Source organism: Ovis canadensis, chromosome 1 (assembly GCF_042477335.2).
Source record: "Ovis canadensis isolate MfBH-ARS-UI-01 breed Bighorn chromosome 1, ARS-UI_OviCan_v2, whole genome shotgun sequence".
Lineage (NCBI taxonomy): Eukaryota > Metazoa > Chordata > Mammalia > Artiodactyla > Bovidae > Ovis > Ovis canadensis.
Genome location: NC_091245.1, coordinates 2076977 through 2140502, shown reverse-complemented (window position 1 = coordinate 2140502; position 63526 = coordinate 2076977). Strand labels below are relative to the sequence as shown.

The 63526-nt window shown below is 43.1% G+C and overlaps 2 protein-coding genes and 1 pseudogene across 2 annotated transcripts; all 3 read left to right on the top strand.

Annotated features, from left to right (window-relative positions):
* The first annotated feature begins 14082 nt into the window (after positions 1-14082).
* Positions 14083-15033, top strand: LOC138414515 (olfactory receptor 9S13-like). The gene has a single exon (XM_069542136.1). The coding sequence runs from the start codon at positions 14083-14085 to the stop codon at positions 15031-15033; it is 951 nt and encodes a 316-aa protein (XP_069398237.1).
* Positions 15034-42780: 27747 nt separating this feature from the next.
* Positions 42781-43731, top strand: LOC138428712 (olfactory receptor 9S13-like). Its single transcript, XM_069569494.1, has one exon. It carries the CDS (start codon positions 42781-42783, stop codon positions 43729-43731), a length of 951 nt encoding a protein of 316 aa, XP_069425595.1.
* Positions 43732-47396: 3665 nt separating this feature from the next.
* Positions 47397-51486, top strand: LOC138432599 (eukaryotic initiation factor 4A-II-like; annotated as a pseudogene).
* Positions 51487-63526: the final 12040 nt, after the last annotated feature.

Here is a 63526-nt window from a genome sequence, read left to right as displayed (position 1 = left end):
AAAGGAGGGAACACTCCCATGCTCATTGTACGAGGCCAGCACTAGTCTAACACGAAAATAAGGCCACGACAGGAAAAGAAAACTAGAGGTCTATATCTGATAAAGATAGATTTTAAAGTTCTCAATACAGCGTTAGAAAACTGAATTCAATAGCAATTAAAATGATTGATCATACACCATTGTCAAATAGGATTCATCCAAGGGAAGCAAGAATGTTTCGACATACACAATAAATCAAAGTGATAAAACACATTAACAAAGTGAAGAATAAAAATCGTATGATCATCTCAATGGATGCAGAAAACACTTCTACCAAAACTCAGGATTAATTTGTGATCAAAACTCTCAACAAAGTAGATACAGAGAGAACATGAAAGTGGAGTGAAAGTCACTCAGTCGTGTCCAACTCTCTGTGAGCCCAGGGACTATATAGTCCGTGGAATTCCCCAGGCTAGGATGCTGGAGTGGGTAGCCTTTCCTTCTGCAGGGGATCTTCCCAACCCAGGAATCGAACCCAGGTCTCCTGCATTGCGGGCAGCTTCTTTACCAGCTGAGCCACAAGGGAAGCCAGTACAGGCCATACGTATGTGAGAAACCCACAGTCAGCATCACACTCAGTGGTGAAAAGTTCCAACCTTTTCAACAGGACGGGAGTGCCGGCTCTCGACACTTGCATTCAACATAGTACCGCAAGTCCTAGCCACAGCAATCAGACAAGAAAAAGACATAAAAGAACCCTAATTGGGATGGAAGAAGGAAAACTGTCACTGTTTGCAGATGACATGACACTATATAAAGCAAACCTTCATTCAGTTCAGTTCTCGCTCAGTCGTGTCCAACTCTGTCATCCCATGAATCGCAGCCCCCAAAAATAAAGTCTGACACTGTTTCCACTGTTTGCCCACCTACTTCCCATAAAGTGATGGGACCGGATGCCATGATCTTCGTTTTCTGAATGTTGAGCTTTACACCAACTTTTTCTCTCTCCTCTTTCACTTTCATCAAGAGGCTCTAGTTCCTCTTCACTTTCTGCCATAAGGGTGGTGTCATCTGCATATCTGAGGTTATTGATATTTCTCCCGGCAGTCTTGATTCCAGCTTGTGCTTCTTTCACCTAGCATTTCTCATGATGTACTCTGCATATAAGTTAAATAAGCAGGGTGACAATATGCAGCCTTGACGTACTCCTTTTCCTATTTGGAACCAGACTGTTGTTCCATGTCCAGTTCTAACTGTTGTTTAAACACTACCAAAAAGCTTTTACAGCTTAATAAATGAATTCCTTAAATTTCTGTAAAAGAAGGAATATACAGAAATCCTCATGCTGCATTTAGTCATTCAGTCGTGTCTGACTCTTTGTGATCCCATGGACTGTAGCTCACCAGGCTCCTCCACCCATGGGATTTTCCAGGCAAGAATACTGGAATGGGTTGCCATTTCATTCTCCAGGACAGAAATAATTACCTACACATTAATAAATACTTGCTGAAAAAAGAAATTAGCAACTCTATCCCACTTATTTTTTTAATGTATTTATTTTAATTGGAGGGTAATTACTTTAGTAGTTAATATTGTATTGGTTTTGCCATACATCAAGGTGAATCTGCCACGGGTGTACACATGTTCCCAATCCTGAACCCCCCTCCCACATCCCTCCCCGTACCATCCCTCTGGGTCATCCCAGTGCACCAGCCCCAAGCATGCTGTATCCTGCATTGAACCTGGACTGGCGATTTGTTTCTTATATGATATTACACATGTTTCAATGCCATTCTCCCAAATCATCCCACCCTCTCCCTCTCCCACAGAATCCAAAAGACTGTTCTATACATCTTTGTCTCTTTTGCTGTCTCTCATACAGGGTTATCATTACCATCTTTCTAAATTTTATATACATGTGTTAGTATACCGTATTGGTGTTTTTCTTTCTGGCTTACTTCACTCTGTATAATAAGCTTCAGTTTCATCATTTATAATTACATCAGAAAATATAAAATACCTAGGAATATATCTGAACAGAGAGGTAGAAGACTTGTACTCTGAAAAATGAGAGACGGTGATGAAAGAAATGGAAAACACAAATGGAAAGACACATATCATGCAATTCATATGAAAATGCCAATGGCATTTTCCACAGAGCCAAAGTGAATAATGATAAAATTTCCCTGGTGGCCCAGTGGCTAAGACTTCACCTTCCACTGCAGGCTGCATGGGTTGAATCTCTGGCAGGAAACTAAGATCCTACATGCTGTGTGGTTCAGCCAAAAGAAAGCAAGGGGAGCTCAAAAGACTGTTTATAGCCAATGCAATCTTGAGAAAGAAAAGCAAAAATGAAAGCATCACACTCCCTGATTTTAAACTATACTACAAAGCCACAGTAATGTAAGCATTAGTGAAAAAGAATTTTGTTGACCCAGAGCTTCTGGCAATTTCACATGTAATTCCACAGTGTATCTCCCAGGAGCATTCTCTGAATAGGGTGAAACTACTGCTCATACATAAATGCAATGCAACCACATTATGCTGATCAAAGCTGAGCCGTAACTTGTATAAGCTTTAAGGCAACTACTTTTCCAGTGCTGCTTTGTCTCTGCTTGTTCACTATTAATTTATGACTTTGATTTTCCAACTTTTCTGTTTCTCATTTAAAAAAGAATAAAAAATTTAACTTGAAAAAAAAAAGACACAGTAATGAAAAACGTATAATACTGGTACAAAAAGAGACATGTATGAATTGAACAGATTAGAGAGCCCAGAAATAAACTCATGCTTAAACAGTCTAATGCTCTATGGCAAAGGACCCAAGAATACACAATTTAGAAAAAGACAGAGGCTTCAATAAGTGATACTGAGAAAACCAAACAGGTACAGGTAAAACGGTGAATCCGGACCACATTCTCACTCCATGAACAACAGAAACAATTCACAACATGGGCTAAAGATTTAAAGGTAAGTCCTGAAACCATTCCATGAAATTAAAAGACGCTTACTCCTTGGAAGGAAAGTTATGACCAACCTAGACAGCATATTCAAAAGCAGAAACATTACTTTGCCAACAAAGGTCCATCTAGTCAAGGCTATGATTTTTCCAGTAGTCATGTATGGATGTGAGAGTTGGACTATTTTGAACTGTGGTGTTGGAGAAGACTCTTGAGAGTCCCTTGGACTGCAAGGAGATTCAACCAGTCCATCCTAAAGGAGATCAGTCCTGGGTGTTCATTGGAAGGACTGATGCTGAAGCTGAAATTCCAATACTTTGGCCATCTAATGTGAAGAGCTGACTCATTGGAAAAGACTCTGATATTGAGAAAGATTGAAGGCAGGAGGAGAAGGGGACGACAGAGGATGAGATGGTTGGATGGCATCACCGACTCAATGGACATGAGTCTGGGTAAACTCCAGGAGTTGGTGATGGACAGGGAGGCCTGGTTTGCTGCAGTTCATGGGATCTCAAAGAATAGGACATGACTGAGGGACTGAACTGAACTGAACTGAAACCATTAATCTCTGAGAAGAAACAGGCAGTATGCTCTTTCACATCTCAGTTAGCTATATTTTTTGGATATACTTCCTCAAGCAATGGAAATGAAAGCAAAAATAAACAAATGGTGTTACAGGAAACCAAAAAATCTTTTGTACAATGAAGAAAATCATCAACAGAATGAAATAGCAAACTAATGAATGAGAAAGATATTTGCAAATGATATGTTTAATAAGGCTTTAATATCCAAAACACATGAAGAAATCTACAGCAACTATAAATAAAAAACCAAACCACCCAATTAAAATGGACAGAGGAGTGGATTAGACATTTTCCAAAGATACCAAAGGCCAACGGGCATTTAAAAAGATGTTCAGTATCACTTGTCATCGGATATCTAAACCAAATTTCAATATTACTTCATACCTGTTCAAACAATTATCTTCCAAAAGACAACGAATGACAATTATTGGCAAGTATGTGGAGAAAAAGGAACCCTGAGGAACTGTTGGTGGGATTGAAATTTGTTGTGACCACTGAAAGAACGGTATGGAGTTTCCCCAAACAATAGAAAAGAGAACTGCTATGTGATCCAGGAATTTCACTTCTGGTATTTACCTGAAGAAAAGAATAAAGCTAATTTTTAAAAAATATACACATTTCAATGTTTTTTGCAGCATTCTTTACAATGGTCAGGATAAGAAAATAACCTAAGTGTCCATTGATAGGTGGATGGATAAAAAATGTAATATACACATGTATATACACAGAGGCACAAACAAAATGGAATGAAACTCAACCACACAATAATGAAATCCTGCTATTTGTTACCACTTTGATGGAATTAGAGGGTATTACCCTAACTGAACAGACAGGGAAAGTAAATGCCATATGAATTCACTCACATGTGGAATTTAAAAAACAATGCAAAAAATAATAATAATTACAAAGCTGAAGAAGACTCACAGACACAGAGAACAAATTGCTAGTTTCCAGGAGAGAGGATGTTGAAGGGGATAAATATGTGAAGGAATCTAGAGGTACAAACCTTGTGTCATATAATAAATACACCACTGATATGTCATACACAGCATAACGAAAGCGGTTAGTAGTATCTTAAAACTTTGTAAGGGGTCAGATGGCTATTAGACTTATTGAGGTGATCATTTCATAATGTATGTGAATGTCAAATCACTACGCAGTACACCAGAAAATAACATCGTATTAATCATAAACTAACAGTTCAGTTCAGACTCTCAGCCGTGTCCAACTCTTTGCACCCCATGGACTGCAACATGCCAGGCCTCCCGGTCCATCACCAACTCCCTGAGTTCACCCAAACTCATATCCATTGAGTCGGTGATGCCGTACAATGATCTCATCCTCTGTCGTACCTTTCTCCTCCTGACTTCAATCTTTCCCAGCATCAAGATTTTTCCAACAAGTCCATTTTTCGCATCAGGTGGCCAAAGTATTGGAGTTTCAGGTTCAGCATCAGTCCTTCCAATAAATACCCAGGACTGATCTCCTTTAGGATGGGCTGGTTGCATCTCCTTGCAGTCCAAGGGACTCTCAAGAGTCTTCTCTAACACCACAGTTCAACAGCATCAATTCTCCGGTGTTTAGCTTTCTTTAGGTCTAACTCTCCCATCCATACATCACTACTGGAAAAACCATAGCTTTAACTAGACAGACCTTTGTTGGTCTCTGCTTTTTCATATGCTGTCTAGATTGCTGTCTAGCTTTCTTCCAAGGAGCAAGTGTCTTTTAATTTCATGGCTGCAGTGATTTTGGAGCCAAAGAAAATAAAGTCTCTCACTGTTTTCATTGTTTCCCCATCTCTTTGCCATAGAGTGATGGGGCCAGCAAAAAAGCAAGAGCATTCCAGAAAAAACATCCATTTCTGCTTTATTGACTATGCCAAAGCCTTTGACTGTGTGGATCACAATAAACTGTGGAAAATTCTGAAACAGATGGGCAAACCAGACCACCTGACCTACCTCTGGAGAAACCTATATGCAGGTCAGGAAGTAACAGTTAGAACTGGACATGGAACAACAGACTGGTTCCAAATTGGGAAAGGAGTACGTCAAGGCTGTATATTGTCACACTGCTTATTTAATTATATGCAGGGTACATTATGAGAAAACTTGGGCTGGAGGAAGCCCAAGCAGGAATCAAGATTGCTGGGAGAAATATCAATAACCTCAGATATGCAGATGACAACACCCTCATGGTAGAAAGTGAAGAGGAACTAAAAAACCTCTTGATGAAAGTGAAAGAGGAGAGTAAAAATGTAGGCTTAAAGCTCAACATTCAGAAAACTATGATAATGGCATCTGGTCCCATCACTTCATGGGAAATAGATGGAGAAACAGTGGAAACAGTGTCAGACTTTATTTGGGGGGGGGGGCTCCAAAATCACTGCAGATGGTGATTACTGCCACAAAATTAAAAGATGCTTACTCTTTGAAAGGAAAGTTATGACCAACCTAGATAGCATATTCAAAAGCAGAGACATTATTTTGCCAACAAAGGTCCATCTAGTCAAGCCTATGGTTTTTCCAGTGGTCATGTATGAATGTGAGAGTTGGACTGTGAAGAAAGCTGAGGCCCAAAGAATTGATGCTTTTAAACTGTGATGCTGGAGAAGACTCTTGAGAGTCCCTTGGACTGCAACGAGATTGAACCAGTCCACCCTAAATGAGATCAGTCCTGGGTGTTGATTGGAAGGAATGATGCTAAAGCTGAAACTTACAGTACTTTGGCCACCTCATGCGAAGAGTTGACTCATTGGAAAAGACTCTGATGCTGGGAGGGATTGGGGGCAGGAGGAGAAGGGGACGACAGAGGATGAGATGGCTAGATGGCATCACTGACTCTATGGACATGAGTCTGAGTGAACTCTGGGAGTTGGTGATGGACAGGGAGGCCTGGCGTGCTGTGATTCATGGGACTGCAAAGAGTTGGACACGACTGAGCGACTGAACTGAACTGAACTGATGGAACCAGATGCCATGATCTTTAGTTTCTGAATGTTGAGCTTTAAGCCAGCTTTTTCACTATCCTCTTTTAATTTCTTCAAGAAGCTCTTTAGTTCTTCACTTTCTTCCACAAAGGTGGTGTCATCTGCATATCTGAGAGTATTGATATTTCTCTCAGCAGGCTTGATTCCAGTTTCTGCTTCATCTAGCCCAACATTTCTCATGATGAATTCTGCATATAAGTTAAATAAGCAGGGTGACTATATACAGCCTTGATGTACTCCTTTCCCGGTATGGAACCAGTCTGTTATTCCATGTCTAACTGTTGCTTCTTGACTTGCATACGGATTTCTCAAGAGGCAGGTCAGGTGGTCTGTTATTCTCATCCCTTTAAGAATTTTCCACAGTTTGTTGTGATCCACACAGTCAAAGGCTTTGGTGTAGTCAATAAAGCAGAAGTAGATGCTTTTCTGGAACACTCTTGCTTTTTTGATGATCCAACAGAAGTTGGCAATTTGATCTCTGGTTCCTCTGCCTTTTCTAAATCCAGCTTGAACATCTACAGGTTCACAGTTCATGTACAGTTGAAGCCTGGCTTGGAGAATTTTGAGCATTACTTTGCTCGTGTGTGAGATGAGGGTAATTGTGCAGTAGTTTGAACAATCTTCAGCATTACCTTTCTTTCGGGTTGGAATGAAAACTGACCTTTTCCAGTTCTGTGGCCACTGCTGAGTTTTCCAATTTGCTGACATATTGAGTACAGCACTTTCACAGCATCATCTTTTAGGATTTGAAATAGCTCAACTGGAATTCCATCACCTCTGTTAGCTTTGTTCCTAATGATGTTTTCAAGGCCCACTTGACTTTGCATTCCAGGATGTCTGGCTCTAGTTGAGTGATCACACCATCGTGATTATCTGGGTCATGAAGATATTTTTTTGTAAGTTTTTCTGTATATTCTTGCCACCTCTTCTTAATAGCTTCTGCTTCTGTTAGGTCCATGCCATTTCTATCCTTTATTGAGCTCATCTTTGCATGAAATTGTCCCTTAGTATCTCCAATTTTTTTGAAGAGATCTCTAGTCTTTTCCATTCTATTGTTACCCTCTATTTCTTTGCACTGATCACTAGAAAGGCTTTGTTATCTCTCCTTGCTATTCTTAGGAACTCTACATTCAAGTGGGTATATCTTTCCTTTTCTCCTTTGCCTTTAGCTTCTCTTCTTTTCACAGCTATTTGTAAGGACTCCTCAGACAGCCATTTTGTCCTTTTGCATTTCTTTTTCTTGGGGATTATTTTAGTGACTGCCTCTTCTACAATGTCATGAACCTCCGTTCTTTGGGCACTCTATCAAATCTAATCTCTTGGATCTATTTGTCACTTCCACTGTAAGGGATTTGATTTAGGTGATACCCAAATGGTCTGGTGGTTTTCCCTACTTTCTTCAATTTAAGTTTGAATTTGGCAATGAGTTCATGTCCTGAGACACAGTCAGCTGTTGGTGTTCCTTTTGCTGGCTGTATAGAGCTTCTCCATATTTGACTGCAAAGAATATAATCAATCTGATTTCAGTACTGACCATCTGGTGATGTTCATGTGTAGAGTCTTCTCTTATGTTGTTGGAAGAGGGTGTTTGCTATGACCAGTGCATTCTTTGGCAAAATTCTACTAGCCTTTGCCCTGCTTCGTTCTGTACTCCAAGGCCAAATTTGCCTGTTACTTTAGATATCTCTTGACTTCCTACTTTTGCATTCCAGTCCCCTATAATGAAAAGAACATCTATTTTGGGTATCTGTTCTAGAAGGTCTTGTAGGTCTTCATAGGAGCGCTCAGCCTTGTCAGCATTACTGGTTGGGGCATAGACTTGGATTACTGTGTTATTGAATGGTTTGCCTTGGAAATGAACAGAGATCATTCTGCCATTTTTGAGATTGCATCCAAGTACTAAATTTCAGACTCTTTATTTGACTATGATGGTTACTCCATTTCTTCTAAGGGATTCTTGCCCAGAGTAATAGATATAATGGTCATCTGAGTTAAATTCACTCATTGCAGTCCATTTTAGTTCACTGATTCCTAAAATGTTGATGTTCACTCTTGCCATCTTCTGTTTGACCACTTTTAATTTACCTTGATTAATGGACCTAACTTTCCAGGTTCCTATGCAATATTGGAGAAGGAAATGGCAACCCACTCCAGTATTCGTGCTTGGAGAATTCCATGGACCAAGGAGCCTGGTGGGGTACAAACTCATGTCCATTTTTAAATCCACCTTGAACACCTGGAAGTTCTCAGTTGAGGGGGGAAAAAGTGTCTTATGCGTCTTTTGACTCAGGAATCCACATCTAGATATACACATTAGAGTGGGGGGCAGGGGAAGGGAAGATCCATTACATAACATACTTTATTGAAAAAACAAAGAAAAAGTGAGTAAATTCGTGTCTTTCTAAAGATGTGTTTGCAAGCAGTTAGGCTATGTTTCCATGTTTAAAGCAATTTAAATAACTGAACTAGAAAATGGAAGGTTTGGGAAAGGTGATCAAGATCTATACAGAGTACACGTTGACATAAAGTTGGAGAGAGGGCATACTCCTAAGATAGGGGTGTGAAGGTATATATTGCTGACCTTGCCAGGTGGAAGCAAGCTCCCTTAGTACCCTCCGGTGTCGGCCCCCAGGACCACCACAACTAACAAATCTCTAGGAAAGCATGCTTCCTTGCTTCGACCTGGCTTCTGGAGCCTCCTTGGCCTCCTTCCCCTGCTGCATCGCTCCAGCCTCTGTCCCGTCTTTACACGCCCACCACCCTGCGTCATCTCTCTGTGTCATTTCCTCTTCTTGGAATGACACCAGTCTTTGGATGTGGGGCCCACCTAACGCAGCATGGGGCTTCCCAGGTGGCTCAGTGGTCAAGAATCTGCCTGCAGTGTAGGAGACGTGGATTTGACCCCTGGGTCAGGAAGGTCCCCTGGAGGGGGAAATGGCAACCCACTCCACTATTCTTGCCTGGGAAATCCAATGGACAGAAGGGCAGAGGGGCTACAGTTCATGGGGTCACAAAAGACTCAGACACGACTGAGCAACTAAACAACAATGAGCATGACCTCCTTCTAAGTAATTCATTTGAAAAACACCTTAGTTCAGTGATATTCTACAAGTTTCAAGAGAATGTATGTTCTGTAGTTGTGATTATACTGTTCTGTCTATGCCCAGTAGGTCCGTTTAGCTAACATTTTGAACCAATTCTAACATCAGTTCAGTTCAGTTCAGTCACTCAGTCGTGTCCGACTCTTTGCGACCCCATGAATCGCAGCGCGCCAGGCCTCCCTGTCCATCACCAACTCCCGGAGTTCACCCAGACTCACGTCCATTGAGTCAGTGATGCCATCCAGCCATCTCATCCTCAGTCGTCCCCTTTTCCTCTTGCCCCCAATCCCTCCCAGCATCAAAGTTTTTTCCAATGAGTCAACTCTTCTCATGAGGTGGCCAAAGTACTGGAGCTTCAGCTTTAGTATCATTCCTTCCAAAGAAATCCCAGGGCTGATCTCCTTCAGAATGGGCTGGTTGGATCTCCTTGCAGTCCAAGGGACTCTCAAGAGTCTTCTCCAACACCACAGTTCAAAAGCATCAATTCTTCGGCGCTCAGCATTCTTCACAGTCCAACTCTCACATCCATACATGACCACAGGAAAAACCATAGCCTTGACTAGATGGACCTTAGTCGGCAAAGTAATGTCTCTGCTTTTGAATATGCTATCTAGGTTGGTCATAACTTTTCTTCCAAGGAGTAAGCATCTTTTAATTTCATGGCTGCAGTCACCATCTGCAGTGATTTTGGAGCCCCAAAAAATAAAGTCTGACACTGTTTCAACTGTTTCCCCGTCTATTTCCCATTAAGTGATGGTACCGGATGCCATGATCTTTGTTTTCTGAACGTTGAGCTTTAAGCCAACTTTTTCGCTCTCCTCTTTCACTTTCATCAAGAGACTTTTTAGCTCCTCTTCACTTTCTGCCATAAGGGTGGTGTGATCCTTCTAAAATATGACTACATACAATTCTAACACATGACTACAATTTTTCTGTTTCTTTTGTTACTGAATGAGATGAATATCAACCATGATGGATGTTTTTCATTTCTTCTTAACTCTGCCAGTTTCTACTATGTATATTTTTAATCATATTAGTCATATAAAATTTAAACTTTTCAGATATGCACTTGGATTGAACATTTTCATTAATAAATACCCCTTTATAAGCATTTTTTCTCGTGAAATCCTTTAGTCTAATGATTATTGAGATATAGCTGCCTTGTTCTTTTTTTAAGAATATTTATGATACTACTTTTTCTGCTTATTACTTTCACACTTTCTATATTTTAATGTTACACATATATCACCTTTATACTTTGGTTTGGGATTTCTGTCCAGGATATAAATGTTTTGTTTTAACAGACACATTTACTCAATCTGCACGGTAGGAAGGGTCAAAATGTGACTTAGAGAGGGCTGTGTCATTTCCACAGGCATGGAGTCCTGCACATCACCCTTCATCACACCAACATACCAGGATGAAGGAGAGGAAGAAGGCAGGCTGTGGGCCAGGAAGACACACCCGCAGTCCTGGGGAGGCCTTTCCAAAGAGGGCCACTGGGTCACTCTAAGTTAACTTGCTCCCCATTGGATGAACCCCAGTACTCCTGGAGGGAGATCGGGCTTCCTGACTCCTCTGTTTGGGTTGAGATGTATCAGAGGAAGTTTGGCCACAGGACTGCATCTTCCTGGAACCCGGGGAGTTGGGAGTCCCAGTGCAATCAGAGGCCAAGTAACAGCTAATTGGCCATTTGAGGCCAAGAGTCCCAGCTGCACCACGTGGAGAGCATCTTCCCAGTAGAGTGACCTAAAGACGTAGATGCCATGAATACTAGCCAGTTCAGGGGACAGGACAAAGAGGAACAGGTGAGTTGAGTCCACCCCACTTCCTGCTTGTACCAAGACTAAAGACCCAAGCGTTTCCTGCATCAACTTGGAGTACCTGGCCTGCCTCTCACTGTGACCCCAGGTGCCTTCCTCGGAAACCTTTTAAATCACCCTTCATTGCACAGAAAGCTAGGCCTGAACAGGGTGGAGAGTCCTCTGTACCAACTCATTATCATCAGCACAGACCTGGGTCAGGAGCCCTGTCGACCCTAGGAGCAAAAGGTCCTTGGTGAGTCATGCCCCTTCTGACATCACAGGAGCAGTTCAGTCATCACTTAGCAGGGTGTGGATCAGCATCACTGAGAGATGAGTCCTGGGAGCCTGAAGCCTGATCAACACTCTCCCCCCACCCACCCACCTACTACTATGAGCCGGGGTCAGTTATGGCACAGGTCTGAAATTTAAAGAAAGTAGAAATAAAAAGGGGGGTCTCATATAAATACGGGCTTTAATCTAATGCCTGAGATTCTATATTTCTGACACTCTCCAGGTGATGCTGGTGCTGTAGGAGTAACAAGTTTACCTGAAGGACTCAAGCGTAGTTAATACAAATGGAGGCTTACAGACATCAGTACATCTCAGGCTCAGCTCACAAGTAGGTCTACTGAAGCAGCAACCATAGGCCCATTGAGTCATTTCAATAAGCCAAGGCAATGTGTGAGTTTGTTTTCTCAGAAACCAAGCTTGGTTTCTGAGGTAGACATGTCAACCTCTACTCACGGGCTTCCTCAGACATCCTAGGGGTCACTGTTGTGATGATCAAAGGCCCCTGAGGTGGACAAACTGTCCTGGAAACAGAACAGCAACCCCAGGGGACATAGAAGCAAGACAGCCAGCCTGGGGTGGTGGGGAGAAGATGGTCACTGTGGTCACAGTGAATCTGTTGTGTGTATGGCCAGGGAGGGAACAGAATGGACAGCAAAAGCTTGGCCGTGATGAATGAGACTGTTTGCACAGGACAGAGGTGGGAGGCAAGGCTGGGTGGCCATGGAGTGTAAGGCAGACCACCAACTCTGCTCTTAGCACCGTTTCAAACACATATTATATTGAACCCTGCCTGAGCACCCAGGTCAGACCGCCCCCTCTGCCATCACGTGAGAGCTGGAGTCAGGACTGCCAGAAGAGGAAAACTGGACAAGTTACACGCTCATCTACCTTCTGTTTTGTTGGAAAGAATGAACGCTCTCAGACCACCTTCTAAGAAAACTTAGGGTTGAGGGAACTTCAGGGTCATCAACCCTCTATAGGCACCACTGACCACCCATCCTCTGCCCACACACCCCCAGCCCCAGGCCAGCACTGTGGTGCGGCAGATATGACCTCTAGAAAACAGAAAAGAGCTCTAAAATCGACGTCCACCCTCTTACTAATCCTTTCTGTCTTCCTAGGAGGCACTGTGGCTCAGATCCACCTTGCTTCACCACTCCTTCTCATTTAGGATGGATCTTCCCCCAACCATTCCTCTGACCATCACAGAGCTGGTTCCCATGTCCCACGTGAGTGTAGTGCTCAGCTCTGCTCAGGACAGAGCAGGGAGTGCTAGGCTGACAGGGACAGGAAGAGGCGCCTTATGGGAGATGCAAAGGGTGCAGATGTGACAGTGTTGAAAGCAGAAATATCAGTCGCTGAGTCGTGTCCGACTCTTTGTGACCCCATAGACGGTAGCCCGCCAGGCTCCTCTGTCCATGGAATTCTCCAGGCAAGAATGCTGGAGTGGGTAGCCATTCCCTTCTCAAGGGGATCTTCCCAACCCAGGGATTGAACCTGATATGCTTGTAGAGTAGCCTGGAGATAGAACTGTCATTGAGTAACACCCTGATGGCACAAAGTGTTTAACACTTTCTGAAATTAAAAAATGAGTTAAAAAAAGGAAAGTGAAGTCACTCAGTCATGTCTGACTCTTCGCGACCCCATGGACTATAGCCTACCAGGCTCCTCCATCCATAGGATTTTCCAGGCAAGAGTACTGGAGTCGGTTGCCATTTCCTTCAGGGGCAAAAATGCAGGATAAGATACCAGAGAAGGTTCAGAATAGGCACAGCTCCGGATCAAACCCATGGGAAGGGAGAACATGTCCTTTAAAGCAAGGACAATGAGATGGAAGCCATTCTTGCAGAGTAGACTCTCAGCTTGACATGAGCCCTGGAACCATCTCAGAGCAAACACTCAGACTCTCCCACAGAGTGAGTGTTTCCAGCTTACTTTGTTGCTGTTTAGTGGCTTGGTTGTGTCCGACTCTTTGTGACCCCATGACTGTAAATCTCCAAGCTCCTCTGTCCATGAGTATTCCCAGCCAAGAATACTGGTGTGGGTTGCCATTTCTTCTCCAGGGGATCTTCCCAACCCAGGGATTCAACCCAAGTCTCCTGCATTGTAGGCAGAGTCTTTACCTCTCAGCCACCAAGGAAGCCCTCCGAGCACACTTAGATATTAGTAAATCAGAGGAAATGTTTGCCATTTCAGGTCAGTCTGAGTTCATCAGGAGATGAACAGGGCAGCTGGTGGTCTGTTGGTCAGTGGGCTGTAAGGCCTTGAAGGGTTTCTGTTTTCCAAGAAATTGTTCCCTTTTGACTGTGACCTGCTCCCTCTCACTGCATCTCACCTGCTCTCTGCTGTCTGCTGCTTGTTGCTCATCTGAGAGCCATGTCACCCCAAGGCGATGGAAACCTCTCAATGATGTCTTTGCAGGAGTTTGTGCTGGATGGATTTGAGGGTGGCCCACAGACCCAGGCCCTGCTCTTTGCTCTGTTCCTGGCCCTGTACGTGGTGGCCGTCCTGGGGAACCTCAGCATGATGGTGGTCATCACCCTGGATGTCCGTCTGCACTCCCCGATGTACTTCTTCCTCAAGAATCTCTCCTTTGTGGACCTGTGTTACTCATCTGTCATCACCCCCAAGGCCCTGGCCAACTTCCTGTCCTCCTCCAAGGTCATCACCTTTGAGGGATGTGTCACTCAATTTTTCTTTTTCGCCCTACTGGGCACCACAGAGGCATTTCTCCTGGCCGTGATGGCCTATGACCGCTTCGTGGCCATCTGCAGCCCCCTGCGCTACCCCATCACCATGTGCCCCTTGGTCTGTGCCCGCCTGGTGCTAGTCTCCTACTGCGGGGGCTGCCTCAACTCCATCCTGCAGACAAGCTTCACATTCAGCCTCCCGTTCTGCAGCTCCAACCACGTCGACCACTTCTTCTGTGATGTGCCGCCTCTGCTCAAGCTTGCCTGTGCTGACACTACCATCAATGAGCTGGTCATGTTTGGCCTCTGTGGCTTCTTCATCGTGGGCACCACCCTCGTGGTCCTCACCTCCTATGGCTACATCACAGTGACCATCCTGAGGATGCGCTCAGGAGGAGGGAGGCACAAGCTCTTCTCCACCTGTGGCTCCCACATGACAGCCGTGTCCCTCTTTTATGGGACCCTTTTTGTCATGTATGCCCAGCCAGGAGCTGTGGCGTCCATGGAGCAGGGCAAGGTGGTCTCTGTCTTCTACACCCTGGTCATCCCGATGCTCAACCCCCTCATCTACAGCCTGAGAAATAAGGACGTGAAGGATGCCCTGTGGAGACTGGGGCAGAGACACTCAGCCACGTGACGGAGGGTGGCCAGAGAGACAGTGTCCTGAGAACAAGACAAGATGGCTTCATGGACGGGACTGGGTTTGGTTTGAGAAATTCATTCCCTATTTATCTAATTCACCCTTTCATCCAGTGTAGCATTCTACTCTTTATGAAGCACATGATGCTCCACAAACTGCAAGTGTGAGAAATAAAGGCAGATAAGGCGTCTTCATTCCCACTAGAGAACTAATGACCCATGTTACCCAAGACCTTAATTTTGAAATCTGCATAACACAGTGCGCAGAGTGATTAGCAGAGAGTCTTTGAAACAGCATGCATGTCCCAAGTTCAACTTCCTCTGGTGAAGGTATTAAATGACACAAACTCTGATGCCTCTCTTTCCCCTTCATTTCTAATCTAGGTAAATATGTGCTCAGCAGTCTCCGTGGACCACCTAGAAGAGGGGCCCTAGGACACTCGGCCTTGCCCGTTCTTGGTGATGGCCTGGGTCACCAGAGCCAGTCAAGAGTTAGGAAGACCAGGCTTCCCCTCAGCCCTGCATGTGGCTGCTCTCCCTCCTCTGCCTCTGTTCACGGATGCTGCCACCCAACAAGGCAGCAGGGAGCACCTTCAGAGGCTCCTAGTGCTCCCTGTCTTGGGTTCTCCCCTCAGACAGAGGCTGGGAGCCCTAGGGAGTCAGCGTGGATACCCAAACTCCAGCTGCCACTTTCTGCCACCCAGCCTGGCAGGTGACACTTTCCCATTTGTGATCGTTCGTCAGCACAGACATCTCTGGATAAGGACAAAGGTCCTGGTAGCTGCAGCAGGGAGCAGGGGAGGAAAGGGAAGGTACACTTTCCTGTAGAGAGCATAGCTCCTTGCTCTCTGTCTCCCACACTCCCTGGGAGTCTGGCCCCTTAACCTTGAGCCACATGTTCAGAGCTTCATCATCATGCTCCATGGAACTAAGCACACGGTCTGGACTCAGAGCCCAGTGGCCTTCTTAAGGTGTCTTCTTTTGCAAGGGTCATCCGCTCCCATGGCCACTACCAGGAGGCTCTCCTCTGGACACAAGGGTGCTCTGTCCCTAGTAGGGTCAGCAGGGACGGGCCCTGCCTCTCTGGCCACAGCTCTCCATCTTCTCTTTTTGCTCAGGAGGACCGTGGGGAGGGGCTCACACCCCGTCATCAGGCTGCCGCTCACCGTTGCTCAGTTGGGACCTATTCAGAGGCCTCTACCCGATTCTTGTCCCCATTGTCTCATATTTGGGCTCCAAACTTAATTCTAAGTCTTCCATAGATTACCGTATTCTTTTGATATAACGCTGCAATTCTTTGAAAAGTTCCCCCAGTTTTCAGCGGCAAAATGACATGGTTTATGATTGTTTCATGCTGTATTATTCTATCTCCTAGCTTACTTTCTTCCTCTTTCCTCTCCTCTCTCCTCCTCCTTTCCTCCCTCTTTCTTTCTTCCTTCTTTCTTTTTATTTCCTTTCTTTCTAATCTCTCTCTTTCCCTCGCCTATCTCTCCCTTTCATTTTATTGTTTTTCATTCCATGAAATTTCAGAAGAATTATCTTGGGTCTTCTACCATCTTGATTTAAATTTCTAAAGGAAATAGAAAAGTGCAATCTTTTTACACAAGTATATATTTCTCATCATACGTGCAGGTTAATGGTGCCAACAGTATAATGTCAGTGGTTCTTAGTAGAGCAACATTCATTTTCACTTTCAAATAAATCAGGAAAGCACGTTAAATATTAGATGAAATAGAAATTGCCTTATACTGTGGAAGAAAATTATTTTTAAAACCCTGTAAGTTGGGTTTACTTATGTGAACCTATGTTTCAGACTGTAGTGAAGGGAATTATACAATGTTAGAAGTAGTTTCTTTTTTGGTTCATCCTATATAATGCTTTGCAAGCTGCTGACACATACTTGGTTCTTTGTTCACATCTAATGCTGGTGTATAAATTGAGCTCAGTGTTAAGTAGACATTGAACTCCAAAATATACATGTTACAGCTCTAGTTTGCTTATTGTGTTTCAGTGGAAAATAAACACATCACATTTCAACACAAAACACGTTGTAGTTTTGATGCTGATCCTATAGTAAAGTTTAGAAGTTTCTACCTATTAATGTAAAAATCAATTGTTGTAACTAATTTTGAGTGTAGTTCAGTAGTGTTAGCATACTCACCTCACTGTGTATCAGATCTCCAGAACTTCATCATCTTGCAAACCTGGAACTCCATCCCCCTAAATAATAGCTCCCTGTTTCCCCCTTACCTTCACCACTGGTGGTCACCATTCTACCTTCTGTCTCCACACATGTGACTTCTTTAGATGGCACAGATAAGTAAAGCATACAGTATTTGTCTTTTTGTGTCTGGTCTTTCATTTAGCATAGAATCCTCAAGGTTTACCCATGTTGCAGCATGCGACAGCATTTCTGTCATTTTCAGGGCTGAATTGTAATCCATCACATGTGTATACAACTTTTTGCTTATCCCTTCATCCACCTAGGAACACGTGGGTTGCCTCCACATTTTGGTTATGTTGAAAAACATGCTATGTAAATGGGCATGCAAATATCTCAGAAAGACTGCCTTTTTTCTTTCTTTTCTTTCTTTTAGTATATCTTCAGATGTTTTGTTGTATCGTGTGGTTATCTTTTCTCATTTTGAGGGAAATCTTATATGACTTCTAAGTGGATGTATCATTTTGCTTCCTTCCAGCAGTGCAAAACTGTTCCATTTTATCCACATAATAGTTAATATGTGCTCTTTTCTCTTTCACTTGAGCCATCATAAATGGTGGTGAAGTATTATCTCTGTTGCTTTTATTTCCCTACCAGTTAGAGATTTTGAGCATTTTCTCATGTTTAATGGCAATCTATAGATCATCTTTTAGAGAAATAGCTTCAAGTATTAAGATTGGTGCAAAAGTAATTGTGGTTTTGCATGGCTGAACTTGCCATTTTATATTGGAATACATTCTTAAATAAATATGGTTATATTATACATCATTTCAATGCATGCTTCTCACTTTATATTTTTTGCTAATGTCATTACTTGCTGTGTATATTATATTTATTTTAGACTAGAGAAATGATGTTAGACAAAAAGTAAATCTGAGTGATTTTCTTATTCGAGTTCAAAATGGATAGTAAAGCAGCAGAGACAGCTCGCAACATCAATGACACATTTGGCCCAGGAATCGCTAATGAACACACAGTACAGTGGCGGGTCAAGAAGTTTTGCAAAAGAGATGGGAGCCTTGACGTTGAGGGGGATGGTGGCTGGCCATCCAAAGACGACAACAACCAATTGAGAGGACCACCAAAGCTTATCCCCTTACAACTGCACAAGAAGTTGCTGGAGAACTCATTGTCGACCATTCTGTGGACGTTTGGCATTTGAAGCAAATTGGAAACATAAAAAAGCTCAGTCATGAGCTGATTGTAAATCAAAAAAAATCCTTGTTTTGAAATGTCATCTTCTTTTATTCTATGTGACAACAAAATACCATTTCTTGATCAGATTGTGACTTGTGGGAGCCTGTGGAGAAAGTAAGATGAAAACATACATTACCACATGTAAAATAGGTAGCCAGTGGGAATTTGCTGTATGACTCAAGGAACTCTAACCAGGACTAGGTAACAACCTAGTGAAAGGTTGCTGCTATGAGTGAATGACCCTGGGATTATTGGCTTCTGGAAGAGAGAAATTCAGTGTGGGGCCAGTGACAAGGCTTCATTGATCAGAGCTTTTGTGTAACAAAGTTTTATTAAAGTATAAGAGAGATAAAGAAAGCTTCTTGCCGGGAGCCAGCAAGAGGAACTCTGCCCTTGGCAAAGGTCATGAGGAAGGAGACTCGGCATATGCAAAGGCAGGATCGAGCCTCAGGAAACCCCCTGTTCCCGAGCATCTACCCCCAAAACCAGAGTCTGTTTTATGCTCTCACCTACACCTCTGTCTTTATGGGGGGCTCTCCCCCATCACCATTTCTCTCGGAGAAGGAGTTAACTTGCAGCTCCAGTTAATAAAAATTCCTGAGTGTGACAAGAGTGTTTCAACCTACAAACTCCTCTGAAGGTTCTCTAGCCTGCCTGAGTGGGTTCATCTGGCCACATGTGATTGTTTACAGCCTCCCAACTATGAGAGGCACGAGATGCTTTAAAACTTTCTAAATACAGACTCTTTTGAAAAGTTAGAAAATTATTAGTATAGTATAGTGGGTTGATTAAGAATTATATTGGTGAAGGGTTTTTCATTTATTGTGCCAATAATTACTACTAATTCCCTGCCCTGGGTGTGACAAAAGTGTCTCTGCTGACAAACTAGCTTGTGTGACAGGATTATCCATACTCCTGCCAAACACATGATTGTTTACTACCTCTCAACCATAAACAGCACGGAGAGTTTGGAGTATTTTGAAAGTCTTAATTAGCATAGGGCTTTTCTCATTGTTGAGTCAATGATTGCCGCCAGGCCTCCATATCCTTAGGCACCTGGGAATATATCAATCAATGTATTGGGAATATAGAAAAGGAAATATAGTAGTTTTTGATGTTAGCAATACTAGATTTTTGAGATAATGAATTTTCTCTTTTGTTATAGATCACTGTACTTTGTTATAAATCACTGTGTCCTTGCTATGTAAAAATGTAACTTTATCACTATCTTAAGACTAAATAGATCTTAAGGGGAATACTGGTGCAGGGTTTTCATTTGTTGAGCCGATATTTGCTGCTAAATCTCCATATTCCCTGCCCTTATAATGAATATAACTAGCACATAAGAAAAATAAGTATTAATATTTAAGATTAATGTTAAACCTTAGGCTAAGTAAGTTCCTTTCTTGATTGTAACCCACTACACCCTCACCCTATAGGAATGCAACTTTATCTGCTACCTTCAGAGGGTGGCGCCTGGTTTAAGAAAAAACACCCTTGGAAAAATGTCAGCAGGCCTCATGGCCAGAAGATGATGTAAAACCCATAAGACCTTTGTATAATTTTATATGAAGTACCTGATTGTGACAAGGGTCAGGTCTGCTGACCCCCGCGTGACTCTGTATTCATACTCTGTATGTATAACAAAAGGTATATAAACAAACCTGAAAAATAAAGAAATCGGATCAGTTTTTGGAAAGACTGATTCCCCTGTGTCGTTTTCTTCCCTTCTGGCTGAATTCCCATCTGGTACGTGGGTACTCACCAAGCCTACTAATTTTGCCTGGGCTTCTAAGATCGGACAGGGGAGGCCTCAGTGCCTCCTCTCTTTCGGGAGAATGGAAAGACACCTGTGGCCTACGTAGGTGGTGATAGGTATTTCACATAAACCAAGTTATTCAGCCTCCTTTTTTCCACTAATTTTCCTACTACACTATCCGTTTCTAATCTCTCTATATATCTGTAATTAAATAAGTTTTTTCCTAGGACGTCTACTCCATCTCCCCTTCGAATTACCCTGGATCCACCGGGGCTGGACCCCGGCAGCTTCTGACTGACATCAGAAGGAGACAGAAAGACTGCCCCCTTGCTAGTTTTTAGCAAGGAGCTATATACCTATTGCTGCTAAATCACTTCAGTCGTGTCTGACTCTGTGCAACCCCATAGATAGCAGCCCACCAGGCTCCCCCATCCCTGGGATTCTCCAGGCAAGAACACGGGAGTGGGTTGCCATTTCCTTCTCCAATGCGTGAAAGTGAAGATGCTCAGTCGTGTCTGACTTAGTGACCCCATGGACTGCAGCCTACCAGGCTTCTCTGTCCATGGGATTCTCCAGGCAAGAGTACTGGAGTCGGGTGAGAGAAAGGAAATGCCTCAAAACTTAGAGTTGCACCAGAGCCCTCATTCACAACATGCATTTTGAGACAGTATTGGCAGGTGAGTCATCCTGGGCCATAAAACAATTGACATGAATCTTGAGGAAAGGTAGATTTCCAAAAAAAATACATAGTTCTTTAACATAACTTTAGAAAGGCATCTCTGTGAGAAAAACGCATTGATTAGCTCAAGGTTTGAGATAAAGTTAAGTTCAGTCAGAACGAGGTGCTGTCATGACAACACAGCAAAGTTAAAAAATGTCGTGGTCCAGGCATGGGTTGGAAAAGAATTTCGACATGAGACACAATGAGAGGGAAATAAAGTTTATTAGAGTGGGAGATGTTGTTAGAACAGCAGGCCATCTCAAGGGAGATCCAGCATTGAACAGGGGTCCTTAATCCACTTTTATACCCAGGGTACAGGGAGTGGGGTTGGGGTCTTGTGGGTCATTTGCTGATTGGATGAGGCACGCATACTGGGTGGGAGGAAGAGTAAGGCAAATACCTTCTCCCTGTGTGGGGTAGGAAGGGAGACAGGTTATACTGCTCAGGAGGACCTGAAATCCTTTAATAGTTACAAAATGGGGGAGGGAAGGATGATAAGGGTCTGGTTTTTCCATTCCTGCATTCCAAGAGCCTCCTTGGTCTTATCTGCCCTTTAGTCCTTGGGTCACCACAGAAACCTCCTTTTAATTTTGCATAGAGAAGGGAAAAAAAGTGACACTTTTAACTTGTTTCCTCCTCTTGGGGACCCCTAGACTTCCTGCCTGTTACCCTCTCACTAGAAGGGTGGGATGAGGAGGGAGGTGGGAGGGATGTTCAAGGGGGAGGGGACATGGGTAAACCTATGACTGATTCATGTTGATGTTTGCTAGAAACCAACACGATACTGTAAAGCAATTATCCTTCAATTAAAAATAAATAAATTCTGAAAAAAGATGGTGATATGCGATGAAAGATGGATTTTATACAACAACCAGCGACAACCGGCTTAGTGGTTGAACCGAGAAGAGCTCCAAAGCACTTCTGAAGCCAAACTTGCACCAAAAAAAGGTCACGACCACTCTTTGGTGGTTTACTGCCCATCAGATCTACTAAAGCTTTCTGAATCCCGGCAAAATCATTACATCTGAGAAGTATGCTCAGCAAACTGATGAGATACACTGAAAACTGCAGTGCCTACCACCAGCATTGGTCAACAGAATGGGCCCAATTCTTCTCCAGGACAATGCCTGACCACATGTCACACAACCAGTGCGCCAAAAGTTGAACCAACTGGGCTATGAAGTTTTTCTTCATCTGCCATGTTCACCTGACCTCTCACCAATTTACTGATTCTTCAATCATTTCAACCATTTTTTGCAAGGAAAATGCTTCCACAACCAGCAGGAGGCAGAAAATGCTTTTTTCCAAGATCTTGTTGAATCCTAAAGCATGGGTTTTTATGCTATTGAAAAAAGTTAACTTATTTCACAAGGGCAAAAATGTGTTGACTGTAAAGGTGGCTATTTTGATTAATAAAGGTGTGTTTGAGCCCAGTTATGTGATTTAAAATTCACAAGCCAAAACCACAATGACTTTTCCACCAAACTAAATAATATGAAAATTTTAAAGTAGGTTATCGGTTTGTTTAATTGTAATAATTCCTTATATATTCTGAATATTAAACTCTTATCAGACATAACATTTGCAAATATTTTTCCCATCCCACAGGTTGCCTTTCCACACTTTTATTTAAGTCTTTAATGCACACACTTTTAATTTTGATGGCATCCCATGTATCTATTTTTACTTTTGTTTCAAATGCTTTTGGTGTCATATTCAAGAAACCATTGCAAAATTTAAGGTCATTAAGCTTTACTTCAGAGAAGGCAATGGCACCCCACTCCAGTACTCTTGCCTGGCAAATCCCAAGGATGGAGGAGCCTGGTAGGCTTCAGTCCATGGGGTCGCTAGGAGTTGGACACGACTGAGCGACTTCACTTTCACTTTTCACTTTCATGCATTGGAGAAGGAAATGGCAACCAACTCCAGTGTTCTTGCCTGGAGAATCCCAGGGATGGGGGAGCCTGGTGGGCTGCCATCTCTGGGGTCACACAGAGTCGGACATGACTGCAGCGACTTAGCAGCAGCAGCAGCAAGCTTTACTTAGGAGTTTAAGAGATTTAGGTCATACATTTAGGATTCAATCCGTTTTAAGTTAGATTTTGTTCATGATGCAAGGTTAAGTGACTGAACAGCCAGTTTCCCAAAGCCATTTGTTGAAAGGGCTGTCTTTTCCCCAGTGAGATGTCTTGGCACCCTCGTTTTCAATCACGTGATTATACCCACGAAGGCTCACTTCTGGGCTCTCTGTTCTGCACCGCTGTTCTACAAGTCTGTCTTTGTGCCAGTACCACACTGTTTTGATTACTGTAGATTTGTAATATGTTTTCAGATTTAGAAGTCTGAGGCGTCCAACTTGTCTTCAAGATTGATTTAGTTATTCGGTCTTTCTTGAGAATCCATATGAAATTTTAAATATGCTTTTTATTTTCTGCAAAAAATAAAGTTGTGATTTCAATAAGGATTACATTGAATCTTAGATCACAGTAGGTGATATTGCCAGCTTCTAACTCATCCACATAGGATATCTTTCATTTTTTTAACTACTTGTAATTTCTTTCAACTATGGTTACTAGTTTTACATTTATCTCTTTGGTTGAGTCCTTAGTAGTTTTTTTTTTTTTCTGCAAATAAGTTCACTTTATTAATTCCTTTTCACATAGTTCATTGACCTTGCATAGTAATGCTGCTGATTTTAATGTGTTAATTTTGTATATTGACAATTTGCTAAATTTGCTATTTACAATAGATTTTTAATGAATTTTTAGGGTTTTGTATATATAAGCTGGAATCAAGACTGCTGGGAGACATATCAATAACCTCAGATATGGGGCGGTCCTAAGATAGTAGAGGAATAGGACAGGGAGACCACTTTCTCCCCCACAAATTCATCAAAAAAACATTTCAATGCTGAGTAAATTCCACAATACAACTTCTGAATGCCAGCAGAGGACATCAGGCACCCAGAAAAGCAGCTCATTGTCTTTGAAAACAGGTAGGAAAAAATATCAAAGACAAAAAGAGACAAAAGAGGTAGGGAGGGAGCTCTGTCCCAGAAAGGGAGTCTTAAAAAGAGAGAAGTTTGGAAACACTCTCACTGCTGAGTCTGTGGTGAGCCTTGGAAGCACAGAGGGCAGCATAACAGGGAGGAAAAATAAATAAATAATTAAAACCCACAGATTACGAGCCCAACAGTAACTCCCCCAGCGGAGAAGCAGCGCAGACACCTGCATCCGCCACTAGCAAGCGGGGGCTGGGCAGGGAGGTGAGGGCTGCATTGCATTTTAAGGATCGGGCCCGAATGCCCCGAGTGTAACCAGGGCGAACTAACTTGGGCTAGCAAACCAGACTGTGGGACAGCTACCACGCGAAAAGCTCTAACATGAGACACCACCAGGACCGCTCACAGAACAAAGGATGGAACAGAATTAGCCGGCTGCAGAACATCTCCCTCCAGTGACAGGCAGCCAGAGCCGGAAGGGCTGGAAGGGGGCAATCGCAGCCCCACAGAGACATTAACTACCAAACTGCAAGCAGGCTTCTTTGCTAACTAAGACTTCTTGGGGTTCTGGACAGTCATCATCTGCCTGAGAAGGTGCACCAGTTGTACACCCAGAAAACTGAGCTGCAGGGACAGGAGAGGCGGTAAGTTGCAGCGACCGAGCTCACCAAATACCTGAGCTACTCAGACCTGGGAAGGGCACAAAATGCAGGCCCAACCAAGTCTGCGCCTCTGAGGACTACCCAAGTGCCTGAACCTGGTGGCTTAGACCTGGGAGGTGCATGCAGCCCAGGGCCAGCCTTGGACGGTTCCCGGTGGAGCAACCTAGAGCCTGAGCTGTGTGCGCCGCGAGTGGCGGCAGGCCCAGCGTGCTTGAGACACTGCAAGCACATGCCAGTGTCATTTGTTTGCAGCGTCCCTCCCTCCCCACAGCGCGACTGAACAAATGAGCTTAAAAAAAGTGTCCACCACCGCCCCCACTGCGTCAGGGCGGAAATCAGACACTGAAGAGACCAGCAAACAGAAGAAGCTAAAACAGAGGGAACCGCCTTGGAAGTGACAGGTAAGGGGCTACAGATCTTGAGAAATATAAGCCAGACCAAGGGACCACCCGAAAATGAACTGAACCCACACTGCCCAAAACACCACCAGAGAAAGTCCTAGATATATCTTTACTATTTTTATGATCATTCTTTGTTTGTTTGTTTTCCCTTCTTTTCTTCATCTTCCTTTTTTTAACATTTTTAAAATTTTAAGTCCTCTATTTCGCCTTTAATTTTCATTTTTATAACCTACTATTACTTTTCAAAAAAAGACCCTATTTTTAAAGCAAACTTCATATATATATTTATTTATTTTTAATAATTCTTGCAACTTTGTTTTTTCTTTTTCTTCTTCCTCGTCTTTTCTTTAATACTGTATTTTTGAAAATCCACCTCAACTCTAGGTTTTTAATCTTTGCTTTTTGGTATTTGTTATCAATTTTATACCTTCAAAAACTCAATCTTCAGTACCCATTTTTACATGAGAGTGAGATTACTGGCTTGACTGCTTTCTCCTCCTTTGGGCTCTCCTTTTTCTCCACCAGATTGCCTCTGTCTCCTTCTTCCCCCTTCTCTTCTCTACCCAACTCTGTGAATCTCTGTGTGTTCCAAACGGTGGAGAACACTTAGGGAACTGATTACTGGCTGGACCTGTCTCTCTCCTTTTCATTCCCCTCTTTTATGCTCCTGGCCACCTCTGTCACCTTCCTCCCTCTCCTTTTCTCTGTATAACTCCATGAACATCTCTGAGCAGTCCAGACTGTGGAGCACACACAAGGAAGTGATTGCTGGCTAGCTTGCTCACTCTTCTTTTGATTCCACCTCATCTCATTTGGGTCACCTCTAACTCACCCCTCCTTCTTCTCTTCTCCATGTAACTCTGTGAACCTCTCTGGGTGTCCCTCAATGTGGAGAAACTTTTCATCTTTAACCTAGATGTTTTATCAATGGTGTGGTATAGAAGGAGAAATCTTGAGACTACTGTAAAAATAAAACTGAAAACCAGAAGTAGGAGGCTTAAGTCCAAATCCTGAAAACATCAGAGAACTCCTGACTCCAAGTAACATTAATAGATAGGAGCCCATGAAACACCTCCATACCTACAGTGAAACCAAGCACCACCCAAAGGCCAACAAGTTCCAGAGCAAGACATACCATGCAAATTCTCCAGCAACACATGAACACAGCCCTGAGCTTCAATATACAGGCAGCTCAAAGTTACTCCAAAACCACTGACATCTCATAACTCATTACTGGACACTTCTTTGCACTCCAGAGAGAAGAAATCCAGCTCCACCCACCAGGACACCAACACAAGCTTCCCTAACCAAGAAACCTTGACAAGCCACTGATACAACCCCACCCACAACGAGGAACTCCACAATAAAGAGAACTCCACAAATTGCCAGAATACAGAAAGGCCACCCCAAATGCAGCAATATAACCAAATGAAGAGACAGAGGAATACCCAGCAGGTAAAGGAACAGGATAAATGCCCACCAAACCAAACAAAAGAGGAAGAGATAGGGAATCTACCTGAGAAAGAATTCCGAATAATGATAGTGAAAATGATCCAAAATCTTGAAATCAAAATGGAATCACAGATAAATAGCCTGGAGACAAGGATTGAGAAGATGCAAGAAAGGTTTAAAAGGACCTAGAAGAAATACAAAAGAGTCAATATACAATGAATAATGCAATAAATGAGATCAGAAACACTCTGGAGACAACAAATAGTAGAATAACGGAGGCAGGAGATAGGATTAGTGAAAATAGATAGAATGGTAGAAATAAATGAATCAGAGAGGAAAAAAGAAAAATGAATGAAAAGAAATGAGGACAATCTCAGAGACCTCCAGGACAATATGAAATGCTCCAACATTCGAATTATAGGAGTCCCAGAAGAAGAAGACAAAAAGAAAGACCATGAGAAAATACTTGAGGAGATAATAGTTGAAAACTTCCCTAAAATGGAGAAGAAAATAATCACCCAAGTCCAAGAAACCCAGCAAGTCTCAAACAGGATAAACCCAAGGCAAAACACTCCAAGACACATATTAATCAAATTAACAAAGATAAAATACAAAGAACAAAAATTAAAAGCAGCAAGGGAAAAACAACAAATAACACACAAGGGGATTCCCATAAGGATAACAGCTGATCTTTCAATAGAAACTCTTCAGGCCAGGATGAATGGCCACACATACTTAAAGTGATGAAAGAAAATAACCTACAGCCAAGATTACTGTACCCAGCAAGGATCTCATTCAAATACGAAGGAGAAATCAAAAGCTTTACAGACAAGCAAAAGCTGAGAGAATTCAGCACCACCAAACCAGCTCTCCAACAAATGCGAAAGGATATTCTTTAGACAAAAAAGGTGTATAAACCTGAACCCAAAACAATACAGTAAAGGCAATGGGATCATACTTATCAATAATTACTTTAAATGTAAATGGGTTGAACGCCCAACCAAAAGACAAAGACTGGCTGAATGGATACAAAACAAGACCCTTATATATGTTGTCTACAAGAGACCCACTTCAAAACAAGGGACACTTACAGACTGAAAGTGAAGGGCTGGAAAAAGATATTCCATGCAAATAGAGACCAAAAGAAAGCAGGAGTGGCAATACTCATATCCGATAAAATAGACTTTAAAACAAAGGCTGTGAAAAGAGATGAAGAAGGACACTACATAATGATCAAAGGATCAATCCAAGAAGATATAACAATTATAAATATATATGCACCCAACATAGGTGAACCACAATATGTAAGACAAATGCTAACAAGTATGAAAGGGGAAATCAACAATAACACAATAATAGTGGGAGACTTTAATACCCCTCTCACACCTATGGATAGATCAACTAAACAGAAAATTAACAAAGAAACACAAACTTTAAATGATACAATAGACCATTTAGACCTAATTGACATCTATAGGACATTTCACCCCAAAACAATGATTTTCACCTTTTTCTCAAGTGCTCATGGATCCTTCTCCAGGATAGATCACATCCTGGGCCATAAATCTAGCCTTGGTAAATTCAAAAAATTGAAATCATTCCAAGCATCTTTTCTGACCATAATGCAGTAAGATTATATCTCAACTACAGGAGAAAAACTATTAAAAATTACAACATATGGAGGCTGAACAACACACTTCTGAATAACCAACAAATCACAGAAGAAATCAAAATATGCATAGAAACGAATGAAAATGAAAACACAGCAACCCAAAACCTGTGGGACACTATAAAAGAAGCACTAAGGGGAAAGTTCATAGCCATACAGGCATACCTCAAGAAACAAGAAAAAGGTCAAATAAATAACTTAACTCTACACCTAAAACAACTAGAAAAGGAAGAAATGAATAACCCCAGGGTTAGTAGAAGGAAAGAAATCTTAAAAAATTAGGGCAGAAATAAATGCAAAAGAAACAAAAGAGACCATAGCAAAAATCAACAAAGCCAAAACCTGGTTCTTTGAAAGGATAAATAAAATTGACAAACCATTAGCCAGACTCATCAAGAAACAAAGGGAGAAAAATCAAATCAACAAAATTAGAAATGAAAATGAAGAGATCACAACAGACAACACAGAAATACAAAGGATTATAAGAGACTACTATCCGCAATTATATGCCAATAAAATGGACAACGTGGGAGAAATGGACAAATTCTTAGAAGAGTACAACTTTCCAAAACTGAACCAGGAAGAAATAGAAAATCTTAACAGAACCATCACAAGCACGGAAATTGAAACTGTAATCAGAAATCTTCCAGCAAATAAAAGCCCAGGTCCAGACGGCTTCACAGCTGAATTCTACCAAAAATTTCGAGAAGAGCTAACATGTATTCTATGCAAACTCTTCCAGAAAATTGCAGAAGAAGGTAAACTTCCAAACTCATTTTATGAAGCCACCATCACCCTAATACCAAAACCTGACATAAAAAAAGAAAACTACAGGCCAATATCACTGATGAACATAGATGCAAAAATCCTTAACAAAATTCTAGCAATCAGAATCCAACAACACATTAAAAAGATCATACACCATGACCAAATGGGCTTTATCGCAGGGATGCCAGGATCCTCAATATCCGCAAATCAAACAATGTAATTCACCACATAAACAAATTGAAAAATGAAAGCCATATGATTATCTCAATAATGCAGAGAAAGCCATTGACAAAATTCAACATCTATTTATGATTAAAAAAAAACTCTCCAGAAAGCAGGAATAGAAGGAACATACCTCAACATAATAAAAGCAATATATGACAAACCCTCAGCAAACATTATCCTCAATGGTGAAAAATTGAAAGCATTTCCCCTAAAGTCAGGAACAGGACAAGAGTGCCCACTTTCACCGCTACTATTCAACAAAGTTCTGGAAGTTTTGGCAACAGCAATCAGAGCAGAAAAAACAAATAAAAAGAATCCAAACTGAAAAAGAAGAAGTAAAACTCTCACTGTTTGCAGATGACATGATCCTCTACATGGAAAACCCTAAAGACTCCACCAGAAAATTACTAGAGCTCATCAATGAATATAGTAAAGTTGCAGGATATAAAATCAACACACAGAAATCCCTTGCATTCCTATACACTAATAATGAGAAAGTAGAAAAAGAAATTAAGGAAACAATACTATTCACCTTTGCAACGAAGAGAATAAAATACTTAGGAATATATTTACCTAAAGAAAATAAAGACCTATATATACAAAACTATAAAACACTGGTGGAAGAAATCAAAGAGGACACTAATAGATGGAGAAATATACCGTGTTCATGGATTGGGAGAATCAATATAGTGAACATGAGTCTACTACCCAAAGCAATCTACAGATTCAACGCAATCCCTATCAAGCTACCAGCAGTATTTTTCACAGAGCTAGAACAAATAATTTCACAATTTGTATGGAAATACAAAAATCCTTGAATAGCCGAAGCAATCTTGAGAAAGAAGAATGGAACTGGAGGAATCAATCTGCCTGACTTCAGGCTCTACTACAAAGCCACAGTCATCAAGACAGTATGGTACTGGCACAAAGACAGAAATATAGATCAATGGAACAAAATAGAAAGCCCAGAGATAAATCCGCACACTTATGGACACCTTATCTTCGACAAAGGAGGCAAGAATATACAATGGAGAAAAGACAATCTCTTTAATAAGTGGTGCTGGGAAAACTGGTCAACCACTTGTAAAAGAATGAAACTAGAACACTTTCTAACACCATACACAAAAATAAACTCAAAATAGATTAAAGATCTAAACGCAAGACCAGAAACTATGAAACTCCTAGAGGAGAACACAGGCAAAACACTCTCCTACCTAAATCACAGCAGGATCCTCTATGACCCACCTCCCAGAATATTGGAAATAAAAGCAAAAATAAACAAATAGGATCTAATTAAAATTAAAAGCTTCTGCACAACAAAGGAAACTATAAGCAAGGTGAAAAGACAGCCTTCAGAATGGGAGAAAACAATAGCAAATAAAGCAACTGACAAATAACTAATCTCACAAATATACAAGCAACTCATGCAGCTCAATTCCAGAAAAATAAATGACCCAATCAAAAAATGGGCCAAAGAACTAAATAGACATTTCTCCAAAGAAGACATGCAGATGGCTAACAAACACAGGAAAAGATGCTCAACATCACTCATTATCAGAGAAATGCAAATCAAGACCCCATTGAGGTATCATTTTACACCAGTCAGAATGGCTATGATCCAAAAGTCTACAAGCAATAAATGCTGGAGAGGGTGTGGATAAAAGGGAACCCTCTTACACTATTGGTGGGAATGCAAACTAGTACAGCTACACTGGAGAACAGTGTGGAGATTCCTTTAAAAACTGGAAATAGAACTGCCTTATGACCCAGCAATCCCACTTCTGGGCATACACACCGAGGAAACGAGAATTGAAAGAGACATGTGTACCCCAATGTTCATCAGAACAGTGTTTATAATAGCCAGGACATGGAAGCAACCTAGATGTCCATCAGCAGCTGAATGGATAAGAAAGCTGTGGTACATATACACAATGGAGTATTACTCAGCCATTAAAAAGAATACATTTGAATCCGTTCTAATGAGGTGGATGAAACTGGAGCCGATTATACAGAGTGAAGTAAGCCAGAAAGAAAAACACCAATACAGTATACTAACACATATATATGGAATTTAGAAAGATGGTGATGATAACCCTGTATGCGAGACAGCAAAAGAGACACAGATGTATAGAACAGTCTTTTGGACTCTGTGGGAGAGGGCGAGGGTGGGATGATTTGGGAGAATGGCATTGAAACATGTATACTATCATGTAAGGAACGAATTGCCAGTCTAGGTTTGATGTAGGATACAGGATGCTTGGGGCTGGTGCACATGGATGACCCAGAGAGATGATATAAGGAAGGAGGTGGGAGGGGGGTTCAAGATTGGGAACTCATGTACACCCGTGGTGGATTAATGTTGATGTATGGCAAAACCAATAAAGTATTGTAAAGTAAAATAAAGTAAAATTTTAAATAAAAATAAAAACATTTACATAATTTAAAAACATAACCTCAGATATGCAGATGACACCACCCTTATGGCAGAAAATGAAGAGGAACTAAAAAGCCTCTTGATCAAAGTGAAAGAAGAGAGTGAAAAAGTTGGCTTACAGCTCAACATTCAGAAAACAAAGATCATGGCATCCAGTCCCATCACTTCATGGGAAATAGATGGGGAAACAGTGGAAATAGTGTCAGACTTTATTTTGGGGGGGCTCCAAAATCACTGCAGATGGTGATTGCAGCCATGAAATTAAAAGATGCTTACTCCTTGTAAAAAGTTATGACCAACTCAGATAACATATTGAAAAGCAGAGATATTACTTTGCCAACAAAGGTCCATCTAGTCAGGGTTATGGTTTTTCCAGTGGTCATGTATGGATGTGAGAGTTGGACTGTGAAGAAAGCTGAGCACTAAAGAACTTATGCTTTTGAACTGTGGTGTTGGAGAAGACTCTTGAGAGTCCATTAAACTGCAAGGAGGTACAACCAGTCCATTCTAAAGGACATCAGGCCTGAGTGTTCATTGGAAGGACTGATGCTAAAGGTGAAACTCGAATACTTTGGCCACCTCATGCGAAGAGTTGACTCATTGGAAAAGATCCTGATGCTGGGAGAGATTGAGGGCAGGAGGAGAAGGGGACGACAGAGGATGAGATGGCTGGATGGCATCACCGACTTGATGGACATTTTATATATTTTTTCATGATTAATTGCTGTAGCCAAGATCTCCAGTAAATAGAAGTGGGGAGAACAGGCATCCTTACTTTGTTCCTAACCTTATAGGAAAATCTTATATATCTCATATATATATATATATATATATATATATATATATATATATATATCATGGGCTTTCCTGGTGGGTCGGATGGTAAAAAATCCACCAGCAATGCAGAAAACCTGGGTTCAATCTTTGGGTTAGGAAGATCCACTGGAGGAGGGCTTGGCAACCCACTCCAGTGTTCTTGCCTGGGGAATCCCATGAACAGAGGAGTCTGGCAGGCTACAAGCCATGGGTTCTCAAAGAGTCAGACATGATTGAGTGAACAAGCACAGCACATATATATATATCAATGTTTATATTCATATATAAACCATATGGTTCATATATATGTATATATATGTGTGTGTATATATATATCATGGCTTACATTCATATACATGATGAAAAGGTGTTGATTTTTATCAAATTTTACCTGTATTAATTGAGACGATCCTGGATTTTTCCTGCCATCATTCTCTTAATGAACTGAATTGTATTCTTTGAATTCTGAAACATCACATGCACTTATAATATTTATTTATGTTTACTCAGTAATACTGTTCTCTCTCCCCTCATATGTTTATGTATTGCACACACAAAAATGTGTTGTCATTAAGAGTTTTTTTGTAGAAATGAAAATAAACATTGTCTTATTGTATCACCTTGACCCAAATTACAGACAGAAAAAAGTCCCTAATGACTTCCACATATATTTAACCATTTCTCTTGACCCTACCCAGATGCAGGGCCTTGCCATCTCCGGTTAAGCAATGATAAGCATTGACTGAAAGGCACTAACTTTCAAGAAGCATTGACTCCTGCCTCCACTTGGCCTCTTTCCAGCCCACCTTCACCACCATCACAAAGGAGAATTGTTTGAGAAATAATTAAAATATGTGGGCAAGATTCCACATGGTGTGATTGACGTCGCTGGCACAGGTTTTGCTTCAGTGGCTCAGGTCTGACAAACAGCATGTCTCATCGAGGAGCCAGGTCAGTGGTCTGATGTGAATCTGGTGGCTCCATTTGGGTCAGATGTTGCCATGGTTCCTGCTCCATCACACCAAGGGTATGGGTGACATTGTCATTAGAGATAATAACCCAGACCTCCAGGCACACCTTCCTAGTCTCAGAATGGAATACATAGATCTTTCTATTTATGCTAATATTTTATATTTATAATTATATAAAATATTATACAGTGAAATCCACTCCTGAATTTCACCACTACACAGATCAAGACAGAGAAACTTTCCTAAATTCCATTTCTTGTACTCCGGAGTTAACTATCTCTGACCCTAAAATCAACGCTATAAAATCAAGGGGAAAAGCTGAATGTAAAAGAGGGTGCACCATGTCAAAGAATATGTAGAGGATTGGGAAATAAGGAGCCAGAGAGAGATGTCCTAAGTCATTCCACTTAGGGCAACAATTGAAACTGAAGTTTCAGCAAATAAAAGAAAATAAGAAAGAGAACCCAAGTGGCCAGAAATACTTTGAAAAAGTTACCAGAACACATTGGCAACTAGGAAATACAAATTAAAACAAAAGAGCACAGATTTAACACACACAGAAAAGTGAGGATATATGAAAACTAAGACTCATACATTGCTGATAGCATTCCATTGGTACAATCTTTTTGAAGGAAAATTTCCCAGATAAGTATAAACATCAATTTATGTGATGTGATTGCTCACCAAGAGCAGTGAAAGGCCAGAATGATTTACAGCAAAAAAAAAAAAGAAAGAAAGAAAAAATCAACCTCCTGTTCCCATAGATGTTATGCATGTAGTCCATTTAGATTTTTGAAGAACTAGAACAGAAAAGAGAGACTGGCGTGGACAACCCTCTGTGCCCACCATGTTAGACAACACCTTGGTAACGGCGAGCCTTATAGACCAAACAGTCCCTTGAAACCAGGACATCTTGAAAGGGAAGGCTTTTATCTCTACAAGCGAGTAACTGGATGACAAAACGGAATAATGATGGAAGAAAAGGAGGCTCCATTGTGTAAGATTAATGTTGAAATTAATGAGGTTTAGAAAAGTATGTCTTTATACACTTTAGAGATGGGAAAATGTCCTTTGCATGATATTCATTATTGAAAAACCAAATTAAAAGCAAGTAATATAAATGTCTCTCTAAAGAAGATTCTACAACTAATTCAGTTATGTTTTCATGTTTAAAGCAAATGAAATAAGTGATGGAAAACATGGAAGGATTGGGAAAGATGGTAAAGATCCGTGCAGAGTACACTTTGACACAGAGCAGAGAGGTGACACGCCCCTGGGCGAGTGGGAGAGTGAAGGATTTGCCAACCTTGCCAGGTGTGAACAGACCCTCGCTGCCCTTCCGTGAGAGTCACCAGAGTCATCGTGACTGGCCAACAGAAAGCAGGCGACTTAGAGCCACAGGACTTTACTTTCTCATAAGCTTGAAGGACAGATGTCCAAAATCAAGTCGTCAGCAGGGGCTGCTGCCCTTGAAAGCTTTAGACAAATATTCTTCCTTGCCTCTTCCTGGGGGCTCCTGGTGATGTTGATGTTCCTTCCCCTGTTCCTGCATCACTCCAACTTCTGTCCCATCTTTACATGCCCTTTTCCTGTTCTTTGATGGACACCAGTTATAGAATTTCAGTTCAGTTCAATCACTCAGTTGTGTCCGACCCTTTGCGACCCCATGAATCGCAGCGTGCCAGGCCTCCCTGTCCATCACCAACCCCTGGAGTTCACTCAGACTCATGTGCATCGAGTTGATGATGCCATCCTGCCATCTCATCTTCTGTCGTCCCCTTCTCCTCCTGCCCCCAATCCCTCCCAGCATCAGAGTCTTTTCCAATGAGTCAACTCTTCACATGAGTTGGCCAAAGTATTGGAGTTTCAGCATTAGCATCAGTCTTTCCAAAGAACACCCAGGACTGATCTCCTTGAGAATGGACTAGCTGGATCTCCATGCAGTCCAAGGGACCCTCAAGACTCTTCTGCAACACCACAGTTCAAAAGCATCAATTATTTGGCACTCAGCTTTCTTCATAGTCCAACTCTCACATCCATACATGACCACTGGAAAAATCATAGCCTTGACTATATGGACCTTTGTTGGCAAAGTAATATCTCTGCTTTTCAATATACTATCTAGGTTGGTCACAACTTTCCTTCCAAGGATTAAGAGTCTTTTAATTTCATGGCTGCAATCACCATCTGCAGTGATTTTGGAGATGAAATAAATAGTCCGACACTTTTTCCCATCTATTTCCCATGAAGTATCCAGATGAATTTCCCATGGGACCAGATGAATTTAGGACCCACCTAATCCAGCATGACATCTTTCTAACTAATTCACTTGGAAAGACCTTATTTCCAAGTAAGGTCACATTCTGAGTTTCTGGGTACTCCCTTTTGGGGGCAGACATTACTCACATCACTACACTGATGCTGTGTCTGCTTCAGGGGAGTGTATATTCCCCAGCTGCTGAGTGCAGCGCTGCATCTATGCCAAGCAGGTCCATAGTGCTAACACTTTGAAACAATGTAACACACGGCAACAATGCTTTGGTTTATTCCATCAACTACTGAGAAAAATGTGATAATATAATCATGATTTGGATGTTTACATCTCTTTTAATTGTTTTTACTTCATATATTTTAAATTTTCATAATTTGTATACAAACAAATTTTTCACATCATCCAACTTGGACATTTTCATTTTGAACATCCCTTTATAATATGCAAACTTTCCCCCTGAAATCTACTTTGTCTAATAATTACTGAGCCATAAGAGCCTCATTTTCCTAAGGATATTCATAACACAACTTTCTCCAACTTTTTACTATAAAACTTTCTATGTTTTTCTACTAACCATATTCAACATTTATAATTTGATTTTGAATGTCTGCCCAAGGTGAAAATATTTTGTTTTAACATATATTTACTCAATCTGCATTGGTAGAAGAGCCACCTTATGACTGAGAAAGGGCTGTGCTTATTCACCAGGCACAGAGTCCTGCACATCACTCTTTGTCATGCCAACACACCACGACGAAACAGGAAGGAAGGGCTGTGGGCCAGAAGGTCATAGCTGTAGCCCTAGGGAGGCCTTTCCAAGGAAGACCACTAGGTTCCTCTGAATTGTCTTGCTTCTTGCTCAGTGGACCCCAGTAGTTCAGAATGATTTCAGGGAGTCACTGCTAACCATCCTGTTCTGGGCTGAGATGTATCAGAGGAAGTTTGGCCACAGGACTACATCTCTCTGGGACCGTGGGAGTAGGGAGCCCCAGTGCACTCAGAGGCCAAGTCTCATCTAATTAACCATTTGAGGCCACAAATCCCAGCTGTGCCAAGTGGAGAACATCTTCCCAGCAGAGGGACCCAAAGATGCAGGTGCCATGAGTACCAACTGCCTGAGGGACAGACACAGAGGAGCAGGTGAGCTGAGTCCATCCCATCTTCTGCTTTTACCAAGACCTAAGAGTTTCCTGCAGAAGGCCCTTGGAGCACCTGACCTCCCTCTCACTGTGACCTAGGTGCTCTCTGCTGCACCCTCCCCACTCTCACTTCCATGCACAGGAGGCCAGACGTGGACAAGGGAGGGGGCACTCAGTGCCACATCATTATAATCAGCACAGACCTGGGTCAGGAGTCCCGTCCTCCCTGGGAGCACGGGGTCCTGGGTGAGCCATGCCCCTCCTGACATCACAGGAGCACTGCGGTCATCACTCAGCAGGGTATGGTCAGCATCACTGACAGGTGAGTCCTGGGGGCTGGGATCCTGGACATATCACTGCCCACTTCCCAACTGCACTGGGCAGGCTCAGTCAGGGCAGCAGGTCTGAACATTAACGAAAGTAGAAATAATCAGGACATCTCAAATAAACATGGGCTTAAATCCAGTGGCTTGAGACCTTGCATTTCTGACCAGCTCTAGGTAATGATATTGTTATAGGGCCTCAGACTGCATTTGCCTAACTAAATTTACAAGGAAAAGGATACAGGACCCAGTCAATAAATACAGAGGCTTGCAGACAACACTGGATTCTTCTGCTTCACAGGGGAAAGTACATATCAAGTTTAATCACAGGTTTACTGAAGCGACCACAGCCCCACTGCAGTATCTCAGTAGCCAATGGAATGTGTGAGTTTATTTTCAAAAACCATCTTGGCTTCCCAGAAGAAAATGCAAATTGCTTCTCATGTGCTTCACTAGGCATCCTAGGGGTCACTGTTCCCAGGACCCAAGGCCCCTGAAGTGGACAAATTGTCCTGGGAAACAGAATAGAACGTGAAGTTGGGAACCACAGGGGACATAAAAGCAAGAACGCAGGCCGGGGACGGCGGAGGAAAGATGGTCACTCTGGTTACAGTGGCTCTGCTGTGTGTATGAAGAGCAGGTACACAGAGATGGACAGAAAAGCTTCAGTTCAGTTCAGCCACTCAGTCGTGTCTGATTCCTTTCGACCCATGGACTGCAGCACGTCTGGCCTCCATGTTCTATTGCCAACTCCCGAGCTCACTCACACTCGTGTCCATTGAATCAGTGATGCCATCCAACCATCTCACCCTCTGTCATCCCCTTCTCCTCCTGCCTTCAATCTTTCCCAGCAGCAGGGTCTTTTCAAATGAGTCAGTTCTTCGCATCAACTGCCCAAAGTGTTGGAGTTTCAGCTTCAACATCAGTCCTTCCAATGAATATTCAGAACTGATTTCCTTTAGGATTGAGTGCTTGGATCTCCTTGCAGTCCAAGGGACTCTCAAGAGTCTTCAACACCACAGTTCAAAAGCATCAATTCTTCAGTGCTCAGCTTTCCTTATAGTCCAACACTCACATCCACACCTCACTACAGGAAAAACCATAGCCTTGACTAGATAGACCTCTGTTGGCAAAGTAATGTCTCTGCTTTCAAATATGCTGTCTAGGTTGGCCATAGCTTTTCTTCCACGGAGACAGCATCTTTTAGTTTCATGGCTACAATCACCATCTGCAGTGATTTTGGAGCCCCCCGCCCCGCAAAAAAAAAGGTTTGCCAGTGTTTCCACTGTTTCTTCATCTATTTGCCATGAAGTGATGGGATCGGAAGCCCTGACGTTAGTTTTATGAATGTTAAGTTTTAAGTCAACTTTTCACTCTTCTCTTTCACTTTCATCAAGAGGCTCTTCAGTTCCTCTTCACTTTCTGCCATAAGGGTGGTGTCATCTGCATATCTGAGGTTATTAATATTTCTCCTGACAATCTTGATTCCAGCTGTGCTTCTTCCAGCTCAGCGTTTCTCATGATGTACTCTGCATAGACGTTAAATAAGCAGGGTGACAATATACAGCCTTGACGTACTCCTTTTCCTGTTTGGAACCAGTCTGTTGTTCCATGTCTGGTTCTAACTGCTGTTTCTTGACTTCCATACAGATTTCTCAGGAACCGGGTCAGTTCGTTTGGTATTCCCGTCTCTTGAAGAATTTTACACAGTTTGTTGTGATCCACACAGTCAAAGGCTTTGGCGTAGTCAATAAAGCAGAAATAGATGCAACTCTTTTGCTTTTTTGATGATCCAACAGAAGTTGGCAATTTGATCTCTGGTTCCTCTGCGTTTTCTAAATCCAGCTTAAGCATGCAAGTTCATGGTTCACATACTGTTGAAGCCTGGCTTGGAGAATTTTGAGCATTGCTTTGCTAGCATGTGAGATGAGTGCAATTGTGTGGTAGTTTGAACATTTTTTGGCATTGCCTTTCTTTGGGATTGGAGTGAAAATTGACCTTTTCCAGTCCTGTAGCCACTGCTGAGTTTTCCAAATTTGCTGGCATATTGAGTGCAGCACTTTCACAGCATCGTCTTCCAGGATTTGAAATAGCTCAACTGGAATTCCATCACCTTCACTAGCTTTGTTCATAGTGATGCTTCTAAAGCCCACTTGACTTTGCATCCCAGGATGTCTGTCTCTAGGTCAGTGATCACACCATCATGGTTATCTGGGTCATGAAGATCTTTTTTGTATAGTTCTTCTGTGTATTCTTTTTTTTTTTTTTTTAATTTTTAGTTTTTTATTTTTTAAATTTTAAAATCTTTAATTCTTACATGCATTCCCAAACATGAACCCCCCTCCCACCTCCCTCCCCAGAACATCTTTCTGGGTCATCCCCATGCACCAGCCCCAAGCATGTTGCATCCTGCGTCAGACATAGACTGGCGATTCAATTCACATGATAGTATACATGTTAGAATGTCATTCTCCCAAATCATCCCACCCTCTCCCTCTCCCTCTGAGTCCAAAAGTCCATTATACACATCTGTGTCTCTTTCCCTGTCTTGCATACAGGGTCATCATTGCCATCTTCCTAAATTCCATATATATGTGTTAGTATACTGTATTGGTGTTTTTCTTTCTGGCTTACTTCACTCTGTATAATTGGCTCCAGTTTCATCCATCTCATCAGAACTGATTCAAATGAATTCTTTTTAACGGCTGAGTAATACTCCATTGTGTATATGTACCACAGCTTTCTTATCCATTCATCTGCTGATGGACATCTAGGTTGTTTCCATGTCCTGGCTATTATAAACAGTGCTGCGATGAACATTGGGGTACATGTGTCTCTTTCAATTCTGGTTTCCTCGGTGTGTATGCCCAGAAGTGGGATTGCTGGGTCATAAGGTAGTTCTATTTGCAATTTTTTAAGGAATCTCCACACTGTTCTCCATAGTGGCTGTACTAGTTTGCATTCCCACCAACAGTGTAGGAGGGTTCCCTTTTCTCCACACCCTCTCCAGCATTTATTGCTTGCAGATTTTTGGATCGCAGCCATTCTGACTGGTGTGAAGTGGTACCTCATTGTGGTTTTGATTTGCATTTCTCTAATAATGAGTGATGTTGAGCATCTCTTAATAGCTTCTGCCTCTGTTCGAGCCATACCATTTCTGTTCTTTATTCTGGCCATCTTTGCATAAAATATTCCCTTGGTATCTTTAATTTTTGTTGAAGAGATCTCTAGTCTTTCCCATTCTGTTGTTGTCCTCTGTTTCTCTGCATTGATCACTGAGGAAGGCTTTCTTATCTCTCCTTGCTATTCTGGAACTCTGCATTCAGATGGGCATATCTTTCCTTTTCTCCTTTGCCTTTAGCTTCTCTTCTTTTCTCAGCTATTTTGCCTTTCTGCATTTCTTTTTCTTGGGGATGGTCTTCATCACTGCCTCCTGTACAATGTCACAAACCTCCTTCCATAGTTCTTCAGGCACTCTGTCTATCAGATCTAATCCCCTGAATCTATTTGTCACTTCTACTGTATAATTGTAAGGGATTTGATTTAAGTCTTAACTGAATGGTCTAATGGTTTTCCCTACTTTCTTCAAATTTAGTCTGAATTTGGCAATAAGAAGTGAATAATCTGAGCCACACTCAGCTACCAGTCCTGTTTTTGCTGACTGTTTGGAGCTTCTTCATCTTCAGCTGCAAAGAATATAATCAATCTGATTTCAGTACTAACCATCTGGTGATGTCCATGTGTAGAGTCTTCTCTTATGTTGTTGGAAGAGGGTATTGCTATGACCAGTATGTTCTCTTGGCAAAACTCTGTTAGGCTTTACCCTGCTTCATTTTGTACTCCAAGGGCAAATTTGCGTGTTACTCCAGGTGTTTCTTGACTTCCTACTTTTGCATTCCAGGTCCCTATAATGAAAAGGACATCGTTTTGGGTGTTAGTTCTAGAAGGTCTTGTAGGTCTTCATAGAACCATTCAACTTCAGCTTCTTTAGCATTACTGGTTGGGGCATAGACTTGGATAACTGTTATATTCAATGGTTTGCCTTGGAAATGAAGAGAGATTGTTGTCGTTTTTGAGATTGTACCCAAGTACTGCATTTCAGACTCTTTCATTGACTAGGAGGGCTACCGCATTTCTTCTAAGGGATTCCTGCCCACAGCAGTAGATATAATGGTCAACTGAGTTTAATTCACTTATTCGAGTCCAGCAAAACTTAGCTGAGACTAACGTGAATGTGTGCACAGGACAGGGATGAGAGGACAGCCAAGGAGTGGGTAGCCGACGTGTGCAGGGCATCCCACCAACTGCACTCAGACCACCAGCTCCTAACCCATGTCACAATGCCGGGGCATCCCTAGCAAACTCTGATGCTCTGTTGTCCTGTGAGGGTTGGAGTCAGGCCAGCCAGGAGAGGAAAGATGGGCAACCCGTTCTTTCTCCTGCATGCTCTATTGTTGGAGAGCATGGAACTCTCTCAGACCAACGTCTAAGAGAACTGCAGGCTGAGTGAGAGTGTGGTGGTCGTTGCTTCTCCACAGGCCCCACTGACCACATAGCTGCTGCCTGTACACCCCGACTCCCGGGGAGGGCACTCCCTCTGAAGGCGGCCAGCCTTGTGATCCTGCAGCTCACACCTCTAAAGAATGAAACTGCTCTAAAGCCTGCTCTGCTCTCCCACGGATGCTCCTCTGAGTCCTGGGAGGCACTGTGGTGTGCACCTTCCTTCTTCGCTCCTCCCTCGTTGGGCTGCATCTCCCCTGACCACCCCCCGGGCATCACACAGCTGGTGCCCGCGTCCCATGTGAGTGTGGAGTTCAGCCCTGGTCTGGGCTGTGACAGGCACAGGAAGCAGCGCCCAGCTGGAGGACCCAGTCACTGAGACAGACGTGACCGTGTGGGTGGCTCCCACGGCTCCAAGCAATCACCCCACAGGGTGTGCAGAGGAGCCAGGGGCATGGAAGTCAGGAAGAACGAGGACACGCCACATGCTGAATGTGTCACAGCCCCTGACCTGCTGCTTTTCAGACCATGGAGATGGATTTCTCCTCTCCAGGAATTGGCTGACATCTGGACATTACAAGAAAGAACCCTCAGATTCTCAAGGACGCAGAGAGCTCAGTTGAGGTTGCCATCAAGATCCTATCTCAGAGACAAAGATGCTAAGTTAGGTCTCTGGTCCTGCAGGAGAAAAAGGCGTAGCTCCACACAAGCCTGGTGAGGGTTGGTCCCTTACCTGCTCCTAGCCTGTCCCAGGATAGAGCTATCACTGGGTCATGTCCTGATGGCATGAAGTGCTTAACAATTTCTGAAATTAAAGAATGGGTAAATAAGGGGTGGGAGGTGCAGGATTAGACACCTGAGCATCCCTGTGGGGAGGGAGAGCATGTCCTTGAAAGCAAGGACAGGGAGATGTAAGCCACTATTACACAGTAGACTCTCTACTTGGCAGGACCCCTTGAGTCTTTTCTCATAGCAAATGCCCCATCTCCCACAGGGTGAGTGCTCCAAGCACACTTAGTAATTAGTAAATCAGAGGAAATGGTTATGCTTCAGATCAGCTAGTATTTATCAGGAAGAAGACTAGTATCTAGTTGCCCTGCAGTTGGGCACTGAAGGGTGCCTGTTCTCCAAGAGAGGATGACTTTGTGACCGTGCCCCTCTCTCTGCCTCCCACTGGCTCCTGACTCTCTGCCCTGTGTCACCAGCTCAGGGCCATGTCACCCCAAGGAAACAGAAACCTCTCAGTGATGCCTCTGCTGGAGTTCGTGCTGGAGGGATTTATGGGTGGTCCGCAGACCCAGGCCCTGCTCTTTGCTCTGTTCCTGGCCCTGTACGTGGTGGCCGTCCTGGGGAACCTCAGCATGATGGTGGTCATCACCCTGGATGCCCGTCTGCACTCCCCGATGTACTTCTTCCTCAAGAATCTCTCCTTTGTGGACCTGTGTTACTTGTCTGTCATCTACCCCAAGGCCCTGGCCAACACTGTATCTTCCTCCAAGGTCATCACGTTTGAGGGATGTATCATTCAGTTTTTCTTTTTCTCTCTAATGGGTGCCACTGAGGCATTCCTCTTGGCCGTGATGGCCTATGACCGCTTCGTGGCCATCTGCAGCCCGCTGCGCTACCCCATCTCCATGCACCCCTCGGTCTGTGCCCGCCTGGTGCTGGGCTGCTACTGTGGGGGCTGCCTCAACTCCATCCTGCAGGCCAGCTTCACATTCAGCCTCCCGTTCTGCAGCTCCAACCACATTGACCACTTCTTCTGTGATGTGCCGCCTCTGCTCAAGCTTGCCTGTGCTGACACTACTGTCAATGAGCTGGTCATGTTTGGCCTTTGTGGCCTCATCATCGTGGGCATCACCCTCGTGGTCCTCACCTCCTATGGCTACATCACAGTGACCATCCTGAGGATGCACTCAGGAGGAGGGAGGCACAAGCTCTTCTCCACCTGCGGCTCCCACATGACAGCCGTGTCCCTCTTTTATGGGACCCTTTTTGTCATGTATGCCCAGCCGGGAGCTGTGGCGTCCATGGAGCAGGGCAAGGTGGTCTCCGTCTTCTACACCCTGGTCATCCCGATGCTCAACCCCCTCATCTACAGCCTGAGAAACAAGGACGTGAAGGATGCCCTGCGGAGACTGGGGCAGAGACACACAGCCACGTGACGGAGTGTGGACAGAGAGACAGTGTCCTGAGGGCTGGACAAGAGGACTTGAGGGGAGGCACTGGGTTTAATTTGAAGGATTTATTCCTCATTCTTGTAATTCATTCTTTCAATTCATTCTTTCCTCCAACATTTTATTTAGTCCTTCTTGGAAGAACATCATGGACCTCAAACTGCAAGAGATGGAAAATGAATAAGGCATTTTCTTTGCCAACATAAAATTAATATCCTTAAAGGGTATGACTCGAATCTTGAAGTTTGGGTAATACAGTGGGCAGAGTGATCAGCAGAGAGTCTTTGACTGAGAATATATTTCCAAATTCAGCACCCTCCAGTGAAGATATTATTGTTGTTGTTCAGTAGCTAAGTTGTGTCCAATTTCTTGTGACCCCATGAACGTAGCATGCCAGACTTCCTTTCCCTTTGCTATATCCTTCAGCTTGCTCAAACTCATCTCCATTAAGTTGGTGATGCCATCCAGCCATCTTATCCTCTGTCACACCCTTCTCCTCCTGCCCTCAATCTTTCCCAGCATCATGGTCTTTTCCAATGAGTCAGCTCTTTGCATCAGGTGGCCAAAATATTGGCGCTTCAGCTTCAGCATCATTCTTTCCAATGACTATTCAGAGTTGATTTCCTTTAGGATGGACTGGTTGGATCTCCTTGTTGTCTAGTGAAGGTATGAAACTAGACAAACTCATGTTTTTACCTTCATTTCATTGTTAAATCCATGTAAATATGTGCTCAGTAATCTCCTTTGGACCACCTAGTAGGGAGGTTCTAGGACACTCAGCCCGGCCCCTTCCTTGGTGATAGGCTGGGTCACCACAGCCCATTAGGGGGGTTTGGAAGACCATGCATTCCCTCAATCCTGAGCGGGGCTGTTCCTCCCCTCCCCCTTCTGTTCACTGATGCCACCACCCAACAGGGAGGCGGGAGGGAGGCACCTGCGCTCCTGCTTCAGACGCTCCTAGTGCTCCCTGTCCTGGGTTTCTCCCCTCAGACAGCAGCTGGGAGCCCCAGAGAGCCAACGTGGATGCCTGACACCCAAAGTTCACCGTCCAACCTGACAGGTGACACTGTCCTGACTACTTGTGACCCTAAGAAATGGGGCCTTGTCAGCACAGACATCTCTGAATAAGGATGGAGGTCCTGGTGCTGCTGCAGAGAGCAGGGGGTGGAGAAAGAAGGGGTAGTTTCTTGGCAGAAGCATAGCTCCCTGGCCCTCTGTCCCACACTCCCTGGGGGAGCTGGATCGTCTGTCTTGAGCTCCCCATTCAGAGCTCCAGCCCCTTGCTCCATGGACCCAACACACAGTCTGCACTCATATCCCTATCATGTCTCCCTGTGGTAGTCATCCAGTCCCATGGTCACTCCCAGGAGGTGGTCCTGTGGACACAGGGCTTGTCTGTTCCCTGTAAGTTCAGAGCCCTCCTCTCTGATCACAGCTCTCCATCTCCCTGATGTCTCTGCTCAGGAGACTCTGGCAAGCAGCCAAAACCCAAGTCATCAGATTTCTGCTCACCGTTCCTCAATAGGAACTGCTCCAATGTCTCTGCTGGACTCTGATAGCATTGTCTCATCTTTGGGCTCCAAAACCAGTTCTAAGTCTACTGTAGATTACTGTATTCATCTGATGACCTTTGTTCTTTGAGTAGTTTTCCCAAAATAGCATGCCTTCTCATAGTGTCATGCTGCGGCACTGTTCTCTTTCCCTGCATTCCTTGCTTTCTCTTTTTCTCCGCCTCCTCATTTCCTCCCCTTCCTTCCTTCCTTCCTCTCTCCTTCTCCCCCTCATGTTATTTTTCTCATTCCAAGGAATATCTTACTCTACATTTCTAAAGGAAAAGAAAAATCCCAATCTTTTGTATGCAAGGGTAGAGTTCTCATCATTATGTAAATTTTAATGGTACAAGCAGTAAGGAATCTATGGTTCTCAGTAGAACATTAATTCTCGCTTTCAAATAAATCAGGAAAATTGAGTCCAGTATTAGATGGAATGGAAACTGTTCTATAGTCTGGAAGAGAATTATTTTCAAAACCCTACAGGTTGGCTTTACCTCTCTGTAAAACTATATTTCAGATTGCAGTGGATATCTCTATACAATGTTAGAAGTGGTTTACTTGGTTGTTCATCCCATACTATGCTTTGCAAGCTACTGGCACACACTAGATTTTCAGTTCACATCTAACACCAGAGTATAAGTTGAATTCAGTGTTAGTCACTGAATTTCAAAATATACATGATACAGCTCCTTTCTTTATTGTGCTTAAGTGGACAATAAACACATTACATTTCAAGACCACATTGTAGTTTTGATGCTGATATTTTGGTGAACTTTGGAAGTTTCTACCTTTTAAAAGCAAAAAAAAAAAAAAAGACTTCTGTTGCATTTTGAGTGTAGTTCAGTCCTGTTGTTTAGTCACTAAGTCATGTGTCGTTGTTTAGTCGCTAAGTCTGTCTGACACTTTCGCAACCCCGTGGACTGTAGCTCGCCAGGCTCCTATGTGCATGGCATTTCCCATGCAAGAATTCTGGAATGGGCTGCCGTTGCCTCCTCCAGGGGATCTTCCCAAATGTGGAGTTCAGGAGTGTCTGGCGTATTCACCTTGTGTGTATCAGATCTCCAGAACTTTTCATTTTGCAAACCTGGAACTCCATCCCCCTAAATAATAACTCCCTGTTTCCTCCTCACCTCCGCCACTGGCAGCCACCATTCTTCTTTCTGTCTCTATGGATGTGACTTCTTCAGAAGCCCCAGATAAGTAAAACATAAAGCATTGGTCTTTTGGCATCTGGTTGTTACACTTCGCATAGTCTCCTTAAGATTTACCCATGTTGCAGCATGTGACAGGATTTATATCCTCTTTAAGGCTGAATGGTATTCCATCACATGTGTATGCAACTTTTTGTTTATCTCTTCATCCACCAAGGGACACTTGGGTTGCCTCCACCTTTTGGCATGCAAATATCTCTTAGAAAGACTGCTGTTTTGTTCTTTATCCTATTTTTCACTATATACCCAGATATTTAATTGCATAATATTGGAATTCTTTTTTAATTTTAGGAAGAACCTTATACTACTTTTCATAGTGGCTGTACCATTTTTAAGCCTATAAAAAGTGCAAAATTGTTGCAATTTCTCCACATAATAGTCAGTATATGTTCTTTTCCTTTCTCTTTCATGTCAGCCATTATAATGATTGTAAGGTATAATCTCTTTGTTGTTTTTTTAATATTTCCCTAATGATTACTGATTTTGAGCATTTTCTTATATGTTTGTTGGCAATTTGTAGGTTATCTCTAGAGAAATATCTTTAAGTAACATGAAAATTTTAAATTAGGTTATTGATTCATTTAATTGTAGTAATTCCTCATGTATTCTGAATATTATCCTCGTATCAGACATAACATTTTAAACATTTTCTTCCAGATCGCAGGCTGCCTTTCCATTCTGCTATCTAAGTCTTTAATGTACACATTTTTAGTTTGATGTCATCACATGTGTCTATTTTCCCTTTTTTCCATATGCTTATGTGTCATATCCAACAAATCATTGTCAAATTTAAGGTTATTGAGTTTTTCTCAGATGTTCTCTTCCAGGAGTTTAAGAGACTTAGGTCATACATTTAGATTTTTAATCCATATTAAGTTAGTTTTTGTTCATGAATCAAGGTAAGGGCCTGCCGGGGTCCAGCCCCGGTGGATCCAGGGTCATTCGAAGGTGGGGGACGGCGTCAGTGTCTTTGGAAAAATACATGTTTAATACAGATATAGAGAGAGATTAGAAATGGATAGTGTAGTAGGAGGTAGTGTAGAAAAAGAGGCTGAATAACTTGGATTATGTGGAATAGCATCCATGCTCCAGATGGGAATTCAGCCAGAAAAACGGGAGCAAGAAAGAAGAGACATGGGGGAATCAGTCTTTCTGGAAACTGATCCATTTTCTTTATTTTTAGGTTTGCTTATATACCTTTTGTTACACATAGGGATGAATACAGAGTCACGCGGGGGTCAGCAGTCCTGACCTTTATCAAAATCAGGTGCCTCACATAAAAAGGTCTTAGCGATTTTACATCATCTGGCCATGAGACCTGCTGACATTTTATGATCCTTTCTTTCTGATAACCAAAAAACTTATTTCTTCCAAGGGTGTTTTTTCTTAAACCAGGCACCACCCTCCAAATAATGTTACATTCCTATAGGGTGAGGGTGTAGTGAGTTACAATCAAGAAAGGAATTTATTTAACCCAAGGTTAACATGATTAATCTTAAAGGTTAATACTTATTTCTCCTATGTGTTATATTCGTTATAAGCGCAGGGAACATGGAGATTTAGCAGCAAACATCAGCCCAACAAATGAAAATCTTTTCACCAATGCTCCCCTTAAGATCTATTTAGTCTTAAGATAGTGATAAATTTACATTTTTACATAGCAAGGACACAGTGATTTATAACAAAGTACAGTGATCTATCACAAAAGAGAAAATCCATTAACTCAAAAAGTCTAGTATTGCTAACATCAAAAACTACTATATTTCCTTTGCTATATTCCAAATACATTGATTAATATATTCCCAGGTGCCTAAGGATATGGAGGCCTGGTGGCAATCATTGACTCAGCAATGAGAAAAGCCTATGCTAATTAAGACTCTCAAAATACTCCAAAACTCTCTGTGCTGTTTGTGGTTAAGAGGTAGTAAACAATCATGTGCGTAGTGGCAGGAGTATGGATAATCCTGCCACACAAGCTAGTCTGCCAGCAGAGAGGTTTGACCTGAGACATCCTTGTCCCACCCAGAGCAGGGAATTAGCAGCAATTATTGACACAACAAATGAAAAACCCTTCACCAATATAATTCCTAACCAACCCACTATACTAATAATTTCTAACTCCCCAAAAGAATTTGCCTTTAGTAAGTCTAAAACATCTCGTGCCTCTCAGGTTGGGAGGCTGTAAACAATCACATGTGGCCGGATGAACCTATACAGGTGGGCTAGATAACCTTCAGAGGAGTCCGTAAGCTGAAACACTCTTGTCACACCCAGGAATTTTTATTGCCTTGGAGCTGCATGTTTACTCCTTCTCCGAGAGAAACGGTTATGGGGGAGAGCATAAAACAGACTCTGGTTTTGGGGTTAAATGCTCGAGAACAAGGGGTTTCCTGAGGCTTGATCATGCCTTTGCGTATGCCAAGCCTCCTTCCTCATGACCTTTGCCATGGGCGGAGTTCCTCACGCTGGCCCCCGGCAAGGGCCCACATTATGCTTTTTCACATAAGCAGCCAGTTTTCCAATGCCATTTGTTGAAGGGGCTGTCTTTTCCCTGTGAGTCATCTTGGCACATGTGTTGACCATTTGACTAAATTGATGAAGCTTCCCTTCTGAGCGCTGTATTCTGCTCCATTGTTCTACAAGTCTGCCTTTGTGCCAATGCTATACTGTTCTGATTGCTATAGATTTGTAATATGTTTCCAAATTAAGAAGGCGGAGAGCTTTTCAGCTGGGTGCTGATGGCTCTTCAGATCCTGTCTGGCAGTTCCACAGATCATAACAGCAGAGAACCTGGTGACCACGACCCAGAGGGAGTGGGCCCGCTGGTGTCATCGAGAGCAACTGGAATGAGGCTGTTGATAACATTGATAATATGAACTTAAAGGGATCTCTTCTTTGGGGCACCTATGCTTATGGTTTTGAGAAATCATCAGTTATTCAGCAGAGAGCTAGTATTCCATGTATTAAGGAGTATGATGTGATTATCAGGCTCAGTCAGGTACTGGCAAGACAGCCACATTTGCTCAATGGATGGAGACTGAGTTCCAGGAGACCCAAGCACAATATTGGCCCCTGCCGGAGAACTGACTTGACAGATACAAAAAGCAATTCTGGCACTGAGAGACTATGTAGGAGCAACTTGTCATGTCAGCGTTGGTGTAACCAATGTTCTAAATAAAATGCAAAACTGCAGGCCGAAGCACCGCATATTGTTTTTGGTACACCTGGGAGAGTTTCTGATGTGTTAAACAATTATCTTTTTCCAAAATGGGTCAAAATGCTTGCTTTGGGTGAAGCACATAAAATGCTGAGCTGAGGGTTTAAGGATTAAATCTATGAGATTTTCCAAAAATTAAATACAAAAGTGAACTGTGAACTTCCAGATGTTCAAGCTGGTTTTAGAAAAGGCAGAGGAACCAGAGATCAAATTGACAACATCCTCTGGATCATGGAGAAAGCAAGAGAGTTCCAGAAAAACATCCATTTTTGCTTTATTGACTATGCCAAAGCCTTTTACTGTGCGGATCACAATAAACTGGAAAATTCTGAAAGAGATGGGAATACCAGACCACCTGATCTGCCTCTTGAGACATCTATATGCAGGTCAGGAAGCAACAGTTAGAACTGGACATGGAACAACAGACTGGTTCCAAATAGGAAAAGGAGTACGTCAAGGCTGTATATTGTCACCTTGCTTATTTAACTTCTATGCAGAGTACATCATGAGAAACACTGGGCTGGAAGAAGCACAAGCTGGAATCAAGATTGCTGGGAGAAATATCAATAACATCAGATATGCAGATGACACCACCCTTATGGCAGAAAGTGAAGAGGAACTAAAGAGCTTCTTGATGAAAGTGAAAGAGGAGAGTGAAAAAGTTGGCTTAAAGCTCAACATTCAGAAAATGAAGATCATGGCATCTGGTCCCATCATGGGGCAAAATCTACTCATGGCAAATAGATGGGGAAACAGTGGAAACAGTGTCAGACTTTATTTTGGAGGCTCCAAAATCACTGCAGATGGTGATTGCAGCCATGAAATTAAAAGACGCTTACTCCTTGGAAGGAAAGTTATGACCAACCTAGGTAGCATATTAAAAAGCAGAGACATTACTTTGCCAACAAAGGTCCATCTAGTCAAGGCTATGGTTTTTCCAGTGGTCATACATGGATGTGGGAGTTGGACTGTGAAGAAAGCTGAGCACCAAAGAATTGATGCTTTTGAACTGTGGTATTGGAGAAGGCTCTTGATAGTCCCTTGGACTACAAGGAGATCCAACCAGTCCATCCTAAAGGAGATCAGTCCTGGGTGTTCACTGGAAGGACTGATGCTAAAGCTGAAATTCCAGTACTTTGGCCACCTCATGCAAAGAGTTGACTCATTGGAAAAGGCTGTGATGCTGGGAGGGATTGAGGGCAGGAGGAGAAGGGGATGACAGAGGATGAGATGGCTGGATGGCATCACCGTTTCGATGGACATGAGTCTGGGTAAACTCCAGGAGTTGGTGATGGACAGGGAGGACTGTCGTGCTGTGGTTCATGGGGTCGCAGAGTCGGATACGACTGAGCAACTGAACTGAACTGAACTGTTTCATGCGATGTTGCTTTCTGCCACAGGGCCAATAGCTGTGTTGGAAGTGACTAAGTTTCATGAGAAACCCAATTCAAATTCTGGTGAAAAAGGAATAATTGACCCTTGAAAGAATCAAACAATTTTATATTAATGTTGAGAGAGAGAAATGAAAGTTGGACATACTTTGTGACTTGTATGAGACACTGACGATTACACAGGCCATTATTTTTCTCAACACAAGGCACAAGGTAGACTGACTGTGAGAAAATGCATGGCAGGGACTTCGGAGTTTCTTCTGTGAGGTGGTGACATAAATCAGAAGGAAAGAGTTGTAATCATGAGGGAACTCCGATCAGGATCAAGCGGTGTTCTGATCTCTTACTGACTTGTTGGCTTGTGCGACTGATATACAACAAGGGTCACTGATTATAAACTATGATCTACCTACTAATCTTAAAAGTGATGTTCACAGAAGTGGTAGATGGGGTCTATTTGGGAGGGAAAGTGTGGCTATGAACTTTGCTACTGAAGAAGACAAGAGGATTCTTTATGACTTTGAGACTTTCTACAGGACTACAGTGGGACAAATACTGATGAATGTGGCTGGCCTCATTTAATTCCTGGGATGAGACAGTTTTGGATGCAGTGCTCACTATTGCTAAATAGACTGTCACAACGTGCATCATGCTTCTTTCTCTGGGAAAATTTGAATCTTGTCTCAGTGCTCATAATGAATCAGAAATAGCAGATTTTCATAGCCAAGTGACATTAGTCATGAGTTCTTGTAAGGAAAGTCATTAGCTTTATCTTCTTTAGAGTGAGACTGTTGCGGTTGGGTATAAAAGATAGGATCTTTAAAAATCTTTCTTTCTAATGAGCTATCACTTCACACCAGTCAGAATGGCCATTATCCAAAAAATCCACAAGCAATAAACGCTGGAAAGGCTGTGGAGAAATAGGAAGACTGTTGCACTGTTGGTGGGAATGCAAATTGGCACAGTGACTACAGAAGTCGGTATGGAGATTGCTTTAAAATCTAGGACTAGGTGTACACATGTCCCCCCCCTCTTCAACTTCCCACCTATGGCTGATTCATGTTAATGTGTGGCCGAAATCAAGCCAATATAGTAAAGCAATCATCAATCAATTAAAATAAATATTTTAAAGAAAATTAAAAAGAACTAGAAACAAAACTGCCATATGTCCAGTAATCCAACTACTAGGCATATACCCTGAGGAAACCAAAATTGAAAAAGATGCATGTACCCCAATGTTCAATGAACCATTATTTGCCATAGCTAGGCCATGGAAACAACCTGGATGTCCATCGACAGATGAATGGATAAAGAAGCTGTGGTGTGTATACACACAAAAGAATATTACTCAGCCATGAAAAGGAATACATTTGAGTCAGTTCTAATGAGGTGGATGAACCTAGAGTGTATTAAACAGAGTGAAGTAAGTCAGAAAGAGAAAAACAAATATTGTATATTAATGCATATATGTGGACTCTAAAAAGATGGTACTGATGAACCTAGTTGCAGGGCAGTGATGGAGGCGCAGACATAGAGAACAGACTTATGGGCATGGGCAGGAGAAGGAGAGAGGGGGTGGGACGAATAGAGAAGTGTCATGGAAACACATACATCACCATGTATAAAACAGTTAGCTAGTGGGAATTGTCTGTATGACTCGGAACTCAAACTGGGCTCCGTAACAAGCTAGAGGGGCGGGGTGGGGTGGGAGGTGAGAGGGAGGTTCAAGAGGGAGGGGACATGTGTATAATTATGGCATTCACGTTAATGTATGGCAGAAACCAACACAATATTGTAAAGCAATTATCCTTCAATTAAAAATACGGAAATTTCTTCAAAAAGTCTGGGACTTCCAACTTTGCTTTCAAGATTGTTTTTTTTTTTAATTTTTAATTTTGCTTTATTTTACTTTACAATACTGTATTGGTTTTGCCATACATTGACATGAATCCACCACGGGTGTACATGCGATCGACTATTTGTCTTTCTTGAGACTCCATACGAATTTTAAAATGTACTTTTCATTTTCTGCAAAACATAACTGTGATTTTGAAAGTGTGACATTGAAGCTTAGATCACATTGTATAATTTTGTTCTCTTCCAACTCAAGCACATGAGATATCTTTCATTTTTTAGGTTGCCTTTAATTTCTTTCAGCTATTTCAACAGTCCAAGGGACTCTCAAGGGTCTTTTCCAACACCACTGTTCGAAAGCATCAATTCTTTGGTGCTTAGCTATCTTTATGGTCCAACTCTCACATCTGTACATGACTACTGGAAAAGCCATAGCTTTGACTATATGGTCCTTTGTCAGCAAAGTGATGTCTCTGCTTTTTAATATGTTGTCTAGGTTTGTCATAGCTTTTCTTCCAAGGAGCAAACATCTTTCAATTTCAAGGCTGCAGTCAGCACCTGCAGTGATTTTGGAGCCCAAGAGAATAAAATGTCACTGTTTTCATTGTTTCCCCATCTATTTGCCATGAAGTGATGGGACTGGATGCCACAGTCTGTTTTTTTACTGTTTTTACAGCTTTTTCACTCTCCTTTTTACCTTCATCAAGAGGTTCTTTAATTCCTCTACAATTTCTGCCACAAGGGTGGTGTCAGCTGCATATCTGAGGTTATCCCGGTTTTCCCAGCAATCTTGATTCCAGCTTGTGATTCATCCAGTCTGGAATTTCCCATGATATATTCTGCATAGAAGTTAAATAAGCAGGGTGACAATACACAGCTTTGACGTACTGTTTTCCCAATTTAGAACCACTCTGTTGTTCCATGTCCTGTTCTAACTATTGCTTCTTGACCTGGATACAGGTTTCTTTGGAGGTGTCTCTTTAAGAATTCCCATCTCTCTAAGAATTTTCCACAGTTTGATATCATGTTTCATATTTTGGATCAATCTAATACATGACAACAATATTTTGGTTTGTTTCATCAATTACTGAGAGAATATGATAAATCTCAATCATGATTTTGATGTTTGCATTTCTAATTCTGTCAGTTTTTGATTCATATATTTGAAATCTTCATTAGTGGTGAAGTGAAGTGAAGTCGCTCAGTCATGTCGACTCTTTGCAACCCCATGGACTGTAGCCTACCAGGCTCCAGGGTCCATGGAATTTTCCAGGCAAGAATACTGGAGTGGGTTGCCATTTCCTTCTCCAGGGGGTCTTCCCAACCCAGGAATCAAACCCAGGTCTCTTGCATTGTAGGCAGATGCTTTTACCGTCTGAGCCACCAGGGAAGTCTCTTTAGTGGTATACAAATTTAAATTTTCTGATAATCCACGTGGATTGAACATTTTTATTTTGAAATGTCCCTTTATAAGCAAACTTCCCCCCTGAAATCTACTTTGTTTAATAATTTTTGAACCTTAAGAGCCTCGTTTTCCTTAGCATATTCATAACACAACTTTCTCCAGGATTTTACTCTCATACTTCCTATAATTTTCGAATAATCATATATCACATTTATAAATTGGCTTTGATTTTCAGTGCAGGATTAAAATATCTTAACAGATACATTTACTTGACCTGCAATGAGGGAAAGGCCATATTATGACTTAGAGAGGGTTGTGCTGCTTCTGCAGACACAGAGCCCTGCACATCACTCTTTGTCACACCAACACACCAGGATGAAGCAAAGGAGAATGGTGTGTGGGGGCCAGGAGGTCATACCTGCAGCCTGAGACCTTTCCAAGAAGGGCCACTGGGTCCCTCTGAGTTGCTTCTCACCCGGTGGACCCCAGTGCTCCCAGAGGAATTTCAGGCTTCCTGCTCCTCCTGTTTTGGGCTGAGATGTATCAAAGAAAGGTTAGCCACAGGATTGCATCTTTCAGGGACTCAAGGAGTTGGGAGTCCCAGTGTACTCAGAGCTCAAGTAAATGCTAATTTGCCACTTGAGACCTTGAATCCCAGCTGTGCCAGGTGGAGAGTTTCTTCGAGTAGAGTCATCCAAAGATGCAGGTGCCAAGAATACTACCCAGCTGAGGGTAACAGGTAGAATTGAGCCAGTCTCATCTCCTGCTTACACCAAGACCCAAGAGTTTCCTGCAGCAGGCACTTGGAGCACATGGCCTGCCTCTGACCAGTACCCCAGGTGCTCTCTGCTGCCGTCTCCTCGCTCTGACTTCCCTGCACAGGAAGCCAGAGGTAAACGAGGGAGCAGGATCCTCAACACCACGTCATTATCATCAGCACAGACCTGGGTCAGGAGTCCTCCCCGGGAGCACAGGGTCGTGGGTGAGCCATGCTCCTCCTGACATCACAGGAGCACTGTGGTCATCACTCAGCAGGGCGTGGTCAGCATCACTGACAGGTTAGTCCTGGGAGTCTGGACTCTGAACAACACAGTCCCCTACCTCTCACTGCACTGGGAAAGATCAGTCAGGGCCACAGGTCTGAACTTTAATGAGAGTGGGAATAATCATGGGGAGTTATATAAATGTGGGTTTTAACTTTAATGAGAGTAGAAATAATCAGGGGGTCTTGAATAAATATGATCTTAAATTCAGTGCCTGAGACCTTGCATTTCTGACCAGGTCTTAGATGCTGCTGCCTCAGACACACATGATAGCTAGATATACAAGGAAAGGACTCAGGACTTAGTCATTACAAACAGAGGCTTGTGACAACACTGGATTATTCCGCTTCACCCCCTAAGGCATTTCTCAGGCTCAACTCCCAGATTCAGTGAAGCCAGCCCTGCAGCCACTCTGGGTCACCTCAACAGCCAAAGGAATGTGTGAGTATGTTTTTATAAAGCAAACTGAGAGATTGGCTTCCCAGATGAAAATGCAAATTGTTCCTCAGGTGCTCCCCCAGACACCCTAACGGTCACTGTTTTGATGACCCAAGCCTCCTGAGGTGGACAAATAGCCCTGGGAAACAGAACAGAAACAGGGAGCTGGGAACCCCAGGAGCAGAGGAGCAGACAGCCAGCCTGGGGTGGTGGGAAAAATAGTCACTCTGGTCACAGTGAATCTATTGTGCGTATGACCAGGGGGTAAGCAGAAATGGACAGGAAAGCTTGGTCATGATGAATGTGATTGCTTGCACAGGCCAGGGGTGGGAGGCCAGCATGGTTGGCCATGGGGCATAGGGCAGACCACCAACTCCACTCTTAGCAGCAGCTCCAAACACATATCACAGTGAACCCAGCCTGCCCCAGGCCAGACTGTCCCCTCTGCTCTCGTGTGAGGGTTGGAGTTAAGTCTGCCAGAAGAGGAAGGCTGGACAACCTACACGGCCACCCACGCTTCTGTTGTTGGAAAGAATGACCTCTCTCAGACCTCCTTCTAAGAGAACTGCAGGCTGGGAGGGTCATCACTCCTTCAAGGAGCCCCTAACCACCCAGGCTCCAACTGCACACCCTGACTCCCCGGGAGCTCACTCCCGCCAAAATCAGCCAGTCCCACGACGGCAAAGATCTCACGTCTAGAAAATATGAAACTGCTCTAAAGCTGATTGACCTCAGCCTCTCACTAATCCCCACAACTTCTTAGGGGCCCATAGCTCTGTGTCCCCTGCCTTCCACACTCCTTCCTATTTAGGCTAGATTTCCTCCAAGCACTTTCTCTGGCCGTCACACAGCTTGTCCCCATGTTCCATGTGACTGTGGTGGTCAGCCCCGTCCAGTGCAGACAAGGGAGGTCTGGGCTGTGGCAGGAACAGGAAGCAGCACTCAGCAGGAGGACCCAAACACTGAGGCAGATGTGACCGTGTTGGTGGCTCCTATGGCTCCAAGAAATCACTTCAGAGGATGTGCCGAGGGGCCAGGGGCATGAGAGTAAGGACAGGGAGGATTTGCTCACGTCCTGAATGTGTCCCAGCCTCTGTCCTGCTGTTTTCAGACCATGGAGCTGGGCTGTCCCCTCTCCATGAAATGTCCAACTTATGGGCATTTTAAGAAAGAACGCTTTGATTCCCAAGGATGTGGAGAGCTCTGTTGATGTTTGCCATCACAGTCTTGGAGACAGAAACGCTGAGAGGCATAGGGTCTGTCTCTCAGGCTCTGCAGGAGAGGCAGACGTAGCTACACTTCAGCCTGGTGAGGGCTGGGCCCTGATCTGCTCCCGGACTGCCCTGGAGTCAGAACCGTCACTGGGTCAGTTCAGATAGCATCAGGTGCTTAATGATTTCTGAAATTAAAAATGAGTAAAATGGGGGTGGAAGGCGCAGGATTAGATATCTGAGCCAGTGCGGGAATGGCACAGCTCAGGACCATCCCCATGGGAAGGGAGAGCATGTCCTGCAAAACAAGGACAAGGAGATGGGAGCCATCCTTACGCTGGAGACCCTCAGCTCAGCAGGACCCCTGGGGCCATTGACAGGCTATGGTGAACAATGGCAGATTCATGATCTCTGAAGAAGAAGATTTAAGTTTGGGACCAGGGACCAGCCTTGATCACTCGGGAGCTTTGTGTAGCAGAGTTTTATTAAAGTAAGAAAAGGGCCAGAGAAAGTTTCTGACATAGACATCAGAAGGGGGGTGGAGAGTGCCCCCCTCACTAGTCTAAGAAAGGGAGTTATATATATTTTTTAATTAGTTATTACAATAAATCAAAAGAATGTGTTAAGGTTGTAAAGATCTTACTAGACCCACTCCTATAATTTATATTTTAAGATGACAGGATTAGCCAGGTTTTCAGGAAGGAAAAACTGTCCTCAAGCAGGATACATTGCTGTTATATAACCCTTACTAAGGAATATAGAAGAAAAAAAATAAGTTTGGCCTTCCTTCCTCCTTGAGAGTTCTAGACACCTGTCTCCTCTTTGAGAACCCCAGACCCTTCCCTCCTCCTCAGGGACCCTGGACTTCTTATCAACCTGCCTAAGAATTGACTCTCTCATTCCCCCCTTTTCTTTTAGGAGAATTATGTTGCCAAGGGAAAGGGGCATCGTTTTCATTCCATAACTACTTCCTGCTGTTGAGGGGCGTAGTCCCTAAACTGTTGAGGCAACATAGTCTGCCAACCCTCGTAGGAGGGTCTTTGACCAGGGGCCCCAAGTAATATTTGGGGGAGGCTGTAGCACTTGTAAGAGCCTGGACAGCCATCTGTAACTTACAAGCTTTCAGACGGTTAGAAACAAACCCCATTTTACAGTTATAGATGTAAGGCAAAATAGTCATCAAACCAAGTTAAAACATAAAATTGTAATTCTAAAATTAAAAGCCACATTATGTCCTTTGTTAAGTTATACCAGTCCATCTTAGGATTGTTAGATGTCATCAGATCAGGAAGAGGCATCACATACGATTGTTGGTGGTGGTGAAGGTATTCACAGAGTTGAAGAAAGTCCTTCCCTTGAAGTGGAGAAACCCACCATGGGAAGCCATCAATTGGTGAGGAGGTTGAAAAGCTGAAAGCTGAGTCACATAGTTAATTCTAAGGCTTCAGGGTCTATAACAATGTCTGTGCATAAGAAGGGTCTTCCATAAATACATTCAAAAGGGAACAGTCCCTCCCTTTGGGGGACAGTTTGAGCCCTCATTAAAGCTATGGTAGAATTTTAAGCCAATTTTCCTGCATCTCTTGAGTTAATTTGTGCAGATGTCTCTTAATAATGTCATTAATTTTTTCAACCTTTCCTGAGGATTGGGGTCTCCAGTAATATATAAGTAATATTCTATTCCTAAAGCTTTTGACACCTGCTGAGTTACAGCAGCTTTAAAGGTGGAGCCATTGTCACTGTGGAGGCTCTGCAGCAGCCCAAACCTGGGAATAATTTCAGGGATTAAATTCTTATAACTTCCTTAGCCTGTTCACTACATCAGGGAAAGGCCTCAATCCATCCAGCAAAAGTGTCTACCCAGACCTGTAAGCAGGAAAATCTATTTGGTTTTGGCACATAAGTAAAAGGAGCCACGGCCTCATTTATTATTCATAAATCTTATTATGAGATAATAAGATTATTCATAAATCTTATTATTCATAAAACTACTCTCCACTTATCATTTGATTTTTTAATACCCAAAATAGGAGTGTTGCATGGACTGTTACAGGGAATTAATAGCCCCCGCTCCTTTAAATTCTCAGTGATGGGTTTTAACACTTCCTTAACTTTTAGTGGGTACTGCTTTTGATGTGAAAATAGGTGAGGGTCTTTGAGCTTGGTAAAGACAGGAACAGCATTTTGTGCTTGACACAGCTTTTCCATCAGCCCACACTTTAGGATTTACACTTTGTTCAATTATGGGAGAAAAGGAGCAGGCTCCATATTTATGAAAACAGAGGCCTGGACCTTGCTCAGTGTATCCCTCCCCAGAAAGGGTGAGGGAGACTCCAGCACGAATGGAAGCTCAGGAGAAAACTACAGAGTCCAAGTTGCAGCTTAAAGGATGACTGAAATAACAACATTTGGCTTGTCCAGATAGTCCCATTACGGTAGTGGATTGGAAGGGAAGCAGGCCGGGGGCTTCAGTGAGGACAGAGAAATCTGCCTCAGTGTCCCAAAGAAAATTGACTGATTGACCCTCCACAGTTATTAATACCCAGGGTTCCTCAAGGGTTATTAGGATGGGGGGTTGTGTGGGGACCCTGGGCACCTTCAGTCCTGATTGTCCTGAGAGTCTGACCCCTGGGGCCTATGCCTCAGAGGGCAGCTTCTCCTCCAGCGTGGTCCTTTGCAGACTAGACATGGAGCCAGGGGTGGCTTAGATGCCTGAGCGCAATCCCACTTGAGATGCCCCTCCTCTCCACAGTGATAACAAGCCCGCCCCTTTTCACCTGGGTCCCTCTGGGCATTTTTCTCTTCAGGTTGATTCATAGCAGTTCTCACAGTCATCACTAGAGCCTGGGTCTTGTCTTTGGTTCTTGTCTATTGTCGTTTTTCCTCATTTCTCTACTGTAATACACTGTCTGAGCCAGCTGCAACAGTTTTTCTAAAGACTGATTTGGTCTGAACGCCTGTTTGTGTAACTTACAACAGATATCTGGAACCAACTGAGTGAGAAATCTGTCTTTTAAGATCATTCCTCCTCTTCAGCTTCAGGATCAACGTCAGTAAACTTGCAGAGAGCCTCCCATAATTATCTAGGAACTTGCCAGGAGTTTCCTTCTCATCCTGTTCTATGTCAGCCAACTTAGCATAAAGTCTTAGTGTGTGTTCACTTGAGTCCCTCAAGAATTTATCTGGCAAAGTGATTCTGATCCCAGTTAGCCATGTTATAGTCCCAGCCTGGCTCTGTCATGGGAACTGCTTGGCTCCCAGTAGGGAGGAGGGCTATTTCATGTTCCCTCTTCCCCCTTATCTCACATTCAAGCCATTCATCTCCAAAAGTAGTAGCTTCCCTCAGAACTCGAGCTCTCAAGTCAGGAGTCAGCATGTATTATATATCTCTAAGGAAGCTCATAAAGTAAAGTTAGTCCCATAAAGACTTCTATGTACTTTTTGGATCCTCTAAATAGTCATGACCACAGTTGGAACTGTGTGAATTTCTACCTAGACTGAGGCAACCCCTCCTGGAAGGGTGTCCTGATTCTCAGCCTGTTCAGTTGGGAACCCCAGATACAGGGCAAAGTAAGAGGACTGGGGGGAACTGAAAGTTTCACACCCAAATATGCACCCTTAGGACCCAAGTCTGGAATATCTCTCAGAGATAAAGAGCCACACATATGGTACTTCTGCCCATCTTCTCTGGTTTTCTACAGAACTGGTCTAGTTGTAAAACAGTATCATAACTGAGAGACCCTTTAACCAGCCAGTGTTCCCTGTCTTCCAAAGGATACTGTGCCCATTCAATATCACAGAAGGAGATCAGGTGTGTCTTTTTAAGTTGTAGGGATCAAACTTGTCCCAGATTTTTTTTTAATACATTTTAAAGAAGTGGTTTTGGAACTGCTAGCTCCCATCTGTAAGAGAGAAGGAAGCGGCATCCACAGCAATGGCTTCTTTCCATTGGAGGCATCCCTCCCTGCTCTAAATGGGGGTGTAGACAGACTTTCCACTGAAGCTTTTTTCCCCTGGTCAGACTTAGTCTGTCCCTTACCAACACAGGCGCCTTACTCATCCCTCCCGGTTCTTCCCCTGAGGAGGGGTGGAGATGCACCAGGGGTAGGCCTGATGGCATCCCAGATTGACTTCTAATTCCTTACCACCAAGATCCTTGTTTGACTTGTCCTTTTCTCTGCTGCCACCCAGAATGTAACAGGGTAGCTGTCCTGGAATGTTGCCCAAGCTAGGATTGCTATGGGAAGCATCAGTGTCCATGAGCCCATTCAGATTCCTGAATACGATCCTGACTGCAGTAGAAGTGGTGAGTCACGCAGGGATGAACAACAACCAAGATGTCCCTCCTGAGTGTCACCACGCTAGTCTTCACGACAGTAAAAGAGGTGGTGGAGGGTCGGCCAGTGAGGAAAAAGTGAATTTTGTCCTCGAGCTACCAGGACCAATCCTTCCAGTTCATTTCCACAGATTCCACAGAAAGAATACCTAAGGAGTTGAGACAAAGCCACGAGAGAGCCTCCCCGGTCCACTAACAGCGCAGCAACAAAAGAAGCCCACTGCACCTCCAGTCTGACCGGATCCTGCAATTCCTGATCTGTGTCCTCAGAAACCTCACGGTCACCAGCAGCACTTCTACCCACATGGGGGGAGGCCAGCCATGAGAGACTTACTTTTAGGACTCTGGCCCCTGAGGCAGGCAGCCAAGGGAGTGACCGCTAGCCTGAGAGATATTCCTGGAGCTAGAGTTCCGCCTTGTTCCCGAGCATGCTGCTGGAGCTAGCGTTCCCCCTCGCTCCATACAGGCTCCTAGTAACTTTCTAGCAAGGCTAAGCACTTCCATACGGGAGGTCTAAGTACAACTACACAATAACAGCGGGGACCACAAGTCCCTTGAAAGTTTATGATCTGACAGATTATGTTAGTAGATTTAACTCCCCACGCAATTACAAAATGGCCAAAGAGACCCGGAAAAGGTGACTGAGAAAGGAGTGTTTGGTCCACACACTTTGCCCATCTCTGGCCACTCCCCTCAAAGGGATGTTGGGTGTCTCTTAGCACTGACAGGTCGATATAAACCCCCGACAAGGTTCCCCTTTCTGGGGCTTCCATCAGTGATTACACAGCACTGTGAAACCACAGAGCAGGGCTCCTCACTTGCTTCATGCAGGGCGTGTCAAGCACACGGAAGAGTTAGTGAAATAAAGCAGAAAACGTGCATACTGAGAAAACAGGGAGTCTAGAGCTCTGAGAGTTCTTACATTGTCCTGAAGATCCTGGACGAGCCCCCAAAATGATAGCTTACAGTGAACGATGTCAGATTCATGTCTCCAAAGAAGATTTAACTTCAGGACCAGGGACCAGGCTTTATCACTCAAGAGCTTTTGCGTAGCAGAGTTTTATTAAAGTAAGCAAAGGGCCAGAGAAAGGTCCTAACATAGACATCAGAAGGGGGATGGAGAGTGCCCCCTCGCCAGTCTAAGCAAGGGAGTTATGTACTTTCATATTGGTTTTACAATAAATCCAAAGAATGTCTCAAGGTTGTAAGGATCTTACTAGACCCGCTCCCATAATTTGCATTTTTAAGATAACAGGATCAGCCAGAAAGTTTTCAGGAAGGAGAAACTGTCCTCCAGTTTCTCAAGCAGGATACACTGTTGTTGTATAACCCTTACTAAGGAATGTAGGAAAAAAAGTTTGTCCTTTCCTCCTCCTTGAGAATTCCAGACCCCTATCTCCTCTTTGAGAGCCCCAGACCCCTCTCTCCTTCTCAGGGACCCCAGACTTCTTATTAACCTGCCTAGGAACTGACTTTCTCACCATCTCATACCAGACCCTGGGCGTCCTCCAGAGTGAGCGCTCCAATCATACTTCGTTGTTGTTGTTCATTCACTAAGTCATGTCCGACTCCTTGTGACTCCATGGACTGCAGCACGCCAGGCTTCCCTGTCCTCCACTGTCTCCTGGAGCTTACTCAAACTCATGTCCATTGAGTTGGTGATACCATCCAACCATCTCATGCTCTGTTGCCCCCTTCTCCTGCCTTCAACCTTTGCCAGCATCAGGGTCTTTTCCAATGACTTGGCTCTTTGCATCAGGTGGCCAAAGTATTGGAGCTTCAGCATCAGTCCTTCCAAAGAATATTTAGGGTTGATTTCCTTTAGGATTGACTGGTTTGATCTCCTTGCAGCCCAAAGGACTCTCAAGAGCCACAATTCAAAAGTATCAATTCTTTGGTGCCTGGCCTTTTTTATCATCCAAGCATACTTAGGAATTGATGAATTAGAGGAAATGTTTATGTTTCAGGTCAGTTGGAGCTTATTTAGAAGAGTGGGTAGCTAGTTGTCCCTTGGTCAGGGAGTAATGGGTCACTGAGGGGATCCTGTTCTCCAAAAGAATATAACCTTGTGGCCTTGACCTGCTCCTTCTCATTGCCTCCCACCTGCTTTCTGCTGTCTGCTGC

Bases quoted from the DNA above. Each gene is read 5' to 3' on its own strand.
- LOC138414515 (XM_069542136.1), top strand. From the start codon at position 14,083: ATGTCACCCCAAGGCGATGGAAACCTCTCAATGATGTCTTTGCAGGAG.
- LOC138428712 (XM_069569494.1), top strand. From the start codon at position 42,781: ATGTCACCCCAAGGAAACAGAAACCTCTCAGTGATGCCTCTGCTGGAG.